Source organism: Juglans microcarpa x Juglans regia, chromosome 1D (assembly GCF_004785595.1).
Source record: "Juglans microcarpa x Juglans regia isolate MS1-56 chromosome 1D, Jm3101_v1.0, whole genome shotgun sequence".
Classification (NCBI taxonomy): Eukaryota; Viridiplantae; Streptophyta; class Magnoliopsida; order Fagales; family Juglandaceae; genus Juglans; species Juglans microcarpa x Juglans regia.
In genome coordinates this window covers 37860784-37932872 of record NC_054594.1, presented here as the reverse complement: position 1 = coordinate 37932872, position 72089 = coordinate 37860784, and the positions used below count along the sequence as shown (strand labels likewise).

At 35.4% G+C, this 72089-nt stretch overlaps 4 protein-coding genes and 2 pseudogenes across 4 annotated transcripts; all 6 read left to right on the top strand.

Annotated features, from left to right (window-relative positions):
• Positions 1-19523: 19523 nt before the first annotated feature.
• On the top strand, positions 19524-23582 carry LOC121252128 (annotated as a pseudogene).
• Positions 23583-28052: 4470 nt separating this feature from the next.
• LOC121252114 (cellulose synthase-like protein G2) lies at positions 28053-41629 on the top strand. Its single transcript, XM_041151599.1, has 9 exons — positions 28053-28824; positions 28939-29043; positions 29712-29834; positions 30212-30424; positions 30516-30615; positions 30718-30890; positions 30984-31334; positions 31491-31993; positions 41439-41629. Exons 1-9 carry the CDS (start codon positions 28225-28227, stop codon positions 41503-41505), a joined length of 2235 nt encoding a protein of 744 aa, XP_041007533.1. The 5' UTR covers positions 28053-28224; the 3' UTR covers positions 41506-41629.
• On the top strand, positions 37915-41629 carry LOC121252122 (annotated as a pseudogene).
• An 844-nt stretch (positions 41630-42473) lies between these two features.
• On the top strand, positions 42474-44524 carry LOC121252106 (serine/threonine-protein kinase BLUS1). Its single transcript, XM_041151593.1, has one exon. The coding sequence runs from the start codon at positions 42621-42623 to the stop codon at positions 44211-44213; it is 1593 nt and encodes a 530-aa protein (XP_041007527.1). The 5' UTR covers positions 42474-42620; the 3' UTR covers positions 44214-44524.
• A 7170-nt stretch (positions 44525-51694) lies between these two features.
• LOC121252098 (transcriptional regulator SUPERMAN-like) lies at positions 51695-52886 on the top strand. The gene is given in 3 exon segments (XM_041151587.1): positions 51695-51839; positions 52007-52183; positions 52186-52886. Coding segments are annotated over 2 exon segments (684 nt in total). The 5' UTR covers positions 51695-51839; positions 52007-52029; the 3' UTR covers positions 52716-52886.
• Positions 52887-64108: 11222 nt separating this feature from the next.
• LOC121247285 (transcriptional regulator SUPERMAN-like) lies at positions 64109-64666 on the top strand. The gene has a single exon (XM_041145656.1). It carries the CDS (start codon positions 64109-64111, stop codon positions 64664-64666), a length of 558 nt encoding a protein of 185 aa, XP_041001590.1.
• Positions 64667-72089: the final 7423 nt, after the last annotated feature.

Sequence of the window (72089 nt, the reverse complement as noted above, 5' to 3'; positions counted from 1 at the left end):
TAGGCCCTGATCTACAGTTTGGAAGATTATTTTTGTTCTTTGTTTTTCTGACAGTGCATTTCTTAGTTTTGTCTTAATTTTTTGTTTGTTACTTCTTTGCTGTTTTTAATTTGTTAAAGTTGTGTTTTTGTTGCTATTCGAGAGCATGTCATGATTATTTTTTGCAGGGAATTTCTTATATGAGGGTTTTGGGATTTCTGGGTTTGTGAATTTGAATCTTATATGAGGGTTTTGGGATTTTTTATTAACAATAGAGTAGGATGATACTGTGTTCCCCGAATCAAATTGAGGGTTAAGACTCAACGCGTGTAAACTGAAAACTAAAAACAAAAGAACAGAAAACGGTAGGAAAAAGCAAAGAAAGCAGCATGATTGAAATCTGAGGATTTTTTAGAGAGAATTTTACTTTTGTGCAGGCGCTTTTCGTGATAAAGGCAGATCATGAAGAATATACAATCATGGAATAGTTACTGAAGGTGGGTCAAGGAGGGTTCTTAAAAACTCACAAAATCTGATGAGAGCCATCCACCCATCTGACCCTTTACTTATTGGGTAGGGTTTGTCTGAATTATGGTGTCTTTATACTCATGTTGGGCCTTGATTTCCAGATTTATTATCCAATTCTTGTTACTGATTAGAAATTAGTAGTTACCTTTTCCCATCTTCTGTACTTGACCAATTTGGGCAAACTGTACTCGCATAAGTAGCCTTAGTCTTGTAAATTACATCCAATAAAATTCTCAAGCTTTGACAGGAAAACAAGACATCCAAGCCTTATGGCTAGCTGTCTCACAATCTGTTTTTTAAACTTCTAGCTAGGTGTGAGTGGTGCAGAGACTGATTTGTTTAACACTTGTTTTTGGAAGCTTTGAGTTCTTTGTGACTCATTGAGAGCTCTGGCAAACATTTTATTGCATTATCGTGATTTGTAGTGTGGATAAGTACTTGACTATATCTTGTAGCTATAATTTCTCATGGTCATAGAATTCCAAATTATGGATGTCTTGAAAGTGTATGATTCGGAGATCATTCCAAAGGTCCTAAAATTTCTTTTTATTTTTGTTTATGTTGGATATCCTTTTGCCAAATATGTTTGAGATGTCTATGTTTAGTTGCCTTACCGTGTTAAGTGACATGATATTTAAATTTTGTAAATTCATATTTTCCATTGTGGATTAAGTGCATTAACTACTTTTCTGGCTTTTGTTTAAAGGTAATAATTAGTGAAGCCATACTATATGTTTCTGCTCACTTAGCATGTAAATTCATTATATGTTTGCTTTTCCCCTTCACCTCCTGGTTTGTGGAAATCTGTGGTGTGTGTGTGTCTTATTTGTGTGTAGCTAAAAAGTTTGATTAATCTGTACTATAAACACGTTGAATGACATAATAATTAGTTCAATAAATGGAGATATTTAGCTCACTTAATCTGTTGTAAAGTATCTTGTTTGTTTCGATTACCTTATCCCACTTCTCATCGAACATGACAAGGCAAAACTGATTATACATAGCCTTTAATAGTTTGAAATAACGTTCTTATAGCACAGTTACTACCTTTTCTTTTTTGGATGAAAAGGCAAAAAGCCTTCTAGTGTTGCTTATATAGTATTTTGTCTAGAATTATAGTGGTGAAGTTTGATATCTAGTAAGTTCCCTTCGGCTTCAATCTCAGATGTTTTCTTCTCTAGTTTTCATGGTACTCCATATACATATGTGCTTCCTTCTGTTGCAACAGCACCCCAGAATGCAATGAGCTATGGAACAAATGGAGCTGGGAAGTTTTGGAACAAGAAGGTTAGTTGTGTAATGTTTTGGTTATGTTGATGTCTCCTGAAGTTAATTGCACTTGTTATATTAATGCTGATTTTCTAAGATTCTATTATATCACTTGTGTATCCTTTTACTAGAGCCCAATTTGCATGCATGGGCTCAGAGGTCCCAGTCTTTGTGTGACCTAAATGAAAGACTAGGTTCTGTGCCACATGTTTTCCAGATTGATTCAGCCTTTTTTATACAGTTAAATTGGGATGATCTAGATTTGAAGTATGTTACAGTAGACATGTTTCTGTTTCCAAGCACTTGACTTGAAGGATACTGTCCGTGCCATATTGTTTGTGGTGAATAAGTCAATTTAATTATTCTCAGTTGTATGCCATGCCCTGCCTGTAGACCGTCCTATTAAAACTGAAATTTGAAGGGACTTTGTTCTAGATTTTTCTACTGCTTAGTTTTTACAGTGAGAAAATATATCCATGAGAGTTGTGTGGCTTGCAAAATGTAACTGTGTGGTAATGTGTAATTACATATTCTGGCTGTGTCAGATTCATGGATCTTAAAGTTAATGTAAAATACTTGGTGCCAAGAAGATTTATCCAAGTTGATATTCATCTTGGTTCATCCAACTTCTTCCAAGTTCTAAGCTTTAAATTCATTATATGAAACATGAAGTATCAGATATGATATGGTAATGATCATTAACAGATTTGGCTTGCCAAAAAGAGGTTGGGGCCAATTTCTCCAGTGTTGAAACTTTGCCAATCACTACTACTTTTTATGCAGATTAATTAATTAGCATAGTTGGTGAGATTAGAGAGATGGCTTCCATATATGCAGCATTCACCAAAATGTTCTGCTTCATTTGTTCATTATCAATGGCATCATTAGCAGAATAAGTAGAAATCCTTAGCAAACTCCAAATGTTTGAAAAAGTTTGAATATTTTTACTACATTATTACAAGCATGCACCCTAATATCATGGTTGTTTTACTTTCTTTTACTGTTTTAACTGAATTGAAAATTTTACAAAGGACTATCCATTTTCCCCCTCAATGGACAAATTGAAGAAGATTGGTGCTTGGAAAGTACTTGTATTATGGAATAATAGTTTAACCAAATAAATAGCTTGATAGCAGTTGATATATATTTGGTTACCTATTGTTTTGGTTCTAACCTTTAAATCCAAAAACTCTAAAACTGGCAGTATACATTTCTAACATCATGTTTCTCATGTACCTCTCACATTTCCATTTTTAATAGAAATTTATTGGTTTCTCATGTACATCTCACAAACTAATATTTGTTTGTATTGCAAGAAAGTGTTGATTTTGTCACTCTTGTTGGACGCAGATACTTTTTAAAGACCATTAACTGGTCTCTGATGATGTCATTATTCACTGTGAGTATGAAATATGCTTCCCTGCTTTACAGTTTCAATGTTGTAACATTTCAGAGTATTTGGATTGGAATTCCTTGACCTTTTGTTAAAACTAAATATCTTTGTTCTACTATTTCTGGAACTCTCTGATTATTATCCTTTTCTTCAATGTAAATGATAAAACGATTTTAGTAATATAAGACTATTTGTATCTTGAGGATGAAATTGCTATGATTCTGTTATTTGTTAAGCAGGGGGCAATATTTCTCTAAGAAATAGAACTCATTTCTTGCATTTAATGCTAATGTTCTATGTAGAACATGTATCATAGGGCAGTTGTCACTTTGATATGCAACACTAACTGCATACACAGGAGCTTCAAACTCATTGGAATCACTATATATAGTGATTACTCAAGGAAAAAAATTGTTTTGAAAATTGGTTGTGAGGACTTATAAATAATAAATAGGTAGTGAGCGTTTATCATTTTTCAGCAAAATCTCCCATTTCATTTATATGTATATATATATATTATATATATATATGTATGTGTGTGTGTGTGTGTATGTAGTATTAAAACAACAGTCAACGTGAGGGATTGCTGCACTATTTAGGTGAATTAATTATATCTTACAGTTATATATACATATATTATATATAAGTGCAACTATATATAATGCAGCAACCCCTCACATATATTATATATATTAAGTATAGCTTGGGTATATTTCATCTTTGTTTTTGTGCATTTTTTTTTTATTTTGAAAAACAATTTCTGGAAATACTTTTTCGTCAATTTAAGTTATTTGCGGCGAATTTGCAATGATTTCTTAAGCTTTTGCGACGATATATCGTTGCAATTGACTTTTTTCAACGATTTAATGGTAAACAGAAAGGTCATTTTAGTTAATTTTTGGGACAATTGTGACAGAATAAAATTGCCGGAAATAGTAATTTTTTGCGACGATTTTTCCTATCGCTGAAATTGATAAAAAAAGACACTTTAATTTCGTTGAAGATGCAGTGAATTAAAAATCGTTTGAAATGCTCAAATGCATCGATTAATATGTGTATTTGCGATGATTTTGAGCTCTGAAAAAGACAATATCTAATATTTGACAAATGTGGGCATTAATTAATAGTGGTTCATCAGTATGCAATAGAATTTTATCCCCTAATATGCAATGTGGGATGTTAGTCCCAAAACTAAGATCAAGTTTGTATTCGCAAGTCATCTCAAATCATTTCAATTCATCTCAACTCATTTCACTACTATTCATTATTATTCATTAACTTTAACTTACAAATCTCACTACTATTCACAACTCATCTCACTACTATTCATAACCTATCTCAACTCATCTTCGAATCCAAACGATACCTAAATTGTCTCAAAGCAATCCCAACTGCATATAATTTAGTGGATGTAAACCGTTGCAATTGTAAAAATATCAATTCAAAAATTTTTCCGGCATATTACGCATTTCCTAAAAAATATACTATTTGTATATACTGCTCGACATTTCTGGCGATTATGTGCTTGCCCAAATTAGTTATTTATGGTGATATTTTTTACTCGGTGTTGTTCATTTCTAAAAGGAACTAGTTATGCCACAAGTCCGTAATTCTCGCAAGAAAAAAAATGTCAGAAACAAGTAACAATATTTAGTGACAAATACAAGAAAACAAATTCTGGCACAGATATTATGGTCATAAATAATATACAGGAAATACTTTTCCAGTAAAGAATTATCGCCAGAAATGCTAATTTTTTGTGAAAATAGCACGCAAGAAACAATCATTTCGTGCTATATAAAATGGACGGAAAAGCTCATATCTGGCGAGAAAAGGCACCAGAATAAGTATTTTCTAGCGAGTAAAACCATCTCATAGGTCACATATTTCTGGCAAAATTCACAGTATATCGACTTAGGAATTGGTGATGCCAGAAAAAGACCTACTTCGGACGGAAATTGCTGATCGGGGAATGGTAATATGTTGGGCTAGTTATTTATGAAGACTGCTACGACTTAAAATTACCGGAAAATGATATTTCTTGCATTAAATGAAGCTTTATTTGGACAAACATGATCGCGGGAAAATCCAATTTTTGTTGTAGTATAGCTAGCAGTACTTCCCGTTAATAATTATAATTTATAAGCATCTGTACGTCTGTCGTTCTCGCTCCATGCATATGGCTGGCTGGGTACCACCACCTAGCTGGTTGTCATGCATGCGTTTATTGTCGGGACCAACCCCACGTCCTTCTCAATTTATTTCCAATCTAACGGCGTCCACATGCATGCAGATAAGATCTCCAAATTAAGTGTAGAAATGATCTCTACGTGGCCAAGCTGTACAAAGAAGTCACCAGAACCAAACACTGCAATTCCTGCAGTATTTCTTTCGCGCGAGTTATTGTTATTTGTGGTTCTTGTAAGATTCATGTACGAAAAAATTAAGGATTACCCCAGAATATGTTATTACGTGCATGGTTATCAATCGTACCGCGTCCTGGTAATTACCCTTTATTAAAATACAAATTATTTAGTGTGGCTAGCTGCGTGTTTAAGGTTGCTGTTTTAGTTATGATAGTTTTTTTTATTGTTCATGTTTATAATAGATGATATATATACAATCACTTATATCCTATATTTAAAATAAAACAATAAAAGAATTTTATAAATAGTTGATTTTTTTTTTTAATCATTACTCCCTAGTTTTTTTTATATATAAAATTTGAACTTCATTGCATAGAAGTACTAAAGACCTCAAATCTGAGAACAAGAAAATTGATCAACAAAATTAACATGTTCAATAAAAGAAGGAATTGTATGCCACCATAGTTGCATTTGAGTATTATTCCATGCATGTCGAGCTAGGTGATGTGCTGCAGCATTAGAGAGGCAACCACAATGCTGAATCTTGCAATCCCCAAAGCTCTGCATTAGTCTTCTAATTTTAATAATAACTGTTCGCATAGCTGTATAAGAAGCTGCTTCACTATTGACTTCCTCAACCAAGTGTTTCCAATCACTTTCAATCACAAGGTTTTGGATGCCAATATTTAGACAAAGTTGCAATCCCCACAAAACAGCTGTGGCTTCCACAATTTCTGGTTCCAAAAATTCCTCTTCCCCTTTACTTAGAGCCACAATAACAAAACCATGTGAATCTCTAAGGATAGCCCCAATACCAGTTTTATTTTGGACAAAAAACAAAGCTCCATCACATTTAAGCTTGAACCAATTAGTTGGTGGAGGAGACCACTTGTAAATCATGGTCTTGGAGGTACCATGAATCTGCAACCTAGATAACTGCATACACGTTTTTGAAAAAACAAAATCTATAACTTGCATGGGTGGTAGATTAACAAGTTCATGAATCATCTTGTTTTTCCTACACCAGAAACTCCAAGCCATCAGGATAAAATCAACAAAGTCCTCTGTTGATTTTTTTGAAAAAACTTGCATTACAGTAGCCATGAAAGAAGAAAACTGATTGATCTGTGGAAAGTTAGAAAACTTTCTCACCCAATGTTCATGAATGGAAGGGTAAAAAAATAATACATGAGCTAAATCTTCAAGACTATGATCACAGAAACAACAAGCCCCATCCACATCCATCCTTTTACTAAGAAGATTAGCCTTAGTGGGAAGTACTTCTTTGCAAGCTCTCCAAGCAAATAGCTTGACTTTGTGAGGGATTTTTAGTTTCCATAAACCATTCTAGAACTTCTTTGTGGTAGCCCCATAGGATGTTTCCCCCACATTTACTGCAGAAAGTGACTTAAACAGCTTGTAGGCACTTTTAACAGTAAAGCAACCACTTCTTTCATGCTCCCATACCCACATATCATCTTCATCAGAATAACTAGGATGTAGCCTCAGTATGGCCTTTGTGATTTTTGGATTGAAGAGAGATCTAACCTTAGACAGGTTCCACCACTTGGTATTGTAGTCAATCATAGAGGCAACTTGTCCTTCCAGCTTGTTGGGGATTGTGAACCATAATCTCCTTCCTCAACTCTCTAAAACCAGGCAGCCATACATCATCAAAAATATGTATATTTCTTCCATTCCCTACATTCCATCTCCCACCTTTTAAGAGCAGATTCTTAGCCTCCCATATTCCTTTCCAAGCATAAGAGGGAGAGTTATGTGGCGCCCCCAATCCCCCTTATATAAATACACAGGGATCGAGACGCCAGGATGGTGACAACACGGTCACACATCCCAACGAAGTGCTAGTGTGTGTACATGCAACAGTGTACAAATAAAATAACGCAGCGGATAATCAACTAAGTACCAGAATTTATTTACAATCAAACATCAGTAAAAATTTAAATAGCAGTTATACAGTCGTCCATAAAAATATAATACAATAGTTTTCAAATAAACAAACGAGTGATCCCAGATCACTCCTCAGGTGGAGCCGTCTCCTCAGGCTCGCCCTCCTCCTCCTCATCTGCATCAAAATCTGCGTTACCACAAAATGGTATCGCAGGTAAGTATGATCTCAAATAACAACGTAATATAAAATGCATTAAATGCAACTAACATGCATGCACATGATGAAATATGCATTTTTCCACAAAACATCATTTTTTCCGAAAATGATAATTTTCCAACACACGCCAAAATCCCATTTTGGCCCAAAATATCCGTAAAACATTTTCCCAGAAAATGATTTACCCAAAATCCAACTCGCACTATTTTCCCAGAAAATAGTGAAATAATTCCAAATGCACCATGCATTATTTCCATATGCACCATGGCCTCCCCTATGGACCATCCGCACGTCCTGGCTTCGTAGCGGTGCTCAGTTCCGCGCCCAGCGCGTACATGGCCAAACACCTACACTACGCAACGAGCGATGCCCAGTTCCGCGCCCAGCGCGTACTTGGCCAGACATCCTCTAGTCCCCGCCAGCAGAAGGACCACGGAGTCGGCACGAGACCATCTCGTCCGATCCCATTGTCGCCCGGCGACAATCCGTGGGACGTTACTCAGTATATTCCGCTCCCGAGTAACCAGAGGAGCTCCACCGAGTTAATGCCCCATCTCGGCTTGGGGTCGTGATACACACGCACCAAAAATCCATTCTCACATGAAAACCCAGTTTTCATAAACACATGAACATGAATGCAATACACGAAAACCCAATTTTCTTTTACAAACATGATCATGCATGAAATAATGAAATGTACATGTACCAACACAATATCCAAACCAACAATTACCAATCCAATCAAATCCAACCAAACAACTCCAATCACAAATCCATCCGACCCCCGAACTCCTCGGACTCAGTCCGGCATGCCAAAATAAAATACAGTGAAATGGGTTAGTGCAAAAATACATTTTAATTACGAAAGTTCTTTGGAGAAATACTTACAGTGCAATATAACAATTTCCGAAGGATCACGAAGTTGAAAAAGGCGACGTTTGAGCAACACCACAGTGTAAAATACACTGTGGCCGTGGGTCACAAATATCAACTTTCAAACGGAGGCAAACGAAGATCCAAGATTGATAGGGTAGGGCCTAGGGAGGTCGGTGAAGCTAGTGGTGGTGGTGGTTGGCCGTGGGTGGCGGCGAAATGGGCGGTAGAATACCAAAATGCCCAAATCGGAAATGTAGATGGTGGAGCTTCACCGATGGCGGATCGGAGCTGGGGTTGGGTCCAATGGGTTGCTAAGAGGTCGAGGATGATGTGGTAGGAAGATGGTGGCCAATGGTGGTGCGACGGCGGCGCTGGAACGAATGATGGCTGCGGCTTTGAAGGGCTACTGGTGGTTAACGGCGGCGCGGATGGAGGTGAGGTTGGTGGGGTGAGGTCGCCGACGGCAGGGGAACACAATGGGGTGGGCGGTGAAGGCCACCGCTGGCGTGAAAGTGGCCCGCGGCTTCGAGGGGTGCGTGCGGGCTACCGGCGGCGAGGTAGGGGCTGGGATTTGGGGGGTGAGGTCGCCGGAGGGAGGGGGAGCTGGTCGGCTGGGCGGTGTCAACCACCGCCGACGCACGGCGGCGGGCTGGGGGAGAGGAAGAACGGACGGAGAGAGAGGGAGGGAGAGGGAGTTGCGTGCGGGGAGGGGAAATAAGGAGGAAAGAAAAGAAAAAAGGAAAAAAAAGAAAAGAAAAGGAGAGGAAAGAAAAATAGAGGGAAAAGAAATGAGGTCCAATCCTCATAACTTGGGTCACAAAAATGATCCAACGGAAACGATTTCAAAACCTCAAGTTAAATAAAATAATTTAAACGTAATAGTAAAGTCAAATTGAAATAATTAAATCCCACAGTAATTAAATAAATATTAAAAGCAATTTAAATGCATAACAATAAATAAATATTAAGAAAGCACATAAAAATAATTTTCACCAAATTAAAATCATAGAAATAAACTCATTAAAAATCCAACCAATTTTAAAATAAGAGAATAAATTTTTAAATAAATAAAAATAATCCTTTAGTAAAAATACACTAAAATGCGGGGTGTTACAAGTTACCAAGATGGGCTCGAGCAGGTTGCAACTTGGAAGTACCTTGCACTACAGATTTTATGGAAGAGAGAATCTTTGTGTTGCAGTAGCCTCCACCCCTGTTTAGCCAGCAATACCATGTTAAAAATTTCCAATTCTTTGAAGCCTAGACCCCCAATAGCTTTAGGACAACACAACTTGTGCCAACTAACCCAGTGAATCTTCCTTTCATCATTTTTTTGCCCCCACCAGTATTTGACCATCATACTCTCAATATCAGCACAAAGTTTAGAAGGGAGTTTGAAACAACTCATCACATAGGAGGGAATGGCAAGAGCCACATCTTTGAGAAGTACTTCCCTACCCCTTTGAGAGAACATGTGGCCTTTCCAGCCTTGAAGCTTTAACCAAACTTTTAGCTTAATATCAGCAAAAACAGCCTGTTTGGATCTTCCAACAATAAAGGGCAATCCTAGGTACTTATCATATTGTTGGATTTGATTAGTACCCCATAAATCCATAATAGCTCTCTTCTACACTGCACTAGTATTTTGACTGAAAACCATGGCAGATTTGTCTTGGTTGATGAACTGACCAGAAGCCTCTTTATAGAGCTTCAGTAATCTTAACAATTTGAGATTAGTCTCCACATTAGCATCACCAAAAATGAGGTTGTCATCAGCAAATAGAAGGTTGTTCAGTTTTGGGGCACCTCTACAAACTCGAATCCCAAAAATTGCATTTGAGGTGGTTGCATGCTTCAACAACCCAATTAGGCCTTTTGTGCATAACAAGAACAAATAAGGAGAGATAGGATCTCCTTGTCTCAAGTCCTTGGAAGGGATAATATGATTTGTTGGAGATCTATTAATAAGGATTGAAAAAGAAGCACTTTGCACACATCTCATAATAAGTTGGATCACTCTATCATGGAAACCAAGTTTGCACAAAACAGTTTGAAGGAAAGAGCATTCGACCCTATCATAAACTTTACTCATATCAAGCTTAAGTGACATAAACCCCCTTTTCCCCCCTTTTTCCTCTTTAGAAAGTGAATAATCTCATAAACCACTAAGACATTATCGGTTATCAATTTACCAGGTAGGAAAGCAGATTGAGTTTCTGAGATGACAGAAGGCAGCACTTGCTTAATTATGTTTGCAATGACTTTTGATATCAATTTGTAAATAACGTTATAGAGGCTAATGGGTCTAAAGTCATTAACTTTAATGGGATTCTTTTTCTTAGAAACCATAGTTATAAAAGTATGGTTCAGTGCTTGAGGGAAAACACCAGAGTTGAGAGCATTAAGGACAGCATCAGTGATAGATTTACCAATTTGGGGCCAAAACTTTTGAAAGAACAAAGGAGGCAAGCCATCAGGACCAGGGGCCTTCGAAGGATGCATTTCTTTTAAGGCTCTACATACTTCCTCTGCAGTGTATTTTTTAGTAAGGTCTTCATTCATTTCTATAGTGACCTTGGTATCTATTCTGTCAATAACAACAGTAACATTGTGGGAACTTGCAGAAGTAAACAAGGATGTAAAGTGGTTAATAATAAGATTATTGCATTGCTCCCCTTCTTGCCAACTCCCATTTTCATCCATAAGTTTGACAATACTATTCTTCTTTCTTCTCTATGATGCCTTAGCATGGAAGAATTTGGTGTTTTGATCCCTTTCAGCTAGCCAAAGGACACGAGATCTTTGCTTCCACATTATTTTTTCCCTTGCTAGCCATGTTTGTATCTCCTCAGATGCAGACTTTATAACTTCTGAATTTAATGCTAGGGGATCCCTTTGTTGAGCAGATTTCATTCTCAGTCTTGCCTCTTACATTTTGGCTTGAACTTTCCCAAACTTTGCTTTGTTCCATAATTGCAGCTTAGTAGTGCACCCAGCAATGGACTTCATGACTCCTTTATGATCATTCCAACCTCCTTGTATACTCCAAGACTCTTGCACAATCTAAGAACAAGCTTCTTCTTCCAACCACATAGCCTCAAACCTAAATGGTTTAGGCCCTTTCCTTTTACATTGGATTCCCATAACATCCACCCAGATTGGTAAGTGGTCTGAATAAGAGATCGAGCCATGGGTTACTTCAGCCCTCTCAAACATATTGCACCAGGCCAGATTTCCCAGGAACCTATCCAGCCTTTTTGAAATTAAAGCTGATTCCCCTCTCTTAATGCACCAAATAAATCTAGGCCCCTGAAATCCCAGATCCTTCATATATCATTCCTCCAATACTTTTAATAATTCCTTAATTTGATGGTCAGGTCTATCTCTTCCTCCCCATTTTTCTTTTTGTGAAAGTATTTCATTAAAATTCCTAAAAATAAGCCATGCTTCTGCTCTATTCAAACTTTTAATTAAGTTCCAAGTTTCAAATCTTCAGGACACCTCTGGGTGGCCATATATCTCAGTTGTAAACCATTTATTTAGTCTTCCTCTATTTACAGCATCAACATGTGAGGGTGAATAGCTAAGACTAGTCAACTAAACTTCTACCTTCCATAAGAGGGCCAAGCTCCCACTATGACCAACAACTTCAACAGTCAAACAATTTGCATATTGTAGTTTTACCCTACAGGTTTCCATTTTTGTAGTTTTGAGTTTTGTTTCTTGTAAAAACAAAACTTCGGGATCTTCCTTTCTAATCAAATAAAAAAGAGTTCGAATAGCACGAGGGTTCCCAAGCCCTCGTGTATTCCAGCTTAAGAGCTTCATTGCTCTCGATGGTGCTATTCAACAGCCACCACCGATGATAGTGGAGAGATCTCTACATTTGCCTCATTCAGTTTAAACTTCTTCTTCATTCTCTTTGACATTCTAGGTGCTTCACCATCACTAATATCAACTGAAGGTCTTTTAGAACCACCATCAACATCAAGACAGATGGTACTATTACCCTGGGATCTTGCAATACGCTTCCAAGTACGAGTTCTATGATTTTGTTGGTTAGGCACGTGCATGGGTGTAATTTCTTCATTCCTTCCACCTGGTGTACTCAAACACTTCCCTTTGTCAATTACTGAAATACCCTCGTCCCCATCTACATTCTTAGAGGCCTTCTTCAAACATTTACCATTTATCCTTCCAGGTTTATCAGCTAAAACCTCTCCATAAGCAAGTCCCGAAGATATCTCCTCAAGATTGTTAGTTTGAAATGGTGACTGAGTAACGGAATGATTAGCATTGATTCCTTCCGTAACAGGAGGATTAACTCCGAGGTTAGTTGGCTCCGTGTTATGCAAAAGCTGAGTTATCCATCATAACTACATTTTTCTAGATATTCACTGCATCTCTGGTAGCTGCAGCAGGCTGCTCCGATGACCTTCTCATCTCCTGTTGCTGGAAGAAACGACTTCGCATAGTACTCCCATCGCCTCCCTAATTCCCCGCTCGCAGCCATGGCCCATAAGGGAATTCGAAAATATTCAGATTAGTTATAGAATCTGTCCAGCGATCACAGTCACGATGTAAATGCCCCATCAATCCACATAAGTAGAATAGATTAGGGAGACGTTCATAGGAAAATCTTACCCAAATGGGATGAGTAGATCCTACGTAAACTTTCTTACCACGTAACAGAGGTTTCGATACATCCATGCATACCCGGATGCACATAAACTCCCCAATGCCAATTCATCTTGCTCTAGATCCACTTCAATTACCTTACCCAAGGCCTGACCAATGCATTTCCCCATAGAAGAGCTACGAATCATCACTGGAAGGTCATGGATACGAACCTAGAACAAAGGCTCAGTTAAATGAACTTGATGTGTTTGTTTAAGCCCCTGCACATCGCTAGTTAGCACAAGTTGCTTATCAAACGACCATAGACCATCTCGTTTAACACGATCCTTATCTTTCATATCTTCAAACTCAGGGATAAACAAAGTGAGATTCAAGTCACGGATGGTAACAGCCTTACCAGGACGCCATACCTTCTTCATAGTCGATTTCAACGCTTCCTTGTTAAAATGCTTCGTTGTTAGAAGCCTAAATAACAAGCATCGTTCAGCCCTCACCAAAGCATCTCCCACCAAATTCTCCTCCACAACAGTCACCTATTCCTCTTGTTCTGTCAGCGAGAGACAGGCATACAAGTTCTCTAAGTTGTGCTCCATGCTAAAGTAACATTCACAGGAAAAGACCTAAACACGGGTTGTCAAGATGACCATGCAAACCTACACTCGGCAGGAGAGAGACTTCTACGTTGAGAGAAAATGATAAAAGTTGAAAGCGTATTCATTACTCCCTAGTTATTCATGTTTGTATTGGAAATTATTTTGTTAACCTCATCCATGGTTATGGGCTTTTGTCTTATTTAAAACCACCAACGTATCAAATCTGTTTTCTAATAGACTTAGGGGTAATGCACTCTTTCTTAATAATAATAATAAAATTTGTAATTGCAAGCCAGACGTACACCATTGAACCAAACTTTGCCATATCAAACATAGATTTTCAAAAAAAGATATTCGATATTCATTCATTTATAAGTAAATTGTGGAAATGCTAGATGTTAAATTATAGAAAAATGTTTTAGTCATGTATAGATTTCACAAAAATAAACTCACAAACTGACGTGACTTAATATGATACGTCATATTATATAGTTAAACGTACAACTCATTTTAAAACAACTTCCAATGAAAAACTAAGTTTTTTTTGGACATTTATAGTATCTCAAAATTTTGTGAATAGTAATAAAATTGTTTTAAATTAAGATACTTTATTGGATTTTAGGAACTAAAAGATAAAAAGTTGAACATAATTAATATAATAAAGTTGAAAATTTGTTTGAATATAATTTTATTAATATAATTTTTGTTTTAAAGTTTGAAAAAATTATATTGATTTTTGTGTTTTGTTTTGAAGTTTAAAAAAATTGTATTGATTTTTTTGTTTGAATAATGATTATATAAAAAAGTTAAAAGTTAAAAATTGTATTGTATTTGAGTAATGCTTGTAAATAAAATTACAAGAATTTTTCAAAATTTATTGTCTCGTATCTAAACGTACCAAATTTATAAATATGAACCTTTTATTTTCCATTAATCTTGTTATCATTTGATCATTTCTTCTATTGTTTTCCCTTTAACAGAGAGCAGTGAAGCAAGCAATGGATTCCCTCCCTTTCCATGTCTATCATGTCCACAAACTATCCATTCTCCTGAACAGAGCACACTCCCTTGTCCACTCTGCGGCTTAGGCTTTCTTGATTTACTACAGAGTCTCTTTTCTCTTCCAAGTCCCCAATACCAGAACCGCGCCAGTGCTACCTTGGCTTCTTGTGTTCGCTTCTGAACTCCTCCTCTCTTTCATATGGCTCATCGGCCAAGCTTTTCGATGGCGTCCTGTTACTCGGACAGTCTTTCCAGAACGACTATCGGAAGACGATAAGCTCCCTGCCATTGTCGTGTTCATATGCACTACAGATCCAGACAAATAACCAACTGTGGTGGTGATGAACACTGTGTTATTAGCTATGGCGCCAGACTACCCCCCCTCGAGAAGGGAAGCTTGGAGGTTTGCATAGTACTGGCTTCCTTTTTGCAGGAGGTATGGAATCGAGACCAGGTGTCCAGAGCATTATTTCTCCACTCTAGCAGATGATATAGGCTATGGGAGTTCTGAATTCATGACAGAGTGCCAAAAAACTAAGGTTAACTGTTTGTGTGTTTCGTTAAATGGCTTGTATATATGTCCTTTTTAGATATCTTCTGACCTGAAAATCGTGTTTCAGCAACCATAGTTGACAGGGAAGATATTGGTGCAGGAAAGGTATGAGATGATGAAGGACTCTATAACACAAGCAAGAGAAAGATGCAGGCAAGGCCATAGTAGGAGCAGTACTGCTCGAGATCACCCTTCTGTCGTTGAAGTGTCTCTCCTTTTTCTTCTTAGATAGTGCCATTAATTTGACCGAGAGGCCATTATGATCCTCACTTGTTTCTTAGCATTTGACTTATTTATTCTGAAATTAATCTTCTGATGCTCAAAGAATTCTGATGCTCTCAAAGGTATTTACTTGATTGGTTGTATAGCATCCTCAAAGACTGCCTAATTTGTTTGAAAAGAGTTGAAATGAGTTGAGATAATATTTAAAAATTAAATAAAATATTATTACAAAATATTTTTTAATATTATTATTATTATTTTGAGATTTAAAAAAATTGAATTGTTTATTTTATAATAATTAGATGAGATGATATGAGAACATAGGTTTATGGTTGGTTTGGTTACACAAAATTAAACTATCTTATCTCATATAATCATTATAATTTTTCCAAACTCCCATACAAAATATAATAAACAATTTAACTTTTTTAAATTCTAAAATAAAAATAATATTAAAAAATAATATTACAATAATATTTTATTCACCTTTTAACAAAACATTAGAGCTGTGCAAATGATCTGTTAATCTGATGGGCCCGCTTAAAGTTGCCCGACCCGATTCGACCCGATTTTGTCGAGTTATTGTATGATTGGGTCTCCAACTCGACTAGTTAACGGGTTTTCATTTTTATTTCAACCTGTCCACATTTTTTGCATTTCTTGAATCTTTTCATGCCTTTGCCAAAACATTGAGTCTATTTCGCCAATTCCACCAAGACGTCTTTGTACCTCATGTGAATCTCATCGTCGTCGAGATCGTTGGTCTGGGAAGCAGCTTTAGGTTTCGATATGTATATAAATCCACATGGTTATTCGAGGCCGTTACTGACAATTGAGGATAGAGCTTTCTAGAGTGAGATAATGGCTACGCTTGGCTGGTGGAGATTGTTTGGTGCTGCAGCCGGCGAGCTTCTGTCTCGGGATCTGCGAGGTGCACCGATCTTCTGCACCAGAACATGGTTGCGCACAATGACTCCACGGTCTGTCGGGGAGTAGCAGATTGAGAGAGTGAGCTAAGGTTGTTCCCGTTGGGGAACTCCAACAGTGGATGGGGAGTTACCTGAGATTCCCCATGTACGAAAATGACTTCGGGTGGGGATGGCCTCTGGCGGTGCGGTGAACAACTTCAATGGTAAGATCTCGACGTTTCCTAAGATCCAATACTAGTTTATATGTTTCAATACATATGGGAGGTTGATCATTATGAAATCAGGTTCAAAGTAAATCCGGCATCTGCTCGTTAAAGAAAAATAACCAATGGTTCATTTGGTCCCTTGGATTCGTCTTTGGACGCTTCCATCAAGTCCCCCATCTTCTCCTCTTCCATGGTTTAAGACCTGGTCGGGTCATACAGGTTTGACCCTATTTTATTTTGATTGGGTCGATTCGGATTGGGTTGTCCCTTGACTGGAAGTGTTTCGGGTTGGTTCAGGTATAAACTCGACTGTTTCAGTCCGGGTTGCAGGCCTACAAAACATCTTATCTCATTTGAATTACATAATCAAACGAGGCGGATTGGCAGAATTCATTTTGCCTTTGAAAATGTATTTATAAAGAAAAAAAAAACAGTTGTTAGGCAACCGCACTATGATGTTCCAATCTAACATTGTTAGACTTTAATTAAATTGTTTAATATTTATCGGCATGAACTTTTAAATTATATATTTTAAATTTATAGACATTAACCGATATATCGATGTCGATGATCACATGTCTCGCTCAATATATATACGTGTGTATTACATATTTATATAATATATATGGCCATATTTTGTGAAGTAACTTTGAAATCATGATGTGCATGCATCATGGAGCGTTAAAATATAGTTCAAGTTCTGTATGCATTATTTGTTGTTTTGTGGCCTACCACCTAGCTAGGTAGTTGCCGTGCATGGATTTATTGATGTTACCAACCCGGCCCCATGGCCCTCTCAATTTATTTCTAATCCGAGAACAGCTTAAAAAAAAGAAAAACACAAAATAAATCTCTAAATTTATAATAAATTGATGTGATTTTATAGAATATATTATATCTATTTTATAATAAAAATAATTTTATAATTTGATGTATTACATCAACTTACATTAATTTGTGAGTTTATTTTTATTTAATCACTTTGTGGTTAAAGTATTTTTTTTAATTATATACACATTTTTTTTAATAATTTTTTATATAATTATATTTTAAAATAAAAATATTAAAATAAAATAAGTTAAAAAAACTGTATAATTATCATTTTTCTTATTTTTTACATTTATCTCAACTTTTTCTAAGCATTATCGACAGTTTTTGTTGGTATTTTTTAATAAATAGAGTTTTTGTAACGTTTCTTTTAGTGCTATTACGGTGGCATTTGATATTGAGAAGGGTTTTAAAGTGTTATTATTCCGTTAATAGTTTTAATGGTTGAAGCGTTACTGTACGTTATGAGGTTTATTGCTTGAACGTTATTCAGCCCATCTTTATTCTCTTGATTGCCAGTAACATTTTTTAATAGGCTTGTTGTAAAGTAGCCATTTGGTATCTTTATTATAGTCGTTGGTGGGCTGCTTGTGTTTTAATTCTTTTTTATTATTTTTGCCCGTTAAGTCTTTTTACCTCCTATGACGTCTAATATTGCCCATATGGTTTATATATGTTCATTTGATCTTCGAAGTGTGAACATTAAGGCCTGGTTTATATTCGTAAGTCATCTCAACTCATTTCAACTCATCTCATTACTATTTATTATAATTTATCAATTTTAACTCACAAATCTCACTACTATTCATAACTCATCTTACTACTATTCACAACCCATCTTAATTCATCTCAACTCATCTTCGAATCCAAACGATACCTAAGAAAAAGTGAGATAAGAAAAACAAGTTTAATGAATATATATTTTTGAGAGTATATTTAGATAAGAGAAATGTGTTTTTTTTAGTAGAGTTTTGGACTCAACTACTTGTGTAGAGTAGGCTTGAGTCATACGACGATCAGTTGGGTTGGGCTGTTGAATTCTGGAGGAGTCAAGTCAATAAGAGTTTTGCTACAACGGTTAATTTGAGACTTTGTACACCGCAGAGAGCTTGAATCTCCTTAAAGAGAACGATATTTCCGTACTTCAGTCCAAACTAGTTTCGTTTTAATTTTAATTTCATTATAATTTTTATTATATTATTGTGTATTTCACCAAAAATTTTAAAATTTTAATTTAGATTTTGTGGGGATTGCCCATTTTAATTTATAATCCTCTTATGTTTTTTTTTACGTTGTTTATAATTTATACATAGTTTATAATTTAGATATATTCAAGCGTTATTTTGAGATTTCTTATAACGTTCGACATTTTAATCATAAAATCATAATTATAAGAAATTGTCGGTACTGGTGACGGAACGATGCTGACCCTCTCTCTCTCAAATATTTATTTTATTATTTTTTTCTTTTATCAAATATTTATTATATGAATAATAAATAAAAAATTTGAAATAATTTAAAAATAATAAACTCAAAAAAAATATTAAAAAATTTAAAAATTAAAAAAAATGTGAGCGTGAAGTATAGTAAAGATTGTATAGCAAAACTCTATATAAAATAATTTTGGATTTTAAATCCAATAGATGTATCCAGCTTCTGCAGGCTGGCTCTAAAAACACCCCTATTTTTGGTTAAAGATAGGCGGGGAGGGGGAGGCATTGAAGCTTCGTGGATAGCGAGTTAGGATGCGTTTGGAAACTAAATCAAATTAATTTATTTTAATTTATTATTATAATTTTTTAAAATTCTAACATAAAATATAATAAATAATTTAATTTTTTTAAATTTTTAAATAATAATAATATTAAAAAATAATATTTTAATAATATTTTATCTTCTCAATTCAATTCAATTTAACATTTAAATGCAGTCTTAATATTTTTTGACGGGTCCATGATTGGCTGATCCTTTAAAAGCGTGCGTCAGAGACTGAGAGCTCATGCTTCTACCGAAGGGAATTAGCACGAACAAACAAGAGAGGCAGGAGATAGAAAGCAATGGAGGATTCCCTCCCTCTCCATGTTTGCCATGTCAACAAACTATCCATATTCATCCACAGGTCACACACACTCGTCCACTCCATGGCTTTAGCTTTCTTGGTTTACTACAGAGTGTCCTTCCTCTTCCAAGACCCCAAGATCAGACCCACACCGATGCTACCATGGCTTCTTGTTTTCGCTTCTGAGCTCCTCCTCTCTTTTATATGGCTTCTTGGCCAAGCTTTTCGATGGCGTCCTGTTACTCGGATAATCTTTCCAGAACGACTACCAGAAGACGATAAGCTTCCTGCCATTGACGTGTTCATATGCACTACAGATCCAGATAAAGAACCAACTGTAGTGGTGATGAACACTGTATTATCAGCCATGGCGCTAGACTACCCCCCGAGAAGCTTCACGTGTACCTTTCAGATGATGGTGGTTCGCCTCTGACTTTGCATGGTATGAGGGAAGCTTGGAGGTTTGCATGGTACTGGCTTTCTTTTTGCAGGAGGTATGAAATCGAGACCAGGTGTCCAGAGTTTTATTTCTCCGCTCTAGCAGATGATATAAGTTTTGGGAGTTCTGAATTCATGATAGAGCGCCAAAAAACTAAGGTTTTGTGTGTTTCTTTAAATGATTTGTATATATGTCCTTTTTATATATCTCCTGGCCTGAAAATTGTGTTTCAACAGCCATAGTTGATTGGGAAGATATTGGTGCAGGAAAGGTACGAGATGATGAGGGACTCCATAACACAAGCAAGAGAAAGATGTGGGCAAGGCCATAGTAGGAGCAATACTCCTCGAGATCACCCTTCTGTCGTTGAAGTATCTCTCTTATTTTTCTTCTTAGATAGTGTCATTAATTCGGCCGAGAGGCCATTCTGATCCATCACTTGTTTCCTAGCGTTCGACTTATTTATTCTGAAATTAATCTTCTGCTACTCTCAAAGGTATTTACTCAAAGTATTTAAATAAAATATTGATGTAATATATTTTTTTAATATTATTACTATTTTAAAAGTTAAAAAAATTTAATTATTTATTTAATTTTATGTAAAAATTTAAAAAAATTATAATAATTATGATAATAGGAAGAAACAGAGACAATTTTGTTCCTATCCAAATAGAAGACGATCAAACAATAATAAAGACTACTTCGGATTTAAGTAAATTTTTATTCTTATTTTTTATTTTATTTATTTATTTTTATTTTTTATGTACAATTCAGAGTAGAACTTGAAGGGACTTCAATTAAAACGTATATAGTGTTGATAGTGGTAGGTTTGAATAATCGTTTCCAATAATTTGCTGGCAGCCGGCTATAGGCCGGGTTTTTGGAATTAATTTGTCAGATTATCTAATTCCCTGACGTTGGCAGGTAATACAAGATGAGTCCAATGACACGGTACCAGAAACGAAGATGCCTCTCCTCGTCTATGTTTCTCGTGAGAAAAGGCCTTCTCATCCCCACCATTTTAAGGCTGGAGCCCTCAATGTCCTTGTATGCCTTTCTCCTCCATTATATACATACTCACATAAATACATTCACACATATAGTAGCAGGCTTCATTTGAATTTAAAATTTACCTCAATTCTTCTATCTCATTATTATAATTTTTTTAAATTTTTGGACAAAATATAATAAATAATTTAACTTTTTCAAATCTCAAAACAATAATAATATTAAAAATAATATTCTAACAATATTTTATTTAAATCATCTCAACTCATCTTGAATCTAAACGAGACTATTTGTGTGTATATATATATAAATAATGGAATCTTATTATGTACAAGCAAGTTTATGTACTAATATGTATATTAAAGTTGTTGCCTTCATATTCTAAATTTAAATTAGTACTATTTTCAATAAAATCTATTTTCTGACCAATTATATTGAATGAGTGCGCATATTAGTACGCATAATTGCTTACAATTAAATTTTTTTTTCCTAAATAATGTTAAGTATGAGTTCAAAATATACAAAGTTTTTGTAAAAATGTAAGTCCTATAAAAAAAAAAGGTAAGTTTTTCTAGCATTTTTTACAGTAGTTTTGCTTTTTTAATAAAGACATAGCCAAGATTTGTACATTTTGAATTTGTATATATCATTTATATATATATATATATATATATATATATATAGATGCGTTTAGTTTGCTCCATTAGTGTATAACTTACAACTAACATAATTGCAGCAACGGGTATCAAGTATGATAAGCAATTCCCCCTACATACTAGTGCTGGATTGTGACATGTATTGCAATGACCCGACATCAGCAAGGAAAGCTATGTGTTTCCACCTTGATTCTAAGATATCAAACTCACTCGCATTCGTTCAATTCCCTCAAAGATTCCACAATATCAGTAAGAACGACATCTATGACAGTCAGCTGAGATCAATATTTTCGGTACGTACTATATTATATGGATATTAAATATGAGTATCAGCTTAAATATGCATATCAATCCTTTAAGATTTAGATCAGATTTTTTTGCCCATTTTAGGTGCAATGGGAAGGTCTAGATGGGCTTAAGGGACCCGTCTTGTCTGGTACGTGCTTTTACATCAAGAGGGTTTCGTTATATGGAAGTACCATAAATGAAGGTTAGATTTTTTTAGTCTATTCGGCATTTTTATCTATTGCTGATGAAATACTATGTATTCTTGCTAATTTCTTATCTCCATTAACGCCAGTTCAATTTGCTGATATGAACCTCGAGGAACTTAAACGATCATTCGGTTCATCCAACGAAGTAATCAAATCTGTTCGCCAAATCTACAAGCCGAATGTGATCAATGATCAGCGTAGTTTGCAAAAAGTGATCACTCAATTACAAGCGGCCTCCTGTTCATATGAAACTGACACTAAATGGGGTAAAGAGGTACCGCTCATAATATTCTTTTTCTTCACTGATGTTTGAATTACTGATGGACGGTATTTCACCTAAAACATTTGGATTTCTCCTTGGCAGGTTGGTTTCTTATATGATTCTGTGTTAGAAGATTACTTAACAGGGTTCAGGTTACATTGCAAAGATTGGACTTCCGTTTTTTGTAATCCATCGAGGGCACAATTCTTGGGAAACGGCACCACAAATTTGAATGACTTCTTAATTCAAGGCACGAGATGGAGCACCGGGTTGATAGATGTCTGTTTCTCAAAGTTCTGCCCTCTCATATACGGACCACCCAGAATCTCTATTCTCGAGACCATGTGCTATGGAGAGCTTGCATTTTCTCCTCTTAATTGCTTGCCATTATGGTGTTTTGCCACCATTCCTCAGCTGTGTCTTCTTAATGGCATCCCCTTGTACCCGAAGGTAAGAACACATACCCGTATTGTCATTTAAGTAGTTGATCATATATATTGCTATACAAACTCCTGATATAGATTTTGTGTCATGCATGCACGTACAGGTCTCAAATTCTTTTTTTGCCGTATATGTGTTCATATTTCTATCGGCTCTTTCTAAGCATTTGTACGAGGTGCTATTAACCGGAGGGTCATTTCAAACCATGGAAAATGAACAGAGGGCATGGATGATCAAGTCAATCACATGTTACATGTACGGAAGCTTAGATGCTATAATGAAGCGGATGGGAATGAGAGAAGCCAGTTTCATGCCAACCAACAAAGTTGAGGAGGATGAACAAGTCAAGCTTTACCGAGTTGGAAAATTTGATTTTCAAACATCAAACATGTTTCTTCTTCCTATGGTTGCCCTAATCATCCTGAACATGGCTGCCCTCGTTGGTGGACTTCTGAGAGTGATCTTTGTTGGCGATTGGGATAGGGTGTTTGTGCAAGTCTTCATCTCATGTTATATCTTATATATAAATCTCCCAATAATTGAGGGCATGATGATACGGAAGGACAAGGGACGCATTCAACCATCGGTCACTCAATTGTCTGTTATAATCTGTATTTTTTTCTTGTTTTTGGGGTCTATTATTATCTCAATTGTTAGGTAATGAGATAGTAGAGTATAGTACTATTTAGCAGCTCAAGTTTATTTTGTGTACGTATGTATATATGTTGATCAAAAGGACGTCTTTTATGTTGTATGTTTAATAATTGGTATGCTTTTCCTAGATAGTACTGCGATTATTCCTTTTTCATTTTGTAAGATGAAATATTGTTATAAATTAAGTATTCCAACCTTGTTAGACTTTAATTAAATTGTTCAATATTTATCGGCATGAACTTTTAAATTATATATTTTAAATTTATAGACATTAACCGAACGATGATCACATGGCTCGCTCAATATATATACGCGTATGTATTACATATTTATATGATATATATGGCCATATTTTGTGAAGTAACTTTGAAATCTTTTTGTGCATGCATCATGGAGCTAGCGTTAAAATATTGTTTAAGTTTTGTATACATTATTTGTTGTTTTGTGGGCTACCACCTAGCTAGCTAGTTGCCGTGCATGGATTTATTGATGTCACCAACCCGCCCCATGACGCTGGTCCCTCTCAATTTATTTCTAATCCAACCACCTCCACAATTGGATCATTAATTAATCAAGACCGTACCATCAGATCCGTTTTAATGTTTTGTTTTAATTATGATAACCGCTACACAAAAAATTACATAAAATAAACTTATAATTTAATATAATTTTATAAAATCTGTTAGACCTATTTTATAATAAAAATTAATTTACAATTTGACGTGCCCATCAAGCCACATCAATTTGTAAGTTTACTTTTGTGTAATCACGCTGTAACTAAAATATTTTCCTTTTATAATATACACACAATCTTTTTTATAATTTTTTATATAATTATATTTTAAAATAAAAATATTAAAATAAAGTTAAAAAAATTGTATTTCTATCATTTTTCTTATTTTTAACATTTATCTCAACTTTTTTTAAGCATTATCGACAGTTTTAAAATTTTAATTTAGATATTGTGGGGATTGCCAATTTTAATTTATAATCCTCTTATGTTCTTTTTTTACGTTGTTTATAATTTATACATAGTTTATAATTTATATATATTCAAGCTTGATTTTCAGATTTCTTATAACCTTCGAAATTTTAATCATAAAATGATAGTTATAAGAAATTGTCGGTACGTTTTTTCTGAAAAACTGAAAAAAAAAAAAAAAAAAAACCCTTTCTCAGTACTTCTCACTGCCTTTCATATCAAAGAACCTTTTGAAAATTGGAAATTAAAAGAGAAATGTTACTCTTACATATGGGGCTCCCCCGACGTGCTCCCGACAGTTCCTTGTTCCGTTTAGATTTAGAGATGTGTTGCAATAATTATTATAATATCTAACTTTTGTTAGCCCATACAGATTGTTTTTGTAATAATAATAAAAAAAGTATTTATGAAGTCATTTAAGTGAAGGGCTTTTTTTTTTCCCCTTCTTACGCGCTGTTCACTTTCTTCTTCCTCTCTTTTTCATTTCAAGTTCAACCGCATTCTTTCAATTTTTCCTTTCACGTTACATAGCTTGCAACTTCTCTTGTTTTCCTCTCCTAAATCTCCATTAAAATGAAATCATCAATCGTTCGGATCCATAACATAACTCTCTTAATTTTTGGCCATCAATTTCCTTCTCAAGTGAATGGTTTTACTTTTATAGAAATCCCAAAGTTTTCTTGCATGAGGATTTCAAAAATCCCTACCACTTCTCTCTCAGAATATTTTATTTCTCGAATCTTCCTACAATTTAGTAGATTTTTGTAAGTTCATTATCTTGTACTCATTATATTTTTTATTCTAAACGTGATTTTTTTATTTATTTATCATGGTGTTACTTTTTTAAAAAAATTCTCTATGATTTCAATAATTTTTCATTGAGCCATCACGTTTGTATTTGGTTTTCCTTACTTTAGTGCAGATTGTAATTATTTTTTCTTTTATACATACATTGATTCTTTATTTTAATTCTGTTTTAGTTTTGATTTAAAAAAAAATAGATTTGATGAAAATCATTGTTGTAGGGGATTTTGGAGGTTAATTTGTTTAGAAATAAAATCTGAAAAATAGAATTCTTATAAAGCAATGAGGTAATTTTTATAATGCAAAATGTGCACTCTGATATACATGAACGTATTTTCTAGTATAACATATTATTATCAAGACACAAGTATCCTTATCATGCCATATTTTTCTAACTTTTTCATAAATCAAAATGTTAGTACAGTAGGATAGATTTTTAAATGGTTTTAAATTTACGATATTAGTAATGAAGCATGTTAGGCGAGTATGTGCTTATATTTGCTCCATATCATTTAGGTTCTGAGTGGTACAATTGTGGCAAGTAGTATTTTGAGATCACGAGGTAAGTAGATTTAATTAATCAGGCCTTTTTTTTAGAGATTATGAATTTTTCTGAGTTAAAAACATGTATTGTACAGAAAATTTATTCTGCATCATATAGAAATATTAGAGCATTTCCAAATAAATTGTTATATCATGAAATGTGTAACTTGAGCCTAAACTTATATGCAACTAGTTATGATACAATTGTAGAAACTTTATGTGCATTATAGTTGCACCAAATATTCTATGAGTTATATGATATCATGTTTCTATTATAAATTTTTATTCGGGAGGACAACTAGACCCTAAATAGAAAGGGGAAAGATAACTACACTGAAAGATATTTAAGAAGGTGTAGTTCCCAAAGGAAGAAGAGATTATTATGTGAAGGATATATACTTTTGAAGGGGTAGTTTCCCTATGGAGAAAGTTTTATTATAGAATTACATAGTATAAGCATTTTATTTTTTTTGGAGTATTAATAATGTTATTGGTTATTATTTATTTGATGTATTGGTTTATTTAATGAGGCTCTTATGTTATATTCAGTTTAATCAATTCTACTTATGGAGCCGTGGACTTACCATTCCACATATAAAGTTTTATTTTACAGATGTCAAAAAAGAGTAAGACAAAAAGGGAGCTTAGATGATATGTGGAAGAGTTAGATTAAGAGTGGTGGAATAAGTGTTATAGAATAGTTTGAATTCTAGTTTGTGACATTTTTTTATGAACCAACCGTTCGAGTGAAATTTAGTGTTTTAAACTCTATTTATATATAAAAGTTTTCTCATAGTTCTTTTTTTGTTATTGTTACGTTATTATTTTTTAATGTCAATGAAAACATCTCTAATAGTTAAAAAAATTGGGGGTGTTATAGTTTTAGATTAGTTAAATAAAATATTATTAGAATATTATTTTTAATATCATTATTGTTTTGAGGTTTAAAATTTTGAATTGTTTATAATATTTTGTATGAAAGTTAGAAAAAATTGTAATGATGAGAAGAGATGAGTTGAGGTGAGTTTCGAATCCAAACAAAGGATTATGGTTGGTTTGGATTTAGAGATGAGATGAGTTGATGTGAGTTGAAGTGAGTTTCGAATCCAAATAAAGGATCATAGTTGGTTTGGATTTAGAGATGAGATAGTTCTAGATAAAAGATGAAAATTAAAAAAAAATTGTTAGAATATTATTTTTTAATATTATTGTTATTATTTTGAAATTTAAAAAAGTTGTATTGAGATTTGAAAAAATTAAATTATTTATTATATTTTATGTAAAAATTTTAAAAAATTATAATGATAAAAAAAAAAAAAAAGAAGATATAAAGAAGAGATGAGATGATTAGTGGGGACTCACTAATTTGACCAGTGCTGAATAAAGTTATCCACGATTGAAAAAACAAGCAGCCGTCTCAAATCGTCCGTCCAACCAAGTCACTAGGACGGTAGGACCTACTCAGATCGAAAAAAGGCTGCAAAAGTTATAAACGTGGTTGGCTGCGTATTATTTTGTTTATAATATAAAGCTAAACCGAACCTCCACCAGATGCTGTTGTACTGAAGACAAAAGTTGCCGTAGATATTTTGTGTAATCAATGATAAATTTACAATCTATTTATATTTTATTTATAATTTATCAATAAATAAAATAAATTTTCTTTTAATTTAAACACAATAAATCAAAATCAATACTAAAATAAACATTTAAAAAAATATTATCTTATTTGAAGATAGTAAAAAAATTGTAAAGAGTTCTCAGGATTTGTTTAAAGACTGAAATGAAATGATAGTTTGTAAATATTAATAAGATAGTTTGAGTTGATTATTTTTAAGATTTTAGAAAAGGGAAAAAAATTGAATAAAAAATATTATTAAATTAAAATATTGTAATAATATAATTTTATAATTTTTTTTTATTTGTAAGATTTAAAAATGTTGGAATTATTTTTTATTTAAAATTTTAAAAAAATTATAATAATTAATTTAAAAATTTTATATTTAAATTATAATTGAAAATAATATAAAATAATATAAAATAAGATAAAATAAAATCAGAATTTTTTCTCTCATCTAAAATCCCGAACCTCCCCAAACTCTTCAATTACCTTTTGTGTATGTTCCTTCCTATGCACACCAGCCGTAGAATAGCATTTGCTTGGGCTGCCCAGCCGTAGAATAGCATTTGCTTGGGCTGCACACAACTTTATAGAGTAGCATTTCCTTGTGCTGCACACATTGGTTTGTCTACTTTTTTGACGGGTCAATGATTGGCTGATCATTTAAAAGCGTGCGTGAGAGACTGAGAGCTCATGCTTCTGCCGAAGGAAATTAGTACGAACAAACAAGAGAGGCTGAAGATAGAAAGCAATGGAGGATTCCCTCCCTCTCCATGTTTGCCATGTCAACAAACTATCCATATTCATCCACAGGTCACACACACTCGTCCACTCCATGGCTTTAGCTTTCTTGGTTTGCTACAGAGCCTCTTTCCTCTTCCAAGACCACAAGATCAGACCCACACCCATGCTACCATGGCTTCTTGTGTTCGTTTCTGAACTCCTCCTCTCTTTCATATGGCTTCTTGGCCAAGCTTTTCGATGGCATCCTGTTACTCGGACAGTCTTTCCAGAACGACTACCGGAAGACGATAAGCTCCCTGCCATTGACGTATTCATATGCACTACAGATCCAGACAAAGAACCAACTGTGGTGGTGATGAACACTGTGTTATCAGCCATGGCGCTGGACTACCCCCCAGAGAAGCTTCACGTGTACCTTTCAGATGATGGTGGTTCTCCCCTGACTTTGCATGGTATGAGGGAAGCCTGGAGGTTTGCATGGTACTGGCTTCCTTTTTGCAGGAGGTATGGAATCGAGACCAGGTGTCCAGAGTTTTATTTCTCCGCTCTAGCGGAAGATATAGGCTTTGGGAGTTCTGAATTCATGACAGAGCGCCAAAAAACTAAGGTTAACTGTTTGTTTGTTTCTTTAAATGGCTTGTATATATGTCCTTTTTAGATATCTTCCGGCCTAAAAATCGTGTTTCAGCAACCATAGTTGACAGGGAAGGTATTGGTGCAGGAAATGTACGAGATGATGAAGGACTCTATAACACAAGTAAGAGAAAGATGCGGGCAAGGCCATAGTAGGAGCAGTGCTGCTCGAGATCACCCTTCTGTCGTTGAAGTATCTCTCTTCTTTTTCTTCTTAAATAGTGCCATTAATTCGGCTGAGAGGCCATTCTGATCCATCACTTGTTTCTTAGCATTCAACTTATTTATTCTGAAATTAATATTTTGATGCTCTCAAAGGTATTTACTTATTGGTTGTATAGCGTCATTAAAGACTCTTGCTAGACCTCCTGCCTGATTTGTTTGAATAGATAAGATGAGTTGAAATGAATTGAGATTATAGTTAGAAATTAAATAAAATATTGTTATAATATTTTTTTAATATTATTATTAATATTTTGAGATTTGAAAAAATTGAATTGTTATTTTATTTTGTGTGAAAATTTAAAAAAATTATAATGATTAGATGAGATGATATGAGAACACATAACCTATGATGTTCCGATCCAAATAGAAAGATGATCAAACAATAATAAAGGCTAGTTTAGATCTAAGTAATTTGTTTGTTTTTATTATTATTTTTATGTACAATTCAGAGTAGAACTTGAAGGAACTTCAATTAAAATTTAAAACGCATATTGTGTTAATAGTGGTAGGTTTGAATAATCGTTTCCAATAAAACGCTATAGGCCGGGCTTTTGGAATTATACATTCGGCTCCTTATTTCGATGCAGATGAAGCACAATTGATTTGTCAGATTATCTAATTCCCAGCGGTTGGCAGGTGATACAAGATGAGTCCAATGACACGGTACTAGAAACTAAGATGCCTCTCCTCGTCTACGTTTCTCGTGAGAAAAGGCCTTCTCATCCCCACCATTTTAAGGCTGGAGCTCTCAATGTCCTTGTATGCTTCTCCTCCGTTATATATATACTCACATAGATACATTCACACATGCAGTACTATACATACATATATATATATATATATATATGAGAGTAATATTAGGTATAAGTTCAAAATATACAAAATTTTTGTAAAAATGTAAGTCCTATATCAAGAAAAAGTAATTTTTTCACACATTTTTACGGTGGGTCTGCATTTTTATAAAAAACATACACAGGATTTGTACATTTCGAACTTGTATGTATCATTTATATATATATATATATATATATACACGGGGAGAGGGAAAGGGGGAGAGAGAGAGAGAGAGAGAGAGAAGAGATGCGTTTAGTTTGCTCCATTAGTGTATAAGTAACTTACAACTAACATAATTGCAGCAACGGGTATCAAGTATGATAAGCAACTCCCCCTACATACTAGTGCTTGATTGTGACGTGTATTGCAATGACCCGACATCAGCAAGGAAAGCAATGTGTTTCCACCTTGATTCTAAGATATCAAACTCGCTCGCATTCGTTCAATTCCCTCAAAGATTCCACAATATCAGTAAGAACGACATCTATGACAGTCAGTTGAGATCAATATTTTCGGTACGTACCACGGATATAAAATCTGAGTATCAGCTTAAATATGCATATCAATCCTTTAAGATTTAGATCAAGATTTTTTTGCCCATTTTAGGTGCAATGGGAAGGTGTAGATGGGCTGAAGGGACCCATCTTGTCTGGTTCGGGCTTTTACATCAAGAGGGTTTCGTTATATGGAAGTACCATTGATGAAGGTTGGATTTTATTAGTTTATTCGGCATTTTTATCTATTGCTGATGAAATACTATGTATTCTTGCCAATTGCTTATCTCCATTAACGCCAGTTCAATTTGCAGATATGGACCTCGAGGAACTTAAACGATCATTTGGTTCATCCAACAAAGTAATCAAATCCGTTCGCCAAATCTACAAGCCGAATGTGATCAATGATCAGCGTAGTTTGCAAAAATTGACTCAATTACTAGAGGCCTCCTGTTCATATGAAACTGATACTAAATGGGGTAAAGAGGTACCACTCATAATATTCTTTTTCTTCACTGATGTTTGAATTACTGACGGACAGTATTTCACCTAAAACATTTGGATTATTTCTGCTTGGCAGGTTGGTTTCTTATATGATTCTGTGTCTGAAGATTACTTCACAGGGTTCAGGTTACATTGCAAAGGTTGGACTTCCGTCTATTGTAATCCATTGAGGCCACAATTCTTGGGAAACGGCACCACGAATTTGAATGACTACTTAATTCAAGGCACGAGATGGAGCACCGGCGCAATAGATGTCTGTTTCTCAAAGTTCTGCCCTCTCATATACGGACCACCCAGAATCTCTATTCTCGAGACCATGTGCTATGGAGAACTTGCATTTTCTCCTCTAATTAATTGCTTGCCATTATGGTGTTTTGCCACCATACCTCAGCTGTGTCTTCTTAATGGCATCCCCTTGTACCCGAAGGTAAGAACACATTATACCCATATTTTCTCATTATTCATTTTAGCTATTAACATTCCCAATTACACTGATATATTTCAAATAACTTTCATTGAAGTAGTTGATCATATATATTGCTATACAAACTACTGACATAGATTTTGTGTCATGCACGTACAGGTCTCAAATTCTTTTTTTGTCGTATATGTGTTCATATTTCTATCGGCTCTTTCTAAGCATTTGTACGAGGTGCTATTAACCGGAGGGTCATTTCAAACCATGGAAAATGAACAGAGAGCCTGGATGATCAAGTCAATCACATGTTACATGTACGGAAGCTTAGATGCTATAATGAAGCGGATGGGAATGAGAGAAGCCAGTTTCATGCCAACCAACAAAGTTGAGGACGATGAACAAGTCAAGCTTTACCGAGTTGGAAAATTTGATTTTCAAACATCAAACATGTTTCTTCTTCCTATGGTTGCCCTAATCATCTTGAACATGGCTGCCCTCGTTGGTGGACTTCTGAGAGTGATCTTTGTTGGCGATTGGGATAGGATGTTTGTGCAAGTCTTCATCTCATGTTATATCTTATATATAAATCTCCCAATAATTGAGGGCATGATGATGCGGAAGGACAAGGGACGCATTCAACCATCAGTCACTCAATTGTCTGTTATAATCTGTATTTTTTTCTTGTTTTTGGGGTCTATTATTATCTCAATTGTTAGGTAATGAGATAGTAGAGTATAGTACTATTTAGCAGCTCAGGTTTATTTTGTGTACGTACGTACGTTGATGAAAAGGACGTCTTTTATGTTGTATGTTTAATTGGTATGCTTTTCCTAGATAGTACTGCGATTATTCCTTTTTCATTTTATGAGATGAAATGTTGTTTTCGTTATATGATTTGAGATTAAAGTTAAAAAGTTGAATAAATTATTATTAGAGTAATTTTTTTTAATATTATTTTTATTTTAAAATTTAAAAAAGTTGAATTATTTATTTTATTTTGTATGAAAATTTAGAAAAATTATAATGATTAGATGAGATGAGATAAATTGAGAAGATACCTAAGTATTCCAACCTTGTTAGACTTTCATTAAATTGTTGAATATTTATCGGCATGGACTTTTAAATTATATATTTTAGATTTATAGACATTAACCAATCGATGATCACATGGCTCGCTCAATATATATGGCCGTGTATTGCATATTTATATGATATGGCCTCCCTTCCAATCAGCGTTTATTCTTGGGAAGGTCATCCAAGAAAATACCATTGTAGCTCAAGAAATCTTCCACTTTATGAAAATGACAAGGAAAAAAAAAAAAAGGTTTGATGACAATGAAAATTGACATAGAAAAAGCATTTGATTTCATGGAATGAGATTTTCTCTTGAATGTTCTAGCTTGTCTCGGGTTCCATCCAGTTTGGATTAACTGGATCAAAACTTGTATTACAACTGTTTCTTTCTTTGTGCTGATCAATGGATAGCCCTGTGACTACATAAAACCTTCTAGAGGACTTAGGTAAGGTGACCCTCTCTCCCCATTTCTCTTTATTATAGGTAGTGAAGTTCTTTCGAGACTCATCCTTAGGAAGGAAGCATTGGGGCTTTTAAAAGGGATTAAAATGGGGAGAAATGGTTTTACATTAACTCATCTTCTTTTTACTGATGACCTCATTCTTTATGGTATTGCTTCGACTAGTGTTGCAAATGCCTTTATAAATTGTCTCAATAAATATTCTGCTTGGTTGGGTCAAAGGATTAATAGAAGCAAGTCTTCCACACATTTCAATAAATTCACTCCTTTGGAATCTATTAGACAAATCAGATCCATGGTGAATTTTAAGTTATCATCAAAGAATCCCAAATATCTTGGTCTTCATTTGAACTTGGATAAGAGCAGCAAGAATATTTTTACTGAAATCAAGGAAAAGATACAAAACAAAATGGCCGGTTGGAAAGCAAAACTCCTCTCACAAGCTGGGAGAACCACCCTAATCAAATCTGTTGTGAGTTCAATTCCGGCTTATACCATATCCAGTATTCTCATTCCAAAATCTACTGCTAATAGCATTGATAGATCTTTTATGAGATTTTAGTGGGACTTTGATCCAAAAAAAAAACCACAATTTTACTCCTAAATCTTGGCATTCCATTTGTAAACCGAAGTCTATGGGAGGCTTAGGAGTCAAGCTCATCTCAAGCTTTAATAAAGCCCTCCTCAGTAAGCTTGGGTGGTCTCTCTTCAGTAAGGACTCAAGGCTCTGGACATCAATTCTCTCCAATAAATACTTGAGTAAATATTCTTGGTTAGAAGTTCAAATCAAGCCAAGGGATTCGAAAATCTGGAAAGGGAAGATTCTCACCTCTAGTTATAACATTCAGATAAACAATGGGACAAATACTTTGGTATGGAAAGATCCTTGGATTTCTTCTTTATCTTCACAATTACCCATTCCATTTTCCTCTGGAGGCAATCACCTTGGCCACTGGATATTGAAGCATTGGCTGGGCTGGGAGTTTCAAGTTGGGTTCTAGCTCTATTAGATCCAAGTTCAAATCTGCATATTTCTCAAAATGAATCACACAACTTTCAGGTTTTTGTTGTTGTTGCCATGGATAGTATCTATTTTTATAGGAATCAAATTATTCATGGTTCCCAATCTGTTCCTATTAATCTTTTTGTGAAAAATTTTCTCAACAAGTACCAAGAACACAACAGGGCTCGGAATAGAAAGGAGAATAGTGATAGTCTCAAGTGGAGTCCACCTCCTTTTGGTCAAATCTCTGTATCATTTGATGTAGCAGTCATATCTTCAGGAAGCACAGCTGTAGCAGTAGCTAGGGATCATTTAGGGAAAATTTTAGCTTGTAAATCTGAATTTACAAGAAGCCGTAACTCAAGCTGTGGTGAGGCTTTAGCAGCAAGAATAAGAGTTAGACTAGCAGTGGAAAAAAAGTGGAATAATATTGTCATTGAAGGGGATTCCCAAGTGGTTATTTCAATGCTAATAAATCCAACCAAAATTTCATATTGGCTCGTTGAAGGTATGGTGAAGGATGCAAGAACATTGCTTACAAAATTGGAAAGTAGTTAAAATTCATCGGACTCAGAACTGATGTGTGCATTTTAAGGTTGGGCTTTTGCCCTCTGAGACTTCCTTACCACTAAATCTTTAGAACTCCTAATCCCCGTTTCACACATCTGGTTGTTAGACTCAGGGTCTGAACAATAGACTTTCTGGCTATCAGGAACAGTTTCATTCTCCCCTTCTGATAAGACCTCAAACATATTAACAATTTCAATTCCAACTTCTAGCTTGCTTCTCATACTCTCCTCCAAATTCTCTGTCGACTTACCTTCCCCTCCTACCATCAACTCTCGTTGCATGTCCATGTTTTGCTTAGAGCAATTGTCCATCGTCCTGATCTTCTCACTCTCCCCCTTCTTTGATCTCACTTTGTTAACATCCCCCGTCTCTATATCCTCCCCAATTCCTGATAGTTTGTTCTTTTCTACCTCAACCCCTCCATGTCCCAACACTTCCACAAGCCGAACTGGTTCATCGTTTATGATGTGCTGCACTAGCTGTAATTCTCGATCCTGTCTCTCCCCTTATTCTGTCTTGCATCAACTTGACTCTCCTAGTTTTGTCCAATTTTACCCTTCATCATCTCAAGGAATAGAATCTATATTATTAGTCAAATCAACTTGTTTTTTTTTTTTTTTTTTTTTTTTTTTTTTTTTTTTTTTTTTATCCTTATACAATTTCCCTCCAAATTATTTCCTCTCCTTCCTTTCCATTCACCCTCAGCCTTTTTTTATTGGATTTGGCTTGAAACTCTCACCAGTCCCTCACACCACATTTGTATGTCCCTGCCAAAAACATTTGGTACACTAGAAGCCCCTTTTCTCATAAACAACTTCCTGCCATAGCCTCTTATTTTGACCTTCCACCAACGGAAAACCACAAATTGGCTCATCTTGAAGATCAACTTCAACACAGATTCTTGCCCTTGTAGCCCTCGTTCTATATAATGTAGCATTATCTGTACCTAGAAACCTACCAAACCAAGATGCTAGAATTTGTAGACCATCCATCTGATACAAATGAAGCGGCAACCGTCGCATGTAAATCCATTGTGGCACAATTGAAGGTTCATTTCTCAAGTCAAAATCCACTGTCCAATTAAAGAAACGAAATTGACACCTTGCCACTACGCTTCGCTCTCTCGCCCATGCATACATATAATCTTTTTCTTTTGCCACATGAAGCAATACATGAAGATCATCAATGAAACAAAACATTGGGACCTCGATAAAATCATGTGTCTTGATGATCTTTAAACGTAGCACATCAATCAAAGGCCTCGAGGATTGAAACTTCAACACCAAGACATATTTGAGATCTTCCACCACCCTATCGATCTCTACGTAAAAAAAAAAAAAAAATCACAATTCTCTGTTAATCTATTCTGGCTACCTCAAAGGAAGACGAAACTTGGCTTTAGTTAAAGGCCTTTGGAGAGCTTAAGCAAACGTATGGTATTCACCCACCAAACCATTTAACATCTTTGCAGCCCCCTTCTCATCCTTATCACCACTATTTTCTCCCACCATGAGCCCAAATCCATTACTCTAATAACACTTGAAAGACCCCATCTCAATCCTACCGGTAGCATGGGCTACTGGAGGGCCTCCCAATGTGGGCATAGGCTGAAACCCTAGCACACACGATGTCGCACAGGAAATCCTAGCAGAGGAAAAAAATTGCCCTGTCACGTCAGCACTTGATTAAACTTAGGTACCATGTTCTTATGTCCTTTTTGTTACATTGTTAATAATTTAGGAAAATGTTAAATGTACTTAAGAAAAATTTAGAAAAAACCTACTGCTCCACCTGTCAATTATTGATATGTTGAAAATCATAAAATTTGAAATTCAAAATTTGAATTTCAAAAGAAAACTAACAAAATAAGTTTTATAAGTAAAAATGTAAGCAAAACTGTAATTACATATAGCACTACTCAATAATTTATACATAGTTTATAATTTATATATATACAAGCTTGATTTTGAGATTCCTTATAACCTTCGAAATTTTAATCACAAAATGATAATTATAAGAAAGTGTTTTACTTTACATCAACTACTATTCATCTCTATTCTCTACACTCCACACCTGACAGTTTTTTTTTCATAGAGTGTGAAGTAGTAAATAGTAACTGATTAGAAGAATTATTTTATATTGTCTATGCGTTTTTTCAAAAGAATTATTCCAATATTTTGAAATTGGAAATTCAAAGAAGAGAAATACTACTCTTTACAAATGGAGGCTCTCCTTATCGGACTCCTGAGTCCTGACAGGTTGTTCTTTTTTATTTTTTTTTAATTTAATTTTAATGATTCATGAAATATTTTTTAATAATTTTAAAAAAATATTTAAAAATATCAAAATAAATAAATAAATAAACATCGTTGGGAGCCCCCATGTGTGGCTGCCACCCAAGAAAAGTGTTTTACTTTGTTTTCAGTGATAGCACGGATGGAGACTCGGTAATTTGAATGGTGCTGAATAAAGTTAGAGTCGAGCTACTCTGCCCAGAGTAGCCGCTCAAGTTTGACCGACTGAATATTTATTTATTTTTTTAATAATTTTTTTTATATATTTTTAATAGATTTAAATATTTTAAAAAAATATTTTAATACATTTAAAATCATTTTCTTAATTACTAAATAAAAAATAATAATTCCATCAAACGGTCAAATAGAGCTGTACATGAGACAAAGTAGTTTTCTTCGTAAAGTTATCCACAATTGTAAAACAAGCACGCGTCTCAACTTGTCCGTCCAACCAAGTCACGGACGGTAGGACCTACTCAGCTCGGAGAAAGGCTTCAAATTTATAAACGTGGTCGGCTGCGCATTTTTTATTTTTTTTTAAAGAGTAATACTATATACTATACTACTATTTTATATTTATTTTATTATATTTTATATGACATATTTCATATTATTAGATAATAAAAAATCATCTAATAAATAATTATTTAATAGTAATAAATATATTATATTATATATAATAAGATGAAAGTGAGATGGTAATGTGGTGTATAAGATTTTTTTTATATAATATAAAATTATTATTTTAACGAATTATATTAATAATATATAAAAAAAATACATAAAAATCACTGTACATAATAATTTTATTTACGGATAAAGAGTGGGTTCAGCAGAAACTGCTGCACTAAGAGAAAAGTTGCCGTAGATATTTTGTGTAGAGCAATGATATAGTTATAATCTATTTATATTTTATTTATAATTTATCAATAAATAAAATAAAATTTCTTTTAATTTAAACACAATAAATCAAAATCCAAACTTTCTAACTCTTCATTTACCTTTTGTGTATGTTCCTTCCTCTGAACATCCAGCTGTAGATTAGCATTTCCTTGGGCTGCACACATTGGTTTGTAACTTTGTAGAATAGCAATAGCATTTCCTTTGTAGAATAGCAATAGCATTTCCTTTGGCTGCACACAATGGTTTGTCTACTTTTTTGACGGGTCAATGATTGGCTCATCCTTTAAAGTTTAAAAGCGTGAGTGAGAGACTGAGAGCTCATGCTTCTACCGAAGGAAATCAGCACCAACAAACAAGAGAGGCTGAAGATAGAAAGCAATGGGGGATTCCCTCCCTCTTCATGTTTGCCATGTCAACAAACTATCCATATTTATCCACAGGTCACACACACTCGTCCACTCCATGGCTTTAGCTTTCTTGATTTGCTACAGAGCCTCTTTCCTCTTCCAAGACCACAAGATCAGACCCACACCCATGCTACCATGGCTTCTTGTGTTCGCTTCTGAGCTCCTCCTCTCTTTCATATGGCTTCTCGGTCGAGCTTTTCGATGGCGTCCTGTTACTCGGACAGTCTTTCCAGAGAGACTGCCGGAGGATGATAAGCTTCCGGCAGTTGATGTGTTCATATGCACAGCGGATCCAAACAAGGAACCACTTGTGGAGGTGATGAATACTGTGTTATCGGCCATGGCGCTGGACTACCCAGCAGAGAAGCTACACGTGTATCTTTCGGATGACTGGGGGTCTCCTCTGACTTTGCATGGTATGAGGGAGGCTTATAGGTTTGCAAGGTGGTGGCTTCCATTCTGTAGGAGGCATGCAATCATTACCAGGAATCCAAATGCTTATTTTTCAGCTCTAGATGATGATGGAGGCTCTGGGACTTCCGAGTTCATGATAGAGCGACGGAAGATTAAGGTTAGTCTTTGTGTGTGCATGTGTTTGGCGCCGGGGGGGGGGGGGGGGGGGGGGGGGGGGGGGGGGGGGGGGGGGGGGTGGGGGTGGGGGTGGGGTGGGGTGGGGATGTCTTTGCGCATTATGATTAATGGTTATGCATTTTGAAGTTCAATTGTGGGAGATCAATGCGTGTTCATGCATGCTTTTAGTTTTAATCTGACGTGAAATATTGTGTTTTAGCAGCCATAGTCACTTGGGGTGATAATCATATTGTTACAGGAAAGATACGAGATGTTCAAGGAATCGGTGATAAAAGTAATAGACAGAGGCGGGCCAGGGGACAGCAGCAGGAGCACTGCTCGAGATCACCCTTCTGTAATTCAGGTACCATTTTTCCCGTTCAGTTCCTCTTAACTCTCGCAGCGAATTCAGGGCCAGAATCGGAGAGACAGAGAGATACAGGCACTGTGTATCCCTCTCCGAATTCCCCCTTCCACTTTTTTCTTGATATATCGAGGCAAGGTTATTTTGCACAAGCCTTCCTATTCTTTGGGAATACAAAGTAATTTCGGTCGCCCGTCGTTTCTTCGCATTTATATGATTTACTCTGTGAAGGTTGCGTTTCTGCTTTAAGAAATGACGAAGGACGTATGATATAAGCCCGGAATGTTTTTTTTTTTTAACCCCAAGGAAGAAATATATCTCAATTTCATTAGATATTGCTCACTTGTTTTAGAAAATATATACACCAAATATATATACAGTCAAAAGCTTGAGAGAAGAGAGGAACAATAACATGATTTAGCAGGAATTATTTGATTTAATAGTTCATTTTGATGCAGACGTGCAGATAGCACAATTAAGTACCTAGATTATCTAATTCTCAGAGGCTGACAGGTGATACAAGATGATTCCAACGACAAAGTGCAAGTAGACCAAGCCAAGGTGCCTCTCCTTGTTTATGTTTCTCGCGAGAAAAGGCCTTCTCATCCCCACAATTTTAAGGCTGGAGCCCTCAATGCCCTTGTGCGCCCTCTCTCTCTCTCTCTCTCTCTAAATATCATCAATGAATAAATAACTTAAGACTAACATAATTGCAGCATCGGGTATCGAGTGTGATAAGCAATTCTCCCTACATACTAGTGCTGGATTGTGACATGTATTGCAATGATCCGACATCAGCAAGGCAAGCAATGTGTTTCTATCTTGATCCTAAGATCTCACCCTCGCTCGCTTTCGTTCAATTCCCTCAGAGATTCCACAACATCAGCAAGAACGACATCTATGACAGTCAGCTGAGATCAACATTTTCGGTATGGGAATAGAATCCGAGTCATGTTAGCTTACATACACATCTAGAGTCTTTAATAACTAGATCAAGACAGACCAGATATCATATCACTGAGATTACTCTTTCTGTTTTTTACCCGTTTTAGGTGCTATGGGAAGGTCTAGATGGGCTTCAGGGACCCATCTTGTCTGGTACGTGCTTTTATATCAAGAGGGCGTCCTTATGTGGAAGCACCATACAAGAAGGTTTGTTGCAGTACTTCTTCGTCTATTGCTGCTTTTTTTTTTTCATCCATTGCTGTTGGCACAATTATACTGAAAAATGCACTTTAATCTCCAGACATTGATATCGAGAAACTTAAGAAGACGTTTGGTTCATCCAATGAATTAATCCAATCCCTTGGCCGAAACTACAAGCCTAATGTGATCCAGGGACAACCTGGATTGCCAAAAGATGCTCAATTATTCGCCTCCTGTACATATGAGAACGACACTAAATGGGGTAAAGAGGCAAGTAATCCTCATGAAAATTTCTTTCCTTTTTCTGTAGTTATTATTTGAATTGTTAATCGATAAAATATTTTGGATTTCTCCTTTGCAGGTTGGATTCTTATATGAGTCTGTGACGGAAGATTTCTTCACAGGGTTCATCTTACATTGCAGAGGTTGGACTTCCATTTATTATAATAATCTATTGAGGCCACAATTCTTGGGTAGTGGCAACACGAAATTGAACGACCTCTTGACTCAAGGCATCAGATGGAGCTCCGGGATTGTAGAAGTCGGTTTCTCAAAGTTCTGCCCTCTTATATATGGACCATTCAGAATGTCTTTTCTTGAGAGCATGTGTTATGGAGAAATTACAATTTTCCCTTTAATTTATTTCGTGTCAGCATGGTGTTTTGCCATTATTCCCCAGCTCTGTCTACTCAACGGCATCCCCTTGTACCCTAAGGTAAGAACACTTGCCCGTATTTTCGATGCCCTCTTACTACTTCACACAGAAGGTTCACCGTACGCACCCTAGCTAATATACATGATCATCTATTGTGTCACAGGTCTCAAACCCATTTTTTGTTATATTTGGGTTCATCTTTTTATCGGCCCTCTCTGAACATTTATATGAGGTCCTAACAACTGGAGGATCATTCCAAACATGGATCAATGAACAAAGAATATGGATGATCTAGTCCATTACATTTCACTTATATGGAAGCTTAGATGCTATAATGAAGCGGATGGGAATGAGAGAAGCCAGTTTCATGCCCACCAACAAAGTCGTGGACGATGAACAAGTCAAGCTTTACCAAATGGGAAAATTTGATTTTCAAACATCAAACATGTTTCTTCTTCCTATGGTTGCCCTACTCATCTTGAACATGGCTGCCCTCGTTGGTGGACTTCTGAGAGTGATCTTTGTTGGCGATTGGGATAGGATGTTTGTGCAAGTCTTCATCTCATGCTATATCTTATTTATAAATCTCCCAATAATTGAGGGCATGATGATACGGAAGGACAAGGGACGCATTCAACCATCGGTCACTCAATTGTCTGTTATAATCTGTATTTTTTTCTTGTTTTTGGGGTCTGTCGTTCTTCGATGGCAAGTGAGATACGAACTTGTTTAGTAGTCCATTATTATTATTATATATTTTCATGTTAATCGTGTCAATAATGCCTTTGTTCGATCTGTAACTAGATCAGTTCATGGGAAAGATTGTGATGATCTCTATTCTAAGGGTATGTTTTTGCCGGTGCTGTGTTCCCTTCTCAATGTGCAACTAGGATTGGACAACTTGCTATCCCAATTGTTTCTTTTTTGTTAAGGAAGTGATTATTCTGTTTTAAGTAGTTTGGGACCATCGCTGGGAAGATATTGAAATATGTAAACTTTGTCGAGAAGTTCTACACGGTTTAGAAATAAACTCATTTTAATCTTTATAAAGAGTTACCACACTCCTTCTATCAAGCTTTTTATGGAGAGAAATGAGTATTTTTATGTAGTATTAGAGCCAGGTTAACCTATAACCGATGATGGATTCCTACGACCTACCCACAATGATAGTACTGAGAATACCGGCTCACTCGTGAGGGGGTGTATTGAGAAGTTCTACAAGGCTTAAGAACAAACTCATCCTGATCTTTATAAAGAGTTATCACACTCCTCTTATCAGACTTTTTATGTAAAAAAATGAGTGTTTTTATAAACTCAACTTTGTACTTTAGTTTTTCACTTCGCAATATGCAGTGAATACAATTTCTTCTCAGAAGAGTTCTTGCACTTTCTTGAATCTTCTTGCATTTTTGGGTGATTGGATCATCCAAGATTAGTTTTCCTACAGAAGAAGAGAAGACATTCGATATGTCAAAGACAAACTAATCACTAGTTTAGTTGCATGCACTTACTATCTTTACTAAGAAATCTATCTAACTCTTCAGCTTTCTAATTCTTGATGTATCGCTTTGAAACCAGTTATTGATCTTTGCAGTTGCATTAGAAGCTCCAAGAAGCCATTCCGCGCGCGTGCACACGCGTACTCCAACGAACGCATATGTTATAAATAAAGCAATTAGAGCTCACATGCATCGTCTCACGCTCAATTCAAAGCATATCACCGCCCTTCAAACAGTGCCTCTGCTTTTCGACCCTCACAAGAAAACCGCTTAAAATTTCTACTTTCTCTGCTTCCCCATCTCTTCAAGAATCCTCATCCAAACCCCATCCAAAGATCAACGTCGATTCATGGCTCAGGAAGAAGAAGAGCCGAAAAGGGTCCAATACCCACTGGACCCGATCTCCTACAAGATTATTGATGAAATTGGCGTTGGTGTTAGCGCTATTGTTTACAAGGCCATATGCGTGCCCATGAACTCCACGGTAGTGGCAATCAAATCAATCGATCTCGATCAATTTCGGGCTAGTTTCGACGATGTTAGGCGCGAAGCGAAGACCATGTCGCTTCTCTCCCACCCCAACATCCTCAACGCATACTGTTCCTTCACAGTTCAAAGTCGCCTCTGGGTCGTGATGCCATTCATGTCTGCTGGCTCTTTACAATCCATCATTTCATCTTCTTTCCCGGACGGCTTAACCGAGCCATGTATTGCCATTGTTCTCAAGGAAATCCTAAACGCCTTGTCCTATCTTCACGACCAAGGACACCTTCACAGAGACATCAAGGCCGGAAACATTCTTCTAGATTCGAACGGGTCAGTTAAGCTTGCAGATTTTGGCGTCTCCGCCTCGATTTACGAGTCGAATTCGACTCAAGAGGGGTCCTCATCGTCGTCTTTGATGCTCACTGATGTTGCGGGCACGCCCTATTGGATGGCGCCGGAGGTGGTACACTCGCACAGCGGGTACAGTTTCAAGGCTGATATATGGTCCTTTGGAATCACCGCACTAGAATTGTCCCACGGACGCCCTCCGTTGTCCCACCTTCCCCCTTCAAAGTCTCTGCTCCTGAAGATCACGAGGCGATTTCGATTCGCAGACTATGAAAAACAAGAGAAGGACAAGAACAAGAAGTTCTCGAAGGCTTTCAAAGACATGGTGGCTTCCTGTCTCGATCAAGACCCAGTAAAGAGGCCCTCTGCCGAGAAGCTGCTGAAGCATTCATTCTTCAAGAATTGCAAGAGTTGTGATTTCCTCGTAAAGAATGTGTTGCAGGGGTTGCCTAGCGTTGAAGAAAGGTTCAAAGAAAGAAAGGCTATACATGCGGGGTCGACGACCAATAATATTGGCGATGATGATGAGGAGGACGAGGATGATTGTGAGGACGACTCAGCGAGGCAGAAGACAAAACATAGAAGGATTAGTGGATGGAACTTGAACGAGGACGGATTTGAACTCGAGCCAGTATTCCCAACAGAGTCCCAAGACGATTCAGTCGCGAAACAAGTTCGGTTTGGCAGCGAAACTATAATTCAAGACCAGCAGGAAGGCGAGTCGGGTACTGTATCTGCAGGCGAGTTGATTCCAAGTTCTTCGGGTCATGTTGTTGAGGAGACTCCGGGAGTACCGGGCGGTCGTATTAGTAAGGGTAAGAATGTAAATGTAGGTGAGGGTACTGAGGTTAGAGGTGGGACTTTTGACGGGGAAGCGTTCCTGGCGGATCTGTTTGCGTTGAAGAGTAGCTTGGATGAGCAGAGGGCAACAGTGTGCTTTCTGATTGGTCAGTATCGTCAGCAAACATTTGGGGACATGAGCTGCGAGGAGCAGATGGCTCATACGATTCAGAGGCTGAAGGTGGAGTTGGAGAATGAGAGGAGGAAGAACCTTGAGTTGGAGAGAGAGTTGGAGTATTTCCAGCTTCAGCTTTCTGGTGCATTTTAGGGAGAAGAGAGAATGTGCTTTGTTGTATGTTTAAGCCTTGACTCATAACTAGAGTGACCTGTGATTTGATTTCATGTAGTGAAAAGTTTTATGTTGTTGAAAGAGCTTAATAAATCATAACAAATTTCCCCCTCCCTCCTTTCACTTCATTTTTTCCCCCTTTTTTTGGTTTATTCTTTAAATTGATTCCTAGCTGCTTATGTTGTTCTTGGATCTGTAAAGTGATGGGCATTGTCGAACCCTTTGATGCAAGTCTTCTAACTTCGCAACACTCTGATTCATGAACAAGTGCAGAGGAAGATATTGGGCAACTTTCTACTGATCCAATGGTCTCTTTTTTTGGGGGCCGGAATATCGATAATTCGATCAATATAAGGCCAGAAAACTTGGGTTTGGGCTGGAAACCACAATTATTTTGTAAGGCTCGGTTGCAAATAAGTGGTTTAATTGGGCCCAGGAAAGTGAGCCTAATTGGTTGTTCACTCCAATGTAGGCAATGGGCATGCCTTTTCCCAGCACAGTAAAAATTGTCACCAATCTATAAGAAAAATTATATTCATCATTTTCATATTACACATTATATATAATTTTTTATTTTTTTATTTTATCAAATATGTAGTGTATGAATGAGGAGTAGAATAAATCAATTGGCTTAAGAGGAATAGAACTAAATAAATATGGTGTGTGAAATGATGAGTAGCAAAACCTCTCGCATAAACATGAACCGGTCTGTAATTTCTAGATCTATTTTCTTAAAGAAAAGAAACGGAGGTCGGTTAAGATATATTATATATATTGAAATTATTTTTTTTTTCAAGTATGTGCGTAGAACATATTTTTCACATAGTCAAATTTTATTTGTAATTCAAATTTTAAAATTTACCATCTAAATGAAATTATGTCATATTATAACTAATTTATTAAGTGTGTTCTACACCCCAACTTAAGAATATAATTTTTCTTTTTTCTGTATGTCTTCTACATTATTGATGTCGTGTTTCGCGGGCCTGGGCAAATCCACACCCCTGGTACCGCGATGTGAATTATTTGGAGCCCTCGGTAGTGTTCCGGTACAGCTGTACAATGACGGGTCGTACGTCGATGGCAGTGAATGGAAAATAAATACTGTGAAAGTAAAAAGAGACGATACAAGATTTACGTGGTTCGACAATATGTCTACGTCCACGGGATTTGGAGAGGGAAGTTTCTAATATAATATATCAGTTTACAATCACTCATGGATCCTCATATCTCATTGTATAGAAAAGGTTGAAGCTCTTCTTGTTGAGGGCGATGTCTTCCTTTTCGGGTTGCTTTAAGAAGAAGATCTTATTAAGGGAGAGCTTGTTCCCCCTAGAGAAGTAGAAGTCGTTCATTAATTTATTTATTTTCATCTAGCTGTATGCTTTATATATATACCCATTTGTTGCATGTGTCAGCTTCCTTCCTTAAACTACTTTTTTTTGGCCTGCTCTGAAGCTCTCTGCCATAATATGACTTCTCCCATTAGCGTGTCTGGCTTGCTCTACTTGATCCCTCCTGACATTTACAACCCTTATACCTCTTTTAGCCCCCTCTTTTGTCCCTAGTGATATCTTGATGGGTTAGACCTAATTTATGGGCTAGTGTATTTTTTTCCCCTCACACACATGATAGATGTACTCTTCCACCAGCAAACCAAATCATTATTTCTAATTAATTGTTTTAGATTGTTAAATTTTGATCAACGTGTCTCCATGAGTCTTAAGCGCTAGCCTCATGGCCAGATCGAAGGGAAATTTATAAACAAGCAAAGCCTGCGCGCTTTGGAATATTAAAGAGCAAATAATATAGGGAGTATAATTCCTTAATTGGCTGATGGACTGGCACGAATTGGAGCATGCAGCAGGTTTAAACCTTTCATAGAATAACAGTTCTTAGCTAGAACTAAATCTAGGATTTAGTAGTGGCTTTAGCTGGATCTTTGCTATTTGTTTGTCTCTGTTTTTGAGATCTTATGTTCTTTATTGTTACCACGGGTTCATCCTCCACCTTTCTATGAGGATGCTTTTTAATAAGGGGGTTTGACCTCCATTTATTAAAAAAAAAGAAAAAAAGAGCAAATAATATGATAATAAAAAAAAAAAAAATAGTTATATTTGGCTTAACAAAGCGTTCGATTCATCTCTTCATTCTTCTTGTTATCTTCTTGACTTAATAGTAATCTATAGTTTTTTTTTTTCTAAATAGTTATCTATAGTTAAAAATTTACAATACATTTATTAATTCTGAACACAAACGTTGCAGATTTAATTGCAAATGAAAATGATATTTGACATGAAGTGCTACTCATGAAGTTGGCCAGGTGTGTTGGCTAGCTGGAACGAAGAGTAGAATTTAATGGGCTTAAACTCAACGGAGAACCTACGTTTTATTCCAACTCTGATCATCAATAGGCTAGGTCTCATGGCAAATCAACAAATCCGATAATTTCTGGATTTCTGAACTTAGGCGATGATCAATTAATAGATCGACCTGTCTCCACGAACCGGAAGCCTGTATCGTAACTCACGAGTGTCCTGTAAAGAACTTGCCAATTGCAAGGATCTGTTCCCCCCACAAAAGCACTTTACAATAAGCCTCTCCCCACCCTCTTCTTCATGGTCCACGTGCTCCAATATTATTATTAGTGAATCTAGCTAGCTAACTTCAATTTGGTCTTACCCAGTAGATCATCACGTTCGTCTGCGCCTGTCTGTGTGTGCGTGAGAAAAGAGTACTGATCCAGAGAGACTGATCATACATGGGAATGTTTTCGTCATGCCAGAGAAGCAATGTTCAAAGTTGATGAGACAGAAAGCAAGTGGCAATGGTAATTTGATTCTTATTCAGCAGTAGCAACGTCCATCAAAGCTTCATTTACCCCTATACACCTGATATCTTTATTCTGTTTCTCTGGATTTTAGATAAAAATAGAAATAGTAGTTATCCCTTTTATATAAGCCAGCTTAAACTTAAAGCCTGCAGCCAGCTCACATTTTTCTTTAAACTGAGTAGAAGATCCGGCATGCACCGTGTCGTAACTTAAGCAGGTAGAACCTGCAATTTCGGCTATAGAACCCCAGGAAATCATGGCCGCATTTAGCATGGCATGGTTGCATCTAACTGGCTGCAGGTCTTTCAGAAAATCTCGCTCAACGAGGGTAGGATCTCTTTTCTAAACGGGTTGTCTAATAAAGCTCTCTTTTTTACCAGAAAATGAAAAAGGAAATCTTGGTGCACTGAGATTTCCTTTCTATGAAATAGTGGGACTGTGTAAACTACTAAGGCTTCATTGAATGATTGAAAATGGTCGTCTCCATGACTTATCGTATTGTTCAAAAGGAACTTGAATATACGCTTCGCAAAAGGATAGGGAAAAATGATTCGGTCTTTTCACCTCGGTGTTGCAGATATCAGACATATGTTACGTCTTGGGTTTATATGCACGGGTTGATTAATAGACAGCCCTGGGTATTAATTAGTTTTTCCTGAATTTCGAGCCACAAGATGAATGAGCGACGTGGAATCATCTCCTTAGCCCAAACGATCGAACATGTGCTATATAACAAAAAATAAAAGTGCTAACCAATTTTTAATTGGGCCTCAATGTCGTAATATTGACTCCATATATATATATATAGATTAGATAGTGTTTTTTTAATGTAAAACGGCGAACAGGCTGATCATCTGCCTCGAAGCTAATAATTAATTTTGTCACGCGCAGACCATGCTACGGAAGTCCAGAGAGTCGAGACCGAGGGTTTTTATTCCCATGCATGTCCAAGACCGGGTACCGGGTACCGGCCAGGACAAATTAATTAAGAATGTTCCAAAAATCACGACTTATATCAAGTAAGTTCTAACCTACGTACTAGCTAAGTAGACCATTTAGATTGGTCCTCCTCATTGGTGCAAATATAAGGTGCTCCAAGCAACAGGCATTGGCAAGAGAGAGAGAGGATCTCAAATTAAGTGAGCTACCCTTCCACAAAAAGGAATCTCAAATTAATGCTCTCGATCTCCATGCAGGCAAGAGAGAGAGAGGATCGATCAAGACTAGGTTCGGACAGCAAGAAAATATTTTAACACCTTTTCTTAATTTCTTTATTCACTTTCGGTTATTTAATTTTTGTTTCTTCTCTTTATTCAAGGAAATATTGTAATACCTCCATGCATGCAGGTTAACCTGTGAAGGTACGTACGTACTATCCTTTTTGGCTCGATTAAGCTAGCTGGTGGTTCTTTGCTAGCTAATTTTCGGCAGTAATCATGCATCTTTTTTCAGGGTGAAAGGCCGTTGATAAATTTTTCTTTGGACTTTTTAAGTTATATATATGCAATATCCAATATTATTGACAAGAGTATCACAAGTCAATATATAACACCAAGTATCCATTATCCAATATTGCACCACGTTAACGTACGTGGTGCAGGAGCAACATGATCATGCTGCATGCATGCAGTTAGTTACCAACTTAATTACCAAGTACATTGACTTGAGGGCATGCTTTTATCATAGATCATATGTCTAATTCATTTGTGCTCAAAGTTAAAAAGGGAAGATATTGCCGTTGTTATGAATACCTGCATGTCATGATGAGTTGGTTAAAAGAGGGGTTGGAATCCAAGACCGCCATTTTGGAAGGCCTTTGATAATTGGGAGTTGAGTATAACCACTTTTCAAATTGATGAGTTGAGTGGAGATTTATTTAAATAAGTACTGTTATACACTATTTTTTTATCTTTTATTTTTTGCCATCGATTGTCCTTCTATTATCTTCTAATGATATTATATTTGAATATCACACAAAAAAATGTCGAGAGATTGACTCAGAAAATGGTGAATAGTTGTCTCTTCTTTCCGGAAAAATAATAAATATTCATTGTAGGATATCTTGGCAATTTCTTAGGAACCGACGTGTCACTATTAGAAATTGGAAGTCACTACATTTTAGATTGCCAGGTTAGACTTGGAAGTACAAAAAAGTAATGTTTTTAATTTTGTACCGTACTGGTCGTATTTGTTGGTACGGAAAAGAGTTCTGCTTCATATCAGTTCAAATTTCAAGTGTACCAAGTTGTTTCAGCCGGTACATGGGCTAGCAACTATTTAGAATCTTGGACAGGTTTGTAGTTCAACAGAATGTGAGGGATATTTTTCCATTTTGTTGTTAGCATCACAGAGGAATCGATGACCAATTGTTATTTTAGTACAATTTTTATTTTGTACTTCTTTGAGTTCTCTTTCCAAATTGCCTACAAGTACATACGTTATTAATAAGGGTGGGCAGCGAGGCCCGCCCTCTACTACCTCTCACCCGCATGGGCAGGCAGGCTACCATGCATTGCATGGAACACTCCATGTGGGGGTGGAGGGCGGGTTGACCCTAGCGGGACCCCGCCCCTTGCTTCACACCCCTCCTCTTTTCAATATAAAAAATTATAACTTTTAATATTTATATAAATATATTGTATATAGATATATACAATTTGTTAAAAATTTGAAATTGAATTCAAGTTAATGAATTGTCTTGGCCTCCTAGGCTAGCCATTATATAGGAGGTCAATACAATATAATAGTCATATTTAAGCAATGTAAGACTTACTGTTAAGTCCCACATTGCTTAAGTATGACTATTGTAGTAAGTCTTATATTACTTAAGTATGACAATTGTATTGCCTTGGCCTCCTATATAATGGTTGGCTTAGGAGATCAAGACAATTCATAATACAACTATAAGAAGTTTATATTTGGGTCTAAAAAAATCTTAGATCCAAAATTCATTTTAGACCTAATGTGTCATTGGGTTGAGCAAGGGGCGGAGATGGGTGCGGTTTCAACCCCACCCCTTGGTACCGGGGTTGGGTAGGAAACCCTCCCCCGACATGGTGTGAGGCGGGGGTCGGGGGTTGGGGAGAGGGTGCCCCCGCTCCGTACTATGCGGGTAGCGCCCCAAGTTATTAATATATTATTGGCAGCCAATGATGGAAACACATTAAGGAAGCTGGTATCAGCGATGTATGAGAAGATCACCGTTCGATTACTTCGTTGAATTTGGATGGCCACGAATATGTTAAGCAAATTAAATACAATATATATATATATATATATATTTATGTATTTATATATTTATTTATGATCCTTATTATCTTATTAATAAAGATTAGTGATTTTATTTTAATAGCTAGATTGAGAACTTATTTAATTTTAAAGTATGTGTGTTATTAAAACTTAAGATTTGTATTGAGAAGTATTATTAACTTTATGACTTATTTTGTTATTATTTTGAAATATAGTTTGTGTATATGTATATGTATGTATATATATATATATATAACTTATCCATGTATAGAATATTCTGAAACGATATCATTATCAAAATATTTCATTCTAGTACCTTTACCAAAACCGTCACCAAAACTTTGACAAAAAGTTCGTTTCCACGTACTCACCTACTCTCTTTACAAGTTACAATTATTTACTTCAACAAAAAATCAATCCCTCTAGAAAATTTAAACAGAGTAAACTACAGAGATAGGATTGGAATTTAAGACTTCTACTTGAATATTAAATTAAACAATTATTATTTCTAAACAGATTTAAACTAATTAAAATATATAAATTTAATTATTTAAATTATATCTCACTCACACACAGATGTATATATATATATATGTAAGTCAAAAGAAGTACCCGTGGACTACCCATTGGTTTTATAAGTTACAAAATAGAAGATGACGTCATTTATATATATTGGCGGATCATATTTCATTTTCTTTATGGAGCAACTTCTTTTAGAATTCTGGAAAGTCATTTATTTATTTTCTGATCGGTGCTCCTCTGCTGCACAGAATAGTTTGCTGCAACTTACTGTTAGGTTAAAATTATCTTTTTATTTTTTTAATTGTTTTATTCATATTTTTTTTCTCATTTTAAAACATTTTTAAAAAATATAAAAAAAATATCAATACACAAATAGTCACTTCCTTAACTATTAAGCAAAAAAAAAAAAAAAAATTAAAAAATATATATGAGATGTCAAAATAAATAGACAAATTTAATAGATAAAGTAGCATTATTCTTATTTTTATTGGAGTGATTAAAAGAAAATGAAATCTAAGCTCATTACTTAAGCTTAAGGAATTGTCAGAAAGAGATTGGCTGGAATCAAGTACGTACTTAAGAGTCTGATCTCCCTACTCTTGACTTTCCCCTGATATTACCCTATCAGGGTCCGACGTACGTATGGTCAAGCACGTAATAGGATCACCTCATCTTCTCTCACTCCTAATTAAGTTTCTTTAATTAAACCTATTAATTAAACAAGCATTATATTGGACGGACATAATTATAGAGGAGTGAAGGATTTATATCCACCTGTTCTGTGCTAGATTTGGCGAAAAAGCATAACCCTGGCAGGCCGAGGCTCCATAAGTAGCAAGTAGTACTGGCCATAACATAGCATTTAGGATATTTCAGGGGGTGGCCTCCAATGGGATCTAAAACTTCGGCTCAGGTATTTCATGGGCTATGCTTCAATTTAAAATCTGTACTCTCTCCAAAATTACGATCCTAACTTTTCTATCATCACCATTTGTGTTCAGGTCAGTGACTCGGTACTTCTATAAATCATCTCTCTCTCTCTCTCTCTCTCTCTGTCTCTCTCTCTCCCCTAAGTTTTGAGAGATGTGTTCCTTTATTTATTCTCTTTTCTGGATGATATGATGCTTATGAGCTAGCTAGACTGTTATTGTCGTTTTGATCTTGCTAGGTCTGGCTGCATCAAAAGCAACCATGGAGAGGAACAGCTTGACCAACAGTTTGAAAGACCACAGTATTGATACTAGAGCCATTAAGTACTGTGTCGACGAAAATAAGAACATGCCTAAAGATTCAGCGAATTGTGATAGCCAAAGCTATGGGGATGATTATGTTAATGGGTTTTCATGGCCCCACGATCTTACACATGTAGCTTCTGCAAAAGGGAATTCAAATCTGCTCAAGCTCTGGGTGGCCATATGAATGTCCATAGGAGAGACAGAGCCAGGTTGAGACAGTCACCCCCAAGGGACGGTCAGTACCCTTTTCTCAACCTTAACTGTAACCCTAACCCCAAGTTCTCACCCTCATCATCCTCGTCATTATCATCTCCTTCAACAAGGCTCACACCATTTGCTTTCCCGTTATCTTCTTTCATTTCTCCCACACTTTCGCCATTAACTTCACCATCTTCTGCTTCTCCGAAGTGGGGTTTAGTTGGTAGCCTATTTGATTCTTTGAGTCCGAAAAGCATGGATTTAACTAAACTGAAGAGTGAAAAATCATTTAATGGGGGCGAAGAATTTGATCATGGTTTCAAGGAAAGAGGCGGCCTCAAGATTTTCAAGAAGCATGAGATTGCCAGGTTAGACTTGGAAGTCGATTTCCTCCGCGACTCAAAGGAGGATATAGATTTGGAACTTCGATTGGGAAACTCTTAGATGGGCTTTTTCAAAATCTTTGTTTTGTCTAATTGCACCAATTTACCATCTGAGAAGACCAAATAGCTAGCGAGATGCATAAATATCTATTTGACATGAACAACGTCGCATTTCCAATCTATTTAGCATGTACTACCTATTTTATGGCTTTTATATATTATCGATCAGTTCCTGAAGTATCTGTCTTTTGAACTTATTCTCGAGTCTCTCTTTATTATTTTTCTTCTCTCTTGATGAATATTCTCTAGTCTCTTGTGGCTAAGAGAAACATGAGTTGCTGCTTGATTAATTAGATTTTATTTTTGACGTAATTTGTACTGGAACGATTCGGCCTTAACTTTTTATCAGTACTGATATCATTTCATGTACGCTTGTTTATTTAGCTACGAGAGACAAAGATCTAGCTTTTCCACTTCATTCCAAGATTTTTTTTTTTTTGTAGTTTTTTGTCTTTGGTATCTGCAGCTTGGTAGGTTAACTGTTACTTAACCATGCACAAACTGTTGCATGCTTACTTAAAAACAAAAAGTAAAACTGCTGCACGAGTCGAGGGCCTACAAGAATGTGATGACTAGGAACAAGGAAAAGATAAACAAATCCTTTCAAGGTCTTCCTGTCCAACCTATAGATATAGGTGTCTTGTTGCATATAGCAGCCAATTTATAAAATGGCCGGTTGTTAGCAATTACGTAATATATGATCGATCGATAGACAGAAAGATAAATGTCAATACGAGTGAGATTGCATATTGAGGATGAATTGATATGGTAAATGGCCAGATTACAATTACGGTAACTTTTCTTTTTGCAATATTTTAATCAAAGATTTTTGCTTAATCCATGACCATATATGCACACTCATCTTAGGCTTTGCATTTTTCCAATGATGGAAGGCTTATCATTTCTAGAACCAAGTTCCAACAATATCTTTTTTATCATTAAAGTGCCCATAATGCCATGTAATTTTCTAGCATATTCCTCCCTCAAGAGATCATAAAAGAAAGCTGACCAAAACTCGCCAAATATAATTAGTTTCTTGCAAGTCTATATGCCAACTATATATATATATATATATATATATATATATATATATAATTCAAATCATGAATAATCTTCCTTGGAGATTGCAAATCAAGAGTATGTCAGTTCATGACGCACTTTAAAAGATGATTCTGCCTTCGGAAAAGTATCTTGTCCCAGGCCAAAGTAGATTTCATAGAACTGCATTTGCATATTTATAGCATCTAGCTCCTTGATAGTCAGTACAGAAGATAAAAGAAGAGAACAAAATGAACAGCTTACATGGAGATACATGTAATCAATGATAACATATGGGATAACATATTACTACGACTCCTATGGTTGCCATGTCAATGATACACGAGTGGGCCGGGTCTGGATACTTTTCCCGGAATCTGACAGTTTGCATGTTCCCGACAATGCCTGGATGTCAAACGGTATGATGGCTTTTCCTTAAAGGGAATGATATTTTTCGATGATCAGTTTGAAGCATTAGACAGAATTGAGAGACCCCCAAACTCTTTCCCGACACAGCACTCATCTGGACATGCACTCGCAACTTACAAACCACTGCCCCCAAGCAAAACCACTATTACCTTCGCTATATTAATATATATATATATATATATATAGTATACGGTAAATTTTCATTCCAAACCAAATTATATAATTAATACTTTAGTCAATTTCATAAAAGTAAATTCACAGAATGACATGGTTTAATATAGTATATCAAATTAAAGTTACTTTTATTGTAAAACAGATCTAACAACATATTACATAAAATTTTATTAATTAATAATTTGTAAGTTTACTTTTATAAAATCTCTTTATAATAACATCACTTCTAAAAAAGTTAAGAAGAAATTTCATCAAATTCTGAAGTGAACTTGAGGACTTCAAGTATTAATTAGCCGGGAGAGAGCTGAGATGTGAAATGGACATTACAATATTTAGTGATGACCTTGTAAATGTATACAGATAGTGTATACGTACAGTTAATTTGATGTACTGTCTATCTCTCTTTCACTTAAAACTTTTATATTCAAATAAGACCTCGGAGATACATAATCTTCATTCTTTCACTTAATAAATTTGATGCATGGGATACCATATGAAGACGTTTTAACGAAAGATAAAACTATCTCCCCTTATTAAATTTTAGTTTTCTCCACAAGTGATGATCTCAAGATGATCATCATGAGAATGAGCATTAAAAGCAAATCATGCACTGATCAGGTACAATGGCAGTGAGTTTGCGCATGCAACTAGTGTTAAAACTAACCAAGCATTTTCTAAGAAACATATAACTAATACGAAATTAGATTATTGCTGCAGATATTCATGCTCATAACCGTACTCTGCAGTTTCAACAGTTTCTCACATTACATGAAGTTGCATTGAGTACTGTTTGTTCTAATAATGGAATTTATTCGTCCATCAATTATTCGTGAGCATTTATGTGTATCTGCAAAGATGTGACAACTCGATCGTGGTACACTGCATTGTAATGGCTTTTTTTTTCTTTTTTTTTTCGTGGAGGGGTCGGGGTATTAATATATGTTGGGGGGGCATTAATAGCATTGTTGGCTCAAATTAACCAGGGTAAAAAATAATCTGAAACTTTCTCACGTCATGATATACATATAATAGTATCATACTTGGGAAAAAAGTTAAATTAACCAGATCACGTACGTACATTATGTTTTTCATGGTTAAATTTGAATGCATGTATGCACGACCCAATTTCGTGCATTTCACGGTTCAACTACTAGTGATGAAATGGAGCTTTCCTAATTAAGCTCATGAATTAATTGTTTTCGGTCTGGCCATATACATCATGACTAATTAATTATAGAGAGAATCAAATCATCTAATTATTTTAAGATGAAAATTAGAGAGAATCAATTTTATTTTTTCAAATTATCCAATTTTATTTAATTTTCCAAATCATATTCTAATTTTATTTTAAGAAAAAATAGAATCAAATCATCCAATTTTGTCTTATGGTAGGAGAGTAGACTTGGGAGTCTATCATGATAAATAATTGTCTACAGATATACGACAATGAATATGGGTGGAATTGTTGATCCCAGTTGCGGTTCTAGAAGTTTGGGTCACCATAAAGCTGTCTCGACTCTCGAGTATCATCAGAGACAGATTTAAGATGCGTGTTGAGTTGAGTTAATTTTTTATAATTGATAGTAAGTTAAATAGTAAAAAGAGTTATATAAGATTTATTTAAATTAAATTTAAAGTAATGTTTTGAATATTATATTGGACGTCGTACTAGTCCAGATATTAGAACGAAATATTTCGATACTGATATCGTTTTGAGATAACATTTCAGAATAACGTTTCGAAATAGTCGATATATAAATAAATTATATATATAAATATATATATAAATTATATTCCAAAATAATAGTCTATATATAAATAAATTATATATAAATATATATATATATATTATAAATAGTTTAGTCTGAATTGAGTGTTAAAAAATAAACTTGTAGTTTAAAAAAACGTAAAAAAAAAAAAAAAAAAAAAAAAAAAAAAAAAAAAAAAAAAAAACATAGGTCGAAATATAGGCCGATACAGGCCGAAATTGAGGCGGGTACGACCGGTACCAGCTGGTACGATCGGTATTTTAGTCGGTACGGAACAGGTATAGTACCTGTACCGACCGGAAGGCCGAAACGAAAAATTTTGACCGTACCGGCCGGTACGGTACGAAATTTAAAACATTGATTTAAAGTGTGTTTGAATGTTAAGATGAGTTTAATACTTTTTATAGGAATTTAAAAAAGGTTATGGGTCTTACGTATAAAAATGTGTTAAGTTAAAAAAATTTATGGATCTCACATGTAAGAAAATTTTGAGTTGAGATAAGTTTAGTAATTTGAGAGTTAGGTGTTTGGATGTTAGACTCAGCTTAAAATTAGGTTGAATTCAGCTGAGTCTTGCAACCAAACGTAGCCTTAAGTAGTAATGCTACGTATAATCATAGCTAGAGTGCGCAAGCGTCGTGCAATCGCTTTGAAAAAAAGTAGAGTCTATTGTTAAAAATTAATTTTTTTTTATATGGGTCTCATATTTATTTACTTTTTTCAAAATGATTATACAGCACTTACATATTTACGATTGTAACTATCATTTCTTTTAATCTTATCTTAATTGTTTGTTTTTTTAAATATATGCATACCCACACACACAGAGTACCTGTATATATGAACAGAAAAGTACTCATTATATATAGCACATAATAATCTTTCTTTATTTTCCTACGAGTCCTTTTCAAAGTTTTCTTTGTTCTCGATCTTCTACTCTAACCTTTTATATGCCTGACTTTTCTCCATTTTTTTTTTTATATTCGCTCTTTAAAAATAAATTTCTGAGATTAATTAATCAGCAGCTATATGTGTATAGATAGATAGATAGATATGAATGAAAGCTAAGTACTCCAAGAGAACAAAAATGAAAGTGACACGAAGGTAGATCGCACAATGCATGGCCACATGCATTCGTCTCATGAAAACGTTTGAGCTAATTCCTTTCGATTAAGGTTCGTTTAGATACAAAAACGGTTTCATTTTATCTCATATTATTATTATAATTTTTTAAAATTTTTGTATAAAATATAATAAATAATTTAACTTTTTTAAATTTCAAGTCAATAATAATATTAAAAAAATATTATTTTAATAATATTTTATTCAATTTTTAACTTTTATCTAAAATCATCTCATCTCATCTTATTATTTTAACAATATCAAGTCAAGCATTCATACGTACGAGAATCCTAGCTAGGGGCCTTGGAGGGTGCCACTAGTACGCCCACATCATCTTCTTTACCATTATTAATTATCTCGGTCACCTAGATTAATGGATCGGATCTATTTTCGTAACCACGGGTACTTAGGGTTTTTCCTTATAAATTTACCATTATCTAAAGGTTTCCTCATGACAAATTAATTAGCCCCATGCTACGTGCATGACAATTACGAGTCCTTTACGCAAACCTCAATCAATTAACTTACTTTGTCCTGTAAACTGAAAATAGTCTTTAGAGAATTGTTATTCAGTTCTCATGGCAGAGACCGCAGAACTAAAAATAGCCAAGCAAACAGTGGCGTGTCACACTTCAAGACTACGTTCATTAATTAAAGACCTTGACACGTGCAAGTTGGTTTGACATGATGCGTGTCATGAAAATGATGACATATATTATAGATGAGAATGGTTTGGGTCCCTGATTCTTGAACCTTGAAAGCTCTATTCCTTTATTTCCATCCCGTGGACTTCATAACTAAAGTTGGATTAATACATACTTCAATTGGCCGTCTAGGAAGCCCTACTCTCCCCTAAGCGCTGGACATATAGGCTATTAGGCTCCTCGATCCCTCATGATCCTAATTGCCTTTTCTGGCCTCATTCTCATCTCTCCTTTGTCAATATGTTCATGATTTCTTTTCTTAATTCTTCCTAAATTCCCTTTAGATCAAAAGAGTCTCAACTTATTGCCCCTAGCAATCCACAATTCATACATGCGACACCACAACTCCCAATAGTCGATCTTCAAGACGCGACTGGAAAAACTACTATCGATCATATATACTAGTGCCTAAGGCCTTGTTTGTTTCATAATCATTCTCATCTCATATAATTATTAGAACTTTTCTAAATTTTCACACAAAATAAAATAAATAATTTAATTTTTTTCAAATCTTAAAATAAAAATACTATTAAAAAAATATACTTTAACAATATTTTATTCAACTTTTAACTTTTATCTCAATTCATCTCATCTCATTTGTGAAAACAAGCGTGGCCTTAGACTCACGAGCTGTACAAGGAGCATCTGAGTTTCAGTCGCTGTTCCAAAGCTATGTCTCCATTGCTACACGTTAGGCATTGATAGCTTGAAGCTTCCTCGTCATCCTAGCTCAAAACTAGTATGTGGGTTGAAAGCAAAGAAAATGTATTTGCATCAGTCTATAACTGCAGCACACCTCATGTGTTGCGGTAAAAAATAAAAAATAAAATAAAAATAATGTGAGGTGTGCTGCGGCTATAAGCTGCATAAAAATACTCGAAAGCAAAATAGAGACAAATATATTCTCTGGGATGCTGCTAAGATCTTGAAAATCCGATCATAGCTAGCTAGCTAGTTGATGTTTGGCCATATTCCTATTTTTTTTTCCTTTTCTGGATTTGGATATGGAGGTAGTTGTTAGAAAACATGCTTTTCTTTTTTCTTTTTTTTCTTTGTTTTTTTTTTTTCTTTTTTTTTTTTCTTTTTTTGCGGTTTACTCCTAGGCAAAACTCAAGGAACCTAAGTCGAGATCTTTGGTTCATTATCCTTTTTTTTTCATTTAATGCATATGCTATTATGAGGCTTTTGTTTGGGCCGGGGCACTCACCACTTGATCTTCGTATATTCATACAACTTCTACTAAAAGAAAACGTGTTAGGGAATAAATAATGGAAGTAATGGAATGAGAGAGTCAGTACCGATGGGGTCCTCACAGGTGGAGGGTGAAAGTTGAGAGAAAAGTGAGGAGACATTTGGAGGGGAGGGGAAGCTACGGAAGATTTTTGGTGGAAGATTTTTGGTGAAAGTGGAAGACAGGTCTTTTATGATTATCTGTAACTCCCAGGTATCAACTTGTAACTATGATTTTTCACCGTCACAAATGAGGACTATCAATAAACTTGGAGTACCGTCCTTTTCTTAAAAAAAAAAAATAGAAGAAGAAGATAAGAGATGGGGGAAAGAATGGCAAAAAGGAACCCAATCGGCGCTTATCACCATCTTTACTCATTAATTACCTTCATGCACTCCTGATTCCATTGCCTAGCTGCTTGTGCATAGCTTTATTTCAACACCACCTCTATATATATCTACTTTATTATAGTAGCTATCTAACTGTAAATAGTAATTTTTGTTATTTTTTTCGTTAACTTTTCTTTTTTTTTTTGTAAATTTCGTTAAGTCTTGTTTTACCAAAAGATCCTTAAAATTCTTGATCATTTGACGTCTAGCTCCCTTGTAGAATTTAATGAAGAATCTTGTTTTACCAAAAGGTCTTTAAGACTCTTGACCATTTGACGTGTAACTCCCTTACAGAATTTAATGAAAGATCATGTTTTACCAAAAGACCCTTAATAGAATATAATTATTATTAATATTAATATTGAATATTATTAATTTGATTAGAATATAATTATTAATAATATTTTAATTAGTAGAAAATAAAAATTAAAAAAATTATTAAATTAATAATATTTTATTATTATATAGAGAGTAAATAGATAATTAATCCAATATGAATGCAGACCAATACTCATACTTTGCTAAAGTTTAGACTTTTTTTTAATCTTGATTTTTTATCTTTCTTTAAATTTGCATTTTCTTTTCCTAGACAAATAAACTATTGACTTTTTTATTTTTTATTTATTTAAATCATTATATCAGGTGCACCTCACGACTAACGCACCCGGAGCCGTTCCCTAGTGTATATATATATAATATACGTTATATATAAGAAAAAATCTTCTTGCAAACAATTTCGCGTACCGATAGAATGACATAAAAGTATGGCACCTAATTAGCATGATCACATGACCATATATAGATTTTACGAACTTTCATCTATTTATTTTTTTCTGGACTCTTTCATTTATTTCTTCCGTATCAATACAGAGTCACAGACTGATCTATTATATATTGGTGGGGCTTACAAATTAATTTTCTCCCAAGACGTTCCACTAGCTAGGAAAAATGAAACATACGCATGCTTTGAGATGCCATAATTGAACTAAGGTCAGTTGAGGTATAGGGCTAAAATAGAACCCACAAAACATCGTGACATATTTTGGAAACTTGTAGGAAAGAGACCCGCAAAGTTGTCAACCTAAAACCAGTTATATATAATGTATGACTCGGCAAAGCATCAAGATATTATTCCAATCAGTACTGCAGCATGGTGCAATTAATTCGATTCAACTCAGTACAGAGATGGCAGCAATTCGGAGGCCTTAACATATGATCCTAGAAAGAAGCTGGCCCAGCCCAGGATTTTGGTCCAGATCCAAAGTTTCAAAACCGGCCCCAAGTTTCTCCCGGAATCCCCCCCACCCCCACCCCCACCCCAACCAAAAACAAAAAAGCCTCGTTACCAAATTCAAATTTCTCACACTATTTTTTTAGTAATCATTATGAAGATAACATTTACTAGGCCTACGTACGGCCTGTATATCCCTATATATTTTATTTGCATGGTTCGACCCCAATGCATGTATCAGAATTTCGGGTTTTCTGGGTAGATCATGTACTCTTGAAATGCAAAACCGAGCTTTTGTGTGCACACATTTGTTAAATAACATTCCAGTTTTTAAATATATCATAGCTAAATGTTGAATGAATCACTTGTACATATATAAGTACAACACGCATACAGACGGATCAAGCATATATATATATATATATATATATATATACATGATAAATGATCTTTGCAGTTTTAGGATGTGTATCATCTATCCATTTTTTTTTTTAAAAAGTAGGTAAATCTAAAATTTACATAAAAAAATTATTTTTTAATATTATATTCCACTTTTCTTTAAAAAAATCAAATGCGCATAATTTACGCACCCGGCCTAAAACTGTGTATCTTGCATTACTATTTTTTATATTAGTCTCGCGTGATTTAGAGTTGTTTATGATATTATTGCTGTAAGAGACTCGTAATTATTATGCAGATACGTCAGACGTTCAAAATCGATGGGCCATGCATGATAGATATATATATAGGCTTGTCAATGATTTACATAATAATATGGAGATTTTCTTTCGGTATTCATTTTACTTTAAATAACAACACTTGTCTTTTTTGGTTGAGAAATTAAACTCGGACCTTTAAAAGCGTTAGGATTTGATCTAATTACTCATGCTGTTTCATACTTTCATGCTGCAGGAGTGGACAAGAAATTAAGAAAAATGAAGTGCTAGAAGCTAAATTTAATATATGGCATATGTTCATCCTGTCTATTTTGTGAGCTTGTTTATTAATACACAAAATACATAATTAATCTAAAAGTCTGTCGCATCATTAATTAGCATAAAAAACTATAATATAAATTTTTCATAATTACTATATATATATATCTCAAAATAAGATAAATTTACAAATAGCAGAATTCTTTATATTAATCACGATATATAAGAGATCAGTTGGCCCCATTAATTTACTTACTGGGATTTTGGTTTTTCAAGCCATTGAACTACAAACTCGTCGGAAATTTCTTTTATTTATTTGGTTATACTATTAGAAAATATAGAAATGAAATTGGAGTACTGGAGTTGCTTGATCGAACCAGCTTCTTAAAACTTATGTTATAGTGTCCAATTCATAATGAATTGGCAGTGCAATAATACAGCAGTCACGTAGTTGTCATTGCCAACCTTGTTCCATTTGTGTAAATTTGTCTCACTTTGTTATAGTTATAATATAAGCACTGATATAATTTAATTTAGAGAAAAAGTCAAATTAAACAAAAGTATTAATTATTCGATGCCAATGTACGTACACACGCGCTCTTTGGGCCGTCTTGAATATTGCTAAGGAAAATACTATTCCCACGTAAACTTTCTACCGACAATTTTTACCGAATTGCATTTAATTTTTTTTTTATTTAATGATTAAGAAAGTATTTTTAAATAAATTTATGAATTTTTTTTTTTATTTTTTCAAAATATTTGCTTAAAAAAATGATTGAAAAAAAAAGCAAAAAAAAAAAAAAAAAAAAAAAAACGTTTTGGGTGTGTGAGAATCCTCTGTGGCTGTAGCAGGTTCCGCTTGCTAAAACAACTACTTATACGTACGCTAGCTACAAGACATATGGTATGGTAGAGATCATGCATTTATCAGTTTAAAAAAATAAATGGGTTGCAATCAAGAAAATTCCTTTTGAACTGCTCCCCCCCCCCCCCCCCCCCCCCCCCCCCCCCCCCCCCCCCCCCCCCCCCCCCCCCCCCCCCCCCCATGATTCCCATCATCTTATGCTTGATTTAGCTTGTTGGCTAGAGCCAGTTGTTTAGTTGGAATTTTCTTGCGCTTGGCTAGTACTGATGAATTAATCAGATCAAGGCATATGGCTACCTATCTATTAGGCATTAATGTGAGTACAAGATGCCCCATTTAATTTATGGTGCTAATTTGCCACAAAGAAAAGCACGCACACTCTAATTAAGAAAGCTCATTTATGGCTCACAGGATCATATGGTCTTGATCAACAAATAGATTAATCAAATCGGGTAATGCTTAGCAAAAGAAGCGTTTCAAAATGGGTAAAAGGAAAGCGGGTTCATATAGAAAATTGTGGGACAGTACTACTAGTTATATATGTGGTGTTTGTTTCAAGATTCAAGCCCAATTTAGCACTCTCATTTCTTAGTATCAACATCGTTTTTACTGCAAGAATTATTGTCACGTGAACTACTACTACTGCATTGCCAACGTCAGTACCAAGTTTGGCAAGGCAGTTCAGAACTTGGTTAGGTCGTTTCACAAGTTTCCTTGAGAGCGTGAGCAACCCTTTTTTTCTTTTCATTATTTTAAAAGGTCCGAACTAAGACCTACCTCTCAATCCCATCTCACCCTTTACCATGCATAAGAGTAATTATTAATGAACAATATGTTTAGTTTTATTTTGATTTGGCATCTCCTAGACGGGACCATTAATACACTATAAGAAAACTGTTTATTTGTGGCCAGTTAATTCCAGCAAAATGATTATTTACAGTCAAAATGAATCTGTTTTGATCACAAATGATCTTTTTACTGTAATTAAATGGTCACAAAAGTCTGTTTTTTTAATAGTAATATGTTTTATAATGCTTGATATCTAATTCGTTTGAACAAAGTCGTATAAATAACAACTGCATCAGGAAAACCTTTGTGACAGAAACAAGTGCACAAATCAGAGCTGAATCAAATATGAGAAAGAAAGAAAGATAATGATCGCCTAGGATAGCTCTCTTACAAAGCCGGCTAAGTGAAAGGATCCTAATGCAAACGCCAAAAACTGTCTCCCCAGATGTAAATCCACTAAAACCTCATTGGCGAAGCCAATGTTTTCTAATTGTCTCTACCTCACAGTACCCTTGACGCCTTCTTCCTCTCTTTCAAACCCTACTTTCCCCTCTCGTTCTCTCTCCTGCTATCTCTACTCTCTAGCTAATTGCCATTAATTCTGTATCAATTCTGCTCCATACCGAAATTCTTTGTCCTGGTGATCCCAATCTGTATTTTTCCTTCCTTTTTCTAATTTAAATATACATAAACATATTCCACAACAAGGTCCCTGAGTATGGAATCCGGAAAACAAAGAGGCTCGGAAACTTCAAGCGAAGAGAATGATGGGCTAGAACAAGTCAAAGACGACATGGGCAACCGACGCTTTTACGAATGCGCATTCTGCAAGCAGGGCTTCACCAACGCGCAGGCCTTGGGAGGGCATATGAACATCCACCGCAAAGATCGAGCAAAGGCCAAGCAACGCGCATGCCCTTCGTTTTCAAATAAGTCGAACGAGGACTACGACGACATCCCTTCTAGATATATTTCACAGGTTTCAACCGAACCAGCAAAGTACTTTCCAGTTTTTGAGGCGCAAAGGAATTATCATATGCACTTTCAACCATCGGCATCAGACACTAGACACCCACAAGCTAGTGCTTTCCGACGTCAGAGCGATCATGTGCTCGCGTCGAGGTCCCAGTCCTGGGGTATGAACCAGGAACTTTTGCTTGCAGATTTGAGCCTCCCAATTGGTCCCATGCATGTGGTGGATGATGGAATGAAGAGGGCTGTTAACAAAGCTGATGAAGTGGATTTGGAGCTTCGACTAGGTCACGATCCATATTGAAAGTACTGTTTTTTTTTTTTTTTTTTTTTTCCTGTGTGAAGTAGTTAGATTCATATATGGTATTAATCACATATTATATACAACAAGCGGTGGAGTTATTTTAAAAGCTCAATACACGAGTACCGTGACAAAATGGATCTACTTCATGAAATTACTAATTTTACTCATGATCAGTTGTCTTCCTGCATGAAGATACAAGAGCATCGCTATTTTGAAAGTGAGAAGTAGATCAAAGGGATTCTTGTCCGAAATGGCACAAATGGAATGGAAACTAGAGATCACAATTATTGAGGTAATTATATTATAACCTTTTTTTTTCTTTTTTTTAATGTCTTGTTCTTAAGTTTTTGGTTGTATCTAAGTGAATGTAATCTTTAGGCTTCTTTTGATTACTATGCACCTACATCGATCTTTAGCGAAAATCCTTCAATTTTGTACTATGATCATGAATTGCTTTTCCTTTGATATCTTAATTTCCCTTCACCATATAGTAAAATACTTCACATTCATGTAGAAAAACAAAACCGAAACCCACAATTTTTTATTATGAAAAATAATTAATTAATATGAAATCATCGTTTAATAACTACACCTTTCAAGCTCACATCGCGGTTCGTGTAAATAACGTTTAACATGTTATTTTCTTGTAGTAATTAACAGCGCTAGCCCTAGAAATTATTGTTTAAACAACGTACGTACGTACGCTGGGTCCTTTTTTTATTTTATTTTTGCTGGGTTAATTTCGTTTTATTTTCTTATATCAACCATTTGGATCTTGTAGCATTCATATACATGCGATTAGCATCACTGGCTCTAATCCCAAATCATGCGCGCAATAATGGCATGTGTCAATTTTGTCGTTCGTGACTGGGTTGATAACTAATTATAATTAATTCGGTTTGAAAACATTGAACTAGTTCAACGTGCAAAAAAATGGATATTGGACGACGGCGATTCATGTCTTGATCATAGACTTGATTCTTTGAACTCAGTGGTTCCTTGTGGCATCATAAATATTTAATTAATGCTAGCTATGATGCTTAATTGTCATGAGGCTGATCATATACGCAGGATCAGTTTGGTCGTTTTCTTCCCATCTTTTACACGCGTTAGCTATGGAAATTTCGTTATTTTTAGATACTAGGCATGCATTGATTAGTCTAAAAGTAAGTTTTGAAGGAATTTTTCTGCAAATTGTGTACGTTCTTTTCTTTTCTTTCATTTTTTCTCTCCTTTTTCTTCCTTCAGACTAGAAAGTTTTGCTGAGTTTCGTGATGATTGATGAAGAGTCACGGACATTAATAATGCATGATGAGAAAAGAATAGGAATGCTGTACAAGTGAACTGTAACTTCTACGGACATTTAAGTCAAATGGTACACCTTGATCAGCATGAATAAATTAAGACAAAATACTTCAAACTTACCACGCAGGAGTAAATTAATATGGATGCGACCATTTCTATATAAGTCAAATTATAGTCTATATATGTACGGATGTGAATCGAATGTGCCCCGCTCAAGTCAGTGATGGGTGGTCATACTGTAGTGAGATCAAATCATTCACACTCGCCGATCGATATTGTATATTGGACTACAATATTGCTAGCTGTTAATGAGCCGTAAGACGGATTGATGATCTCTTTACATGCCATGCTTGTTGACCATGGCTAGCAACATGCAAGTTTCTCTCTGTTAAGAATAATAAGAGAAAAAGTAAACAAAAAATATGTTGGGATTAACTGGTCTTCAGCAGCTAAGATAAAGTGAAATAGCGGAAGCAAATAAAAAGAAAAAAAATCAACAATCACACACAGATCTGTGAAATTCTCAATGTGAGCCTACGTCCATTGGTAGAGTCGGTTTCAATGAATTCACTATCAACAAAGGTAGAGTATAAGAGATTAATCACAAAATCTTCAATCCTAAAGTCTCAATACACCCAATAGACTCTTGAAATTCTCACAAGAGGACCACTCTCTCTCTATGTGAATTTTCGACTGCTCAAAAGGTGTAAAAATGACAAATACAATCAAACAATATGTATTTATACTGAAACGACGCAGAGCCCTTGAATAAGAACATTCACTGGAGTAGAGTATCTAGCAACGCTTGGGTTGGCATCCCGCTCGAGCTAACTGTCAAGCAAATATCAAGTGAATTTTTGGGTTGACATTTCATTCAAGCTGACTTTTGAGTGGGTATTGAGCAAACTCACGGGCTGTATCTATTTAGAGTTGTTTGTTGAGCAATTGATGAGTGAACTCACTCTTTGAAGCTTCGCCTCGAGCGAGCGAACAATCTGTAGAAGCATTTTTTCAATAGGAATCTAGCCACATTTCAACAAAGTAAAATCAATTACACACATCTATGGAATTTGAGATGATTTTATACGGATAAATACATAGCGGCCATAAGGTTTAATAAAGTATATAATAAATTTTAATCAGCGGGTAGGATCAGATTAATAACAAAAAAAATGGTAAGCTTAATTGAAAATTCACCCAAAAAGGGGCGATGGGTCCTTATTAGCTCGAGCCATCAAATCAAGTCACACGCAGAGAAAACAAACTCCACACAAAGAAGCTCGAGTGCTCGACACTCTGATCTGCCACTAAAACCCAGTTCTCGTGGTATTAATTTCTCGTCCCAAAGAATAATTAATTATGCAAAGTGATGATCGCCCGTAGGGTAATGGGTATAGCTATCCGAATTTCTTTCAAGTTCGAACTAAAGGAAAATCTGCATCGAGTTAAATGAAACCCATGCATGATTTTTTCTAATCCAACGGGCCCATCCACTGGCCCAGGCCTGTCAAAAAGAAGTAAAAACAAATATGTAATACGTCGTAGGAAGATGGACGGTGGGTTTAGATGATGAGAGTTTAGGGAACAGAGGATCCAACCAACTAGGCTAATGAACCTTTAATGGACTTACAAAATTTGGTAATAACTACAAGAAAGGCCACCATGGGATAGTTGGATGGGCCATAACATTGCCCATCATCAATAAAATGATCTGTTACACCAAAACAATGAATCGGCCAACGTGCACGACCATTCTGATTGAGGTTTTACATAATTACATGAATGGAGCACGAAACCAGCAGGGTCATCATCATGCAAATAAGAACATTCCAATTCTACAGTTATAGGCATGCGCGCAGCAAGTGAAATGAAAAGAAAGTGCGGTTTTGTCCTGAAGTATGAGCCACAGCATATATGAGCGCCCTCCCCTCGATCCACCCCGGTGCATTACACACACACGTGTGTGTATATATATTTATACATGGTGTCTGAATTACACTTATAGTGTCCCTAGTATGAAGCTAGCTAGCTAGTTAGGAAATACGAGAAATTCTACATGAAAATTTTACACCACATACTTCCACCTAATCAACATATAATTTTTATTTTTGCTCTTATATTTTAATTTGTAAATGTGTGTATTTAAATAGAAAGATAAAGATGACAAATCACATATTGATTAGCTATAATTTTGTAGTGTAAAGCTTTCTTATAGTATTTCTCACAGGCCACGAGTAACAAGCACGCAAAGTCGCACACCATGTGCATGTCAACAAGATATTGACCCACAAAAGCCATGCCCAGCGAGAGGTCATTCTCGTTTGCACTGTTGCTACTCTTGGCACTCTGGGCCGCTAACATTTGCTTCATTAGAGAATTCCTCCTCGTCTTTTGATTTCAAAAGAGTAAGTCCGCATGCCTTTATACCCAGGCAAACACATGTGATGAGCTAGCTAGCATAGGTAGTAATTCTCAAATACTTAATCATCATCAGGTGTGCCTTATAATATGGTGAACATGATGATTTGCTTCTCTGATGATCGTACGCGAGTGAAGGCCGGATGAGACTTGTTTAGAAATTATATGGTATTCTACTGATCAATAGTCATTATTTTTCGAATTAAATGAATATAAATTTACATAGCCAAAAAAATAAATAAATTATTATCACTTTGGCCCAGTCTCTGGTAAAACGGAGGCAACCTTGGTTGGGGGGGAATATGCTAAATACGTACACTCCCTAGCTCATTAACAAAAGAACACAGAGGCAAGATAACAACAAATGTCGGCAGAGACGTCCGTTGTTGCTAATCTCCTAAGTCCTAACAATTCACAAGTAACAGATATGGCTCCTTTTTCGACACATGGGGTGTTTGTATAAACATGTGCGTACGGTTTGGGCATGCATGTCCATATATTCTCTGCAGGGACCCCTCCGCACAGCTCTTTTTGAAGAGGTATGGAGGAGGTACAAAGGCGCTCATTCGCCATTTTTGACTTTCAACACTCTAATTATGTTTTCTGTCTCAAGAATGTCGATCGGTCGTTGGCAATAGCTAGGCCATAGCTGATCATACTAATTTTCTCCTGCATGCAAGTATTTTAGAAATGGAATTCGTTAACGAAATCCCGAAAGGAGTATAGAGAAGTGAAAGATATATAGATCTACACCATTTGGAGCTAGCACCTTAATTTCACTTTCACACACCACCAGTACGTAGAACCAAAAGTTATCAATATACAAGCCAACTAGGGCATTGAAATCGATTGATGATTGATCTCTTACTCAAATCCAACTACAACCATATATATTCCCACGGCACCAGTGGCACTCACGGTACAAATATATACAAGATCATCGCTTTTCGGCAAGTCTCGAGTGTTGTCCAAATGGTCCGAGTTTATCATTCATCTTATTTTACAAACGTTTCTAGCCTATAAGATTAATGGAGTCGTTCTAGTACTAGTACTCCCCTACTTAAGGTCATCATGTTGCACCACCCAATTACATTTATATCAAACCAAAAACGATCAATACCCTTCTATATATATTAATGTACCCTTATATATATAGTACTAATTTTGTCTAGAAAAAAAAATTGTAATTTAGCCGTTAAATAACTCATGTGGCTGCTGAGACTAGCTAATTATCTCGTACTAAGGAAGATCTTAAATAACGACAGATTGCGAAAAGATTATCTCCTTGCCTAAACGTGTAGCTAATTAATTGTTAAAGGTCGTTGCGAAACCCAATACTGGGCGGCAGTGAATTAATCTATACACTAATCATACTGTCTTTCTGAAAATCCAGCCCACGGGATTTAAATGGTATTTGCCGATTGGTGGGTTATAGATATGCTCGAAACCAGCCTGATTCGACATTTCTTACGTTAGGAGAAACCCTTATCTGCGTGCTTGGGACATGGCCTACAAAGGGATGGCCTTAATTGATCGACGAATAGCAAGGAGAGTGCGATTTCTTTATATATAGCTTAAATTTGGTGTTGATCATGAACCTTCTTTGCTTGACTTTATCATTGAAAGAACGAATAAATATCTGTGGATACTAGTGTTTCTCATGGAAAGAAAGTAATTACTTCCATTCATTAATTTTAACTGGTTAAAAATAATGAGCTTTCGTTCTTTTTCTCTAAGAAAGAAAAAACTGATCTAAAAGCTAATTAAAAACCTGACTTGGAATTTAAATTTTTTTTTTTTTTTTTTCTAAATTCTCTCTCGTTCAGAAGTTGAGCACATTGAGATCAGGCTCTTTCTTGATGATGATCTATTTGCTGATATTAAGATTTCAGATGGAATTTAATTTAAGTAAGAAGATTACAAAGTTTTTTTGTGTAGTAGTACTACTTAGCATATATACAATATTAAAGCAGCGTCATTCGTAAAAGCTGTTGACAGCTAGTTATAATATTACCGATTTATAATTATGATCTCTAGATTTTCTAAATTCATGGTAAAATTCTTAAGTTGTTAATTATTATTTTAAAAAAAAAAAAGCCAAATTATATATTTAGATTTTATAGCCTTAATATTTAGTATATATATATATATATAGTTGTAAAATACAATGAGTCAAAGAAAAATAAAGAAACTTTTAGTTTTAAAGGTGGCAAGATTTAAATAGTTTAATTTAAATATAGTTATTAAAGTACTTTAATTGAGAACATCTAAAAAATTAGAGAACACTGAAAAAAGTAGAGAAGCGATCGACCATAATCTATGAGCTACCAAATTGCTCTCCCTGATCCCTACGTACATGATCAGTGACTTTCATATATATAGATCAAGGACCGTGGATATATATATATATTTATATATCCCCGTCTTGCATTTGTTCATTTACAGTCAGTCCTGATCTTAGGGTTGCCAGCGCCTCAAGATCTGCAACATGATCCACAACTCAATTTATAATATTCCTACAATCCTACTCATTGCCGTCATAAATTAACTGCCCTGTCATCCCTTAAAACAACCCAGGCCAAGTCCTATTAATCTTTACTTGCTTATCAGTGAATTAGATAGCCCCCATCTGCATTCAACTTTAGGACCCCCATAATGAGGGGGTTGCCATCTCATTGTCCTTTCTTTATGAAGCTGATCTCGTGACCCTTCTGTAGCTTTGAAGCAGCCCAACCGCCCTATCGATACTACTCCTTCCTTCAAATCTAATTAGGACCTTTCTTGAAAAGAAAAACATACTGATCACAAGAACCCAAAAAAAGAAAAGAAAAGAGCAATATCATGAACAGAAGATGAGTTTTTGTGCATATCCCATAATCACCCTCTCAAAATCAAACTACAATAGACTGAAAAAGCATTTGCCAAATTTTCTTGAACTGCGGGTAAGAAATCAGAGCATGGTATATATTATAAGCAGTCTTCCTTGCAACAGTCGCATATATGGGCTGAAACCCATTTTTAAATTAAAATACTTTTTAACTTTAACAAGCATGTGCTTAGGGTTCAAGCTAGGTCATTGCTTGAAAAATGAAATAGCAGGATTAATTTTATATGCATGCATGGTGAAATACAGTGGATGTTCACCGCATAAATTTTTTTATTGGACAAATTGATAGGTGACCCACCACATAGGCAATTATGCTCAAGCTAGGCAAAGATAAGTATTTGGATGGGTTTATTGTAGTTTTGTTCTTTAAGTATTTTTTCGGTTTTCCTCCGCCCCTAAAAAAAAGAGGGGATCACTCGTGAACATTTGGTTCCTTCTCTTTATATAATATATATATATATATATATATATATTAAAAAAAAAAAAGTATTTGCATGCTCATCATCCCCATCCCCCTCTTGAAAATACATGCCGGAACTCGGCTTCCTAACAGATGACAAACTTGGTTTCTGATGGGGAATATAATTATATGACAAATATATTGACAAGCCATTTTGGTAAAAGGAGTCGCACAAAAGACTTCGATAAATTTGAAGTAATGCCTAATCGGAATATGATCGATCGATACTCCCAAGGGACCCGATACTTGACTACAATACTTTCAGATGTTCGGTGCTTCTCCAACAGGCAACCCGGCGATTGGCGCCGCCCATTATTAATAGAGATTCTGATATTCATGATCAAATTAGTTTT

Bases quoted from the DNA above. Each gene is read 5' to 3' on its own strand.
- LOC121252114 (XM_041151599.1), top strand. From the start codon at position 28,225: ATGGAGGATTCCCTCCCTCTCCATGTTTGCCATGTCAACAAACTATCC. The intron at 29,835-30,211 runs GTATGCTTCTCC...ACATAATTGCAG, and splicing joins CTGGAGCTCTCAATGTCCTT to CAACGGGTATCAAGTATGAT. The intron at 30,891-30,983 runs GTACCACTCATA...TCTGCTTGGCAG, and splicing joins ATACTAAATGGGGTAAAGAG to GTTGGTTTCTTATATGATTC.
- LOC121252106 (XM_041151593.1), top strand. From the start codon at position 42,621: ATGGCTCAGGAAGAAGAAGAGCCGAAAAGGGTCCAATACCCACTGGAC.
- LOC121247285 (XM_041145656.1), top strand. From the start codon at position 64,109: ATGGAATCCGGAAAACAAAGAGGCTCGGAAACTTCAAGCGAAGAGAAT.